Raw genomic sequence first — 59,463 nt, forward strand, 5'->3', positions numbered from 1 at the left:
CGCCCGGCCCCCGGCGAGCCCGCTCTCCTCCGGCGGAGAAGTTCCCCCCCGCTCCAGCTCACTTATTAACTGGACAGCAAACAGGGCCCCGCAGCCACTGGCTGTCACCGCAGAAGAAGCGCAGGGCTGGAAAACTGGCTGCGGAGGGCGTCGGGGCTGCCAAGCGCTCGGGGAGCGGCGGGCGGGGGAAAGGAGAGGAGAGGGGGCCGGCGGGCGGGGGGCTGCCCGTCACCCTCTCGTGGGGCAAGAGCCGAGGGGGATGGGGATAGCGCCGGGGCGGCTCGCTGCCCGCAGGATCCCCGCAGCCCAGCCCGGCGCGGGCAGCTCCCACCGCTCCTCCCCGGAGTCCGGTGCCGGCTCCGCGCCGCGCCTCCTCTCCTGCCCCATCTCCTGGGGAAGCAGAGGCGGCACCGCCGCGGAGTGCGCGGGTCAGTCGGCCCCTCTGCCGGGTCCTGCTCACCCCGCGATCCCATTGCCCCCGGATAAAGAGAGGCAGGGACTGAATCGCCCTCGCCACAGCTGGCTGCCCGAACTGCCGAGCTGGGACGGGCACGGGGAGGGAAGAGCAGAGTGGTGGGATGTGATGCAGCAGTTGTCTGCTGAGCAGGAACCATCACGGAGAGCTCCGCTCGAAAAGTCTGCTATCACCCCGCCCTGCTCTGGGAGGGGGCATGAGAAAGAGCTCTGACAGGCGCTGGGCAGGAGGACATTGCTTAACTGCGTACAGACAAGTGAAAATGTCCCGCTGTCTCCTACAAAGGATTGCAAACTGTTTCTGGATGTAGAGAGGAAGCTGGTTCCTCTCCACCCCTCTGCCATGCTTATCCCAGTGGGCAGCAGACACCTCTCTCTGCCCACTGCTAGAGGCAGCCTTGCCCCACAAGGCTAAAACTCCAGCAGCCTAGTGGCTCTGACAGAGGTATTTACTAGGACAGTCCTGACACAGAGACCAAACATGAACACAAACAGCTGAAAAATTTACCATCACGGCTGGACAGGCCAAGAGAAAGGCTCCCTTTGGTAACATGAGCATGCTATTCTGCTCTATCTGGGCCATGCTAGACAGGAGCTCCTCTGGCCACTAGTAGTGGGCTGCCCAGGATACTCAGTGCCATGCCAAACATTTGCTTTCCCTTCAGCCTTGAGGTGGATCTATGCTGAGTTGCTCTAATTTCTGTGTCAAGGCTTGCTTCACCCAGCAAAGCATTCTTTCCCAGTGTTTTCCTCCCTGTTGTCCACATCTGCTTGGGCTGCTGTCTTTCTACCTCAGTTTTCCAGGAGAAGCAGAGGTGAAATCAGGGAGTTCCTGTTTATAGCCTCTAGCTGCTGTTGATAGCCTCTGTTGCAAACAGTACAGGCTGGTGGTCAAGGCACATGGATTGCCTGCTTATGACTTGGCTTACTCAGACTTTCCCATATCCAACATTCTTCTGCCCCAGCACCATCATAGTGGTCATTACTCTCCTTGATTCTCTGTCTTCTTGATCTTCTGCCCCACCTGCACAGTTCCCTCTAAACCCCTGTATTTAAAAAAATATCCTTTTGAAGACATGAGCAGAAAAAGAAAAATATTATACATACATAAAGATAGCAGTAACATATTGTTACCTTCTCCTAGGTAAGCCTCATTCCCCCCACATCCCTGCTTGTCAACCACTGTGAAAGCAACACATATTCAGGAGCAGGAATGGCATTGCACCCATCTGTAGCTAGCTAACAAGAGTCAGTGCTGAAGGTGATAGCTTCTCCCAGCACGTGCCAGAAACCAAGGCAAAGTAGCTGAAGCCGTGGCATGGAGAGCATGGGTGTGGTAGGACAGGTCTTGTCTCTACAGCAAGACGTGTCTGGTGGTATTCTGCAAAGCTGGCAGCCCACAACAGCAGTGGGGAATGCCTTCACCTCCTTCACATCCCTGCTCCCAGGGCTGCTGGGTTCCTGTGGAGCTGCTCTTTCCCCAGGCTTCAGCAATGAAGGCCATGTGAAAGAGTTGTAGGCAGGTTTCCAGCACTACCCAGTGTTACTTGGCAGCCAGAGAGTGCTAGGCAGGGCTATAGTAAAATAGTGCAAGCCCCATGTTTGGCCTGTTTCACCCTCCCCTTTCCCTTCCTAGGCTGCTTTCAGTAGCCTGGGACAGTAGTGGCAGAGCTGGAACTGCAGTGCTGCCAAGGGACACATGAGGAAAACTCTCACTTTCCTATGGAGGCAGAGAAACAACAGTAAAAAAAGAAATGCCAGAGCATTAGAGCCTAAAAAGGAGCCATGGGTAAAATCTCATGTGGGTGGAGAACACATCTCACACACTACTAGGTCTGGAGAGTTAGTCAGCGTTATCCATAGCAGGGATGAAGGCAGCCTCTCATCAGGCAGCAGGTTTAAAGCATACAAAAGAGTTTTGCACAAAAGACACCATGAAATTACATCATCAAAGCTGAAAGTTAAATGAGTGCAAAAGAGGATAAGATGAATTCATAGAGAACAGGGTCACCCACAGTTATCAGATCTTGAAGTAATCATTTGATCACAAATTTCCTAAGCCCCCGATGGGTAGAAGAAAAGGATTATGCTGTTTCCCTAACTATCCCTCTAAATCCTTGCCCACCACACAGCTGGAGATGAGTGCCAATGAGCTGCCTGTTTGATCTGACCTAGCATGGCCTTTACACATTCTAGGAAAATGACAATAATACATTTGGACATGTTTGAAAACACCAATGAAAGCAGAAACAAACAATAGAAGATGTTAGGACTTAGAAACAGTGAAGGAAGTAAATAAAAACTTCATTTGGAAAATACGGCTAATACATCTGGGATGGATCATACACTCCCCCACCCCCCACCCAGATGTTCAAAAATGAAGAGACCTTGAGGCAGTGGGAGAAAGAAGGGGAGAAGGAATGCTCTGTGCCACTGTGGTGAGAGTGAGAGGAATGTGAATGCAAGCCCTGCCTCCCCACCGTTGCATTGCTGATGGGCACAGGCAGCAAGGAGCTGATTCTGCTGGAACTTGCCATGGAAAGACTGCATCTGATGGGTTCACTTTAGTTCTGGCCATATTGTTAACAGAGGAAGATTGGAAAATTTGAGGAAAGTTCAAGCTAATAGCCATAAGAATGAGCAAACTGTGGGGAGTTCTTGCTGAAAGAAAAATAACAACAGTGACAAGCTTTGTTTGCCTTGGCAGAGCTATGACTGTGGCTGTACACGGAGACACGCAGCCCTGTGAGCAAGGGGCACAGGCCCACTGTTCTTCACCTGTCTGGGGGGCTGGGAAGGTGGGCTGCAGTGCCAGCATGATGCCAGTGGGGCTGCCTGGAGGAGGGAGAGGGAAAATCAGAAGAGAGGACTGCTTCTGTCCAGTTCACAGCTTGGGAGAACGAACTGCTTTGAGGAGGTCAGCATGAAGCTAAGGCAAAGGAAGATGTGGTTTGGGCACTAGCAGCCTTCCCAGGAGTGAGACAACCTGTGTGAGGTGCTCAGAGCCTGGGAAAGACCACAGTGCATTTCTCTACCAGGAGGGGATGCTACCCATCCACTGGGATCTTCAGAGCTGACCTAGGAGAGCATCAGGGAACTGGCAAGAGAGGAAATCACATCTCAGGACTTTTCCATGTTTAGTGCCAGAAGCTCCATTCCACTACTGGCAAACTCCCATTTCTGGAAAACAGCATAAAAACTTTTCTGGCGTCAGTTCAGAAGTCTTTATTATGATAAGCATACAGAGGCTTGTGTGTGCATCAAAACAAAGATCCATTTCTTCAGGGCTGGGCCACAGAAAGAAAACACATGGCCTGGGTGGCAGGGACTGCTGTCCTCAGTGTGCTCTCCCCAGTCCCTCCTGAACAGGCTGTTGAGCCTGTGTCAAAGCTGGCAGCCCTGCAGAGCCTGCACATCCTGCCTGGCACAGAGCATGGGAAGAATTGGGTGGAGAATGAAGGGGCACATATCCGGCCCAGAACTGCTCTGGGAGAAACTGGGAAGCCCTGGCCAGCGCCAACACTTCAAATCAGCCTTGCAGTGCAGAGGTGATGGCCCCACTTCTGAGAGCTTTCTTCCAAGTGGAGGCCCCACTGTGCTTTGCTGTAGGGCTGGAGAAATCCGCAGTAGCCTGTGCACAGAGGAGAGGCAGGAGGAGAGTACTTAGAGCCTGGGGTGAGGAGCAGTTTTCCTGCAAGAGGTGAGTGTTCTCTGGGCTCTCTTCTGACAAGTTCCAATAGCTTTGCCCCACACTTGACACTCAGCTGAATATAGGAGAGCTCATAGAGGTCATCAGTCCCAGCGAGACCAGGCTGCTCTTGCACCCTGCAAAGCTATCAACTCCCTCTGCAAAGAACCTCCCCAAAAATGGACCAATCAACATTTGAACCCAAACCAGAGATGCTCATCCCACCACCTTGCTGCAGCACATCTCAGAGCTTCCTAGGAGCCCAAGAGAGCTCTCTCTTCAGGAGAGACCAAGGTCTGGAGTTTTGGCAGCGCAGCAGAGCCGAATAGTGAGTAAATATGTGATAGACAGAACATGTGACGTTAAAAGATGCTTTACCCAGGAAAAGCAAAATGGTAAAGCAGAAGTGTCTAGAAATTAAAGCCAGAAGCTGTCAAATTAGAAATAAGGCACAGATAATTATCAGTGAGGCAGATCAACTGTATTAACAAGAGAAATGATACATTATTACTGGCGTATTTGGAAACTCCCTCCCCTATCATTAGTGGTCTTCATGTACATGTTGGGTGGCTCTGGAACACACATTTGAGTTGAATACAGCTGGATCAGATGAAACACAGAAGCAAAGAAAAAGAATGTTCATAAACTTGAGCTCTTTGACCAAGGATTTTGAGTAGCCTCCATGAAAAAATTCCTGCAATAACAGGAGAAATGTAGAGAAAAAAGTCATAGGCCATTCTGTGAAAGTTCACTTCCAGGCAGTAACATGCAATGGTCTCACTCTGACAGGGTACCTTCAGTCAATCAATTCCTGGAGCCTCAGGCTGCTCAACTGCCATGTTGTCACCTTAGAAGTTCTTATCCTGGAGAGATTGCTTTATGAATGAGGTCTAAAAGTCATAAGGTTTAAAAATATTGTATCATATTTTGCATTTATCATAGTTTGGGCCCTTTTGGTTGCACTCAAGTAATATTTAAAGCTTAAAAAACCCCAAAACTCAAACCAAAAAGTGAGATAATTAAGACAGGGGGAGCAAGTGAAGATGCCAGCTGCTCACCTGGCTCCAGAATCAGGAGCTAACAGTATTAATACTATGGGACTAGCAATGAAGATACAAAACATTGTAAAAGCTCAGATATTTGACATAAATTCTTAGCAGGGACAAGAAGAGCAGACTGGAACAAGCTTTCTTTCCACACCAGCTTCCACATGAAGTTTTTGCATCAATTTCTGACATGTCCTAATGGATCTGCCAGTTCTCATCATGGACACCACTGAGCAGCGGCCAGATCCCCAAGGAGGTCTCAGGAGAGGAGCTGCCACTCGGCAGGTTTCCATGCTGTTCACGGGAAGGATGGATGCACCAGCTCACCTGGGGAGCTTCTCCAGGGCATGGGCTCTGCTGCAAAGGCTCCGTATGCAAGGAAAGTGGCATGCGATGGGCTGTGCTGCAGATGGGGCTGGCTGGGCAGCAGAAACAGCTCTGAGCACACGTTTCTCCTGCATGCCTTCCAGCCAAAACCTGCCGTTCATCTCTCATCTACCTCTCTTTGCTGCAAACAACAGAAGGAAGGCTGCATCCCTAGCTGAATTCCGACGTCGCAGTGTATTTGCAGATAAACAAAAACTGGTCAGTGGAGTCATAGCAGGTGAAAGGTCATTTGCAGATTGAACTGGATAATCTGCTTGAGGCAATATTCTTTGAATAATATGTGTTTCAGTGGAGCCACTCAGAAGGAAAAGTGGCTCATATTGAGAGATGGTGATGGAGGATGTGAGACAGAGGCTATTCTGAAATGCCATGACTGGGAAAAAAGACCAAGTTACAACTGTCCAGCTGGACTCAAAAGCCTAAAAAATTTCTGTTAAGTGAACAGACCTGGACCAGAGATATATGAATGGGTAACATAAAGCATAGCTCAAAACCAGTGACTCAACTACCTGCTGAAAACTTTGGTGTCCAAGTTTCAGAAAGATGTAAAGCTTTTAAAAGAAGTGGAGTCGAGAGCTGCAAGTCAGGTCAGCAGAGACCACTTTACAGACTGAAAACCAATCTATTTAATATGATATAATGACAACTTGCAAGCACCACCAAGGAAAAAGGGATTTTAATAGCAGAGTTACTCAGTCTTTTGGAAATGGACAGAACAAGGTCCAACAGAAGCTGAAGCCACCTAATTCAGATCAAAAATAAGACACAGGTTTTTGGAAGAACAATGATCTGCCCAAAGATCTTAGGACAGGGTAGGTTTTTCCTTTACCTTTAGGTTCTTCAGTATATTAGGGCTTCTACTTCCAGGCATGAAGTAGAAATAACTGGGTGACATTTTCCAGCCTGAACTATGCAGAGGGACAGACTGGGAGAGCTCTGTGTCTGTGCTTGCCTAAAGGAGAAGGCATTGTTGGGGTTGCACATCCTGACCCCCTCCACACTGCCTACACCTCTGCTTGGGGAACAAGGTGTGTCTTTGCTATGCCTTCCTCTCTACAATATCTGCTTTCTTTTTGCCTCCACACTTACAGGTCATTAGGAGAAGAGATTTCTGAGATTTTGTGGGAGGTAGACAGGCACCAGTGGTTTCTGAGTGTTTTTACAAAAATGGATTTCTGATTTACCTCTCTCTTTTTTGGACCAAGAAATGGAAAAATGGAAGAAAGTGATTCATAAACTCAATCAGTGGCATCATAGTTGTGTGGGCTGCAGTATGTGCACTCACAAACCCTGGGTCTTGTGGCCATAGGACAAGCCTGTGCTATGAGGAAAGGAAAGGCAAATTTTCACTAATTTTGCTGGTGGAAAGAGTGGTTCAATCTGTGCATACTCATGCTGGTTAACTGCTGCCAGCTACCCACAGGAACATTATCTAATAAACACTTTCCCTGGGTTGGAGGCTGCTGTATTATCAGCACAGTGACCCTGGATTGCTTTAGTGGCTTATACCTGAGGGCACACTGATCACACCAGAGTCCCTGCAGGCATAGAAATCACTACTGGCCAAGGAACCTGGGCCAATACAAGCTCTTCCTACAAAAAGCAGCAATGTCTGGTTGGGAACTTGTGGCTTGGTGTACCTTAGGGACATGGGAATGGCTCAGTGCAACAGTGAGCCAGCTTTGGTCCAGCAACAACATCAGGAAGACGTGGGAAAAAGGCATTTTGCCACCTTCAAAAGGAGCTGACAGCCGACAGAGCCCAGCTAAGGGCTGATGACCACAAGCATGCTCAGTTTCTTCATCCTCATCCCTTCTTTTCCCAGAGTGGCATTTGGGAGCCTGACCCACCTTCAGGGGCCAGCCAGGTGCAAGAGCTGTACCCAGCTGTAGGGCTGCTAGAGCTCAGGGCGCAGGGAGGTGAGCAGAGGTGTGCTGGTGCAGAAAGGGCTCTTGGGAACAGCTTCAGCAGAGAAGGAGCAGGATCACCCTGTATGTGATAGCTCCCAAGAGCTCAGTGGGATGTGTGACCCTGAGATAACCCTTGCAGGAGCACTGGCTCCCAAAGATTGCTGCCACTTTTCTCTTTATAATGCTGTGCACAAGGCAGAAACCAACAAGCAGCAAAGTTTCCTTGAATGAAAGTATGACCCACTCAAGGAGGGGACACGAGCTTGTCTGTCCTTGGCAGAGAAGGTGGCGAGCCTGATGTCCCAACATCTGTCAGTGCAAGTGTGATTCAAAAGAAATAAATGCCCTTGTTGTACAGTCAGAAGCTTCAGTGAGAGGGACTCTGCAGTACAGCCTCCTCTGCCGGGGTCTCCTAGCCCTGAGCAGCCAGGGTGACATGGCTCCTCTCGCCTTCAGGTTCTTCCTAAACAATCCCCTTCTGCAGGCACTTGGGCTTGTGGAAGAGAAGCCAGGCAAACAGGAGCACAGACACCAGCACAAGGGAGCACAGCACCATCAGCCCCACGTAGCTGCCGTGGGACAGAGGGGGCCCGGCTGGCTCCTCTGCAGGGATCATGTTGGTCAGGTTCAGCATGTAGCCCAGGGTCCAACCTGCATCACTGCTGCCAATCTGAAACAGAAGAGCAGAATCAGTGCTGGGAGGCTGCCTAGGGCATTGCCTGAGCAGTGGCACCCCTTGGGATCAAGGGCCAGGCTGTGCGGCAGAGGCTGCAGAGACCTGCTGGGGTAGAGCCCTCCCCACCAGGAAACACACCTTTCCAAGGAAGTGGATCATTTGCCAGTTGTCTTCAGTGAACTCATAGCCATTTTCCAGGAGAGAGAGGATGTAGGCTCCAGAGAAGCAATATTCACTCAAGTACTTTTCTTTGATGTGGTGATATGCTGTCTTCACCTAGGGAAGGAGGCGATCACCAGACTGTTAAACACAGCTTCCCACTGCTCCAGCTTGTGCCTGAGCATCCACTGCAGGTGCTGGGGGGATCTTCCCCACCTTGCTCTGGAAATTAATCCCAGCCATTTATCCCACAGAAAAGTATCAGCAGCCCCAGTCTACTGCAACAAGCATGGCTCACCTCTTGCCAAGGCCGGGCACAGAAGCTCTCAATAGTGCTGGTCACTTTGTTCAGGGCAAGGGGGTTTGGTTCACTGGTCAGGTTCAAAAAGTTCATCACAAAATAGAAAGCAGAAAAAGCCTGAAGGAGAAAGATTCTTTTAATCCGACTAAGCCACAAATCCCACAAAAGAAAATGGGTTTTTTTATAGGTAGAGAAATATAAGAGGCAACATCACACACACAAGAGCAGGAATGTTTTCAAGAGTGATGTAATTTTGAGGCATACATCTCAATTTTGAGGCTGCTGAGAGATGGAGGTAGGAATTATGATATCCTGAAGAACTTCTGTGAGCTCTCTCCTTTACATGTGCCAGTGGCACACAGTGAACACTGATTGCCATCACAACCATGATCCCATTTTGGTAACTGAGTGAGATGGGTGCGCAGCCAATATCACCACAAAGAGCAGAGATGATGGTCTGAAAGGACTGTACAGAGCCCCATCATGTAATCCAAGGTCCAGAAACCCCATCTCTGCCCATGACCAGTAGCTGATAGGCAGGAGGCAGCTTAGGAACAGGGCAAGATTGTATTAGCAGTTCCCTGGAAAGCCTCACAATTGCTGAGCAGCTCTTTGCAGCTCTAGGACTGATGGTCAGCATGGTCACACATAATGTGTGTTCAGAGTGTGCACTGTCTCCTCATCATGTCTGGGAGGCAGATAGGTGACTGGTTTCAGTAGCACTCCGACACTGCTGGGTGAATTTCAGGTCTGGTGCCACCACTGACCTCAGAAGACAAGGTTTGCAGGAGCAGTGTTCCTGCCTGCAGCAGGCTCTCCTGCCTCTGGTGCTGGACAGCTTAAAAAATCAGTAAGCACAGCACCCCAAGGAGATGGGTTAGAATGGGAGCAGTGCCGTACTGGTAGGCCAGTATTTACTGGGGTAGCTCTTAACATGTCTGTCCTCACAGCAAGTGCAGCACTGCTTTCCTAGTTACATTCCCAAAAAGCCATCTAGTAAATGATTTCCTGCCTCAGTCATGAAGAATGCACTCTAGCATTACTCTGAATTTCTGCTCTTCTGACATTCTGGATCACAGATAATTGAAGAATGAGTGAAGACTCACCCCAAAATCCCCTTGTAATGGAGGTAGGTATATCCCATTGAAGGAGCAACTGGAGTAAGGACAATTACTTTTGTTGAAGAGTTTCTGGATGTTTTCTCGGCACTTTTGATAGTCCCCCTCTCCCTTTATGTACAGCTGGCTGAAAGGTAATTCCTTTTTCTTGTCTGATGTGCAAGGGTTTTTGAAGAAGTCACTAATATTTATAGTCCTCTCATAACCCTTGTGAAAGCATGGGTCGGGGAAACTGCTGTTCTCCACGGTCTGAAAGTAAAAATCAATCCAAGCTGTTATACTTTGCTCTAGAATAACACCCTGGGAAAGAGCCACAAGGAGGGGTGGCACTTGTCACAGTACATCACATCCAGGTGCACACATCAGGTCAAAGGGATAAGGATGGCTTAAGGCACTGGCTGTACAGGGGAAGATGTGGGTGCTGCCACAGCCTCCCTGCAGGACCCTGGACAAATTCTTTTAAGTCACAGTTTGTGAAGCTGTGCTGTTGATTTAGGTTTCTCAGAGATGGTAAAATGTCACCTTCCCTGAGTACTTCAGTTAAATGCAGTTGTCTTGCTACCCATGCCCAAGAATCAAGGCATCTCAAATTGGTAGTTTGTATAGAGAACAATGACATTTCCCTAATCCAGACTAAGAGGTGAGCTGGCATGCAGCAACTTTTACAGCACCACTATCCCAAAGCTAGGAGAGCCCAGGATTGATCAATTACACATGTAGATGTACTTGCCTGTAGATCCCTGGCCAGTTTCTGCTGCAGAGCCTGGTCCTTCCCGTAGCAGAGAAAGCTGTGTGTGTACACTTGGTAATCCTTGCCATAGAGACGGAAGTAGAGCTGGTTCTCTGGGGACTCAGAAGTGAGGTCCTTTGATACAAAGGTAATCTGTGTGGAGGCTCCTCCAAGGTCTAGTGCTCCTGATGTCTCACTTAAGGATTTCAGGGAGTGTAGAAGCTTTTTCCAGCCAGACTGGGAAAAAAATATCAAAGTAAACCAGATATATTGGGCATGGAGAAGATTTATTTTGGAGAAATTAAAAAGAGAAAGAACTATGAGGAGAGAAGCTGAAGCACAGAACACAGGAAACATGGGAAGTCCTGGAGGGGGCATGAGATGAGAGCTGGAACAAGACATAAGAAAAATGAAAGCTTGTAAATACAGAAGATGGATCATGTCCACATGTTTGCAGGAGGGCAAAGAATATGAAATCCAATGCTATTGTTATGACAAAAACCAGTCCACTTACGGTTTCAGCTCTCAGAAGATTTATAAGCTCAACAGGAAAGAATCATAGTCAAACTTTTCAGAACAGAAGTATTTTAGATCAGGAAGCGAGAAGGATGCTGTACCCAAGCAAAATTATTGAAGATGCTGGTGTTTTATTTCAGTGCTTGAAACCTAATTATAGTGGTGCATCCTGATACCACTAAGTATCAGGATGTACTCACAGCAACTGCTGAGGCAAGATGTGCAGCTTCCTGATCCCTGGTAAATGCTTACAAGGGAAGAGAGTGCCTGTGACACCTTCTTGCAAGGCAGGACTTACAAAGTGCTGCAAGCCAATGATTCAAATGTCTTGCTATAGATATACTACCTGCTTGAAATTGCCCAGAAGGTAGTTAATGGTGATCCATCCATAGGCTCCTTCTTCCTGACCAGTGATGATTCTGGCACCCTGGAAGTTGAAGGGAGCTGAGCGTAGTGTGTTTCCTACTGAGGACAAGACTTTGTCTGCTGCACTTTCATTCTGCAACCTGGATGAATAGAAAAAAGGATGGAGTAGCTCTGGCTGACAGCTCTCTATGTGCTTTATTCTGAGTAGGAAGGCTGCAGCTCCCCATCAAGTATCAATGATCAGAGGTTGGTCATTCGTGTGAGTCATCCAGCTCTAACTGGCCATGGTCCTCTCTGTCACACCTTGACAGCAGAGCTGCCACCAACTCTGACACTTACAGACCCTGCAGCTGGAGCGGTAGGTACTTGGAGCAGAGACTAGAGTTCTTGTTCTGTAGCATGTATTCTGACAGGAGTTGCACTGTGGAGACACCTCTCACTCTTTACTGTCACCATTAGAGAAGAAATCCAGAAGATATCCCTAGGAAGATTTCCCAAGCAATATATACCAAATATATATTCAGTTCCCTGTCCTAGCCAGGAGAGGTTTGGGTCACCCTCATGAAAATCACAAATTGTAATTAAAGGAGGACGTGATTATAAAATTACCGTACCTCTGTTGGCCCTCTGTAGGGAGTTGCAACATATTTGGGCTCAAAAATCCAGGCCTAATAACAGACTGTGGGGATGTTTGAGCATCCCTTTATTATGGGGATGTCAGGGCATCAGCTTGGGCACTGCTGATCTCCTGGTGTCTCTGTGCTGCATGTGGATGCAGGAGATGATGGAGAGTTGGGGTGGGTGGGGAAGCAATGGAAAAGTCCAGGGGACTCGGGGCTCAGAGAGGTCAGCAGCAGAGGAGGCTATCTGGGCACAGTGTGAGCTGGCAGTGTGTCCAAGGACTGTCCCCCAGAGGCCCCCCCTGCACATCCATGGGGGTCCCAGGTGCAGTGCTGCAGGAGAAGGGGACAAGCCCTGCAGTACCTGAGAAGCCGCATGCCAGCAGTTGCTCCGAGGTAGACGGGTGTCTCTTTGTGCTGTGCTGAGGGAATCACCTCTTTTGCTTGTTGTAGGCACTGTGCCAGAGAGGGACCTGCCTTCTCTGTGGCATGGGAGTAACCTGAGATCCCAGGGCCTGCAAGAAGTACGGACACTTTATAGTTCAGACTCCAAGCATAACCCCAGAACGCTGTCATGAGCGGGTGTGTTAAACTGTGTCACAGGCAGCAGCATTGGATTCAACCATACCATTTCTGAGGAGCTTTAGAAATCCTACAGCACCAGCTAAGCCCAATGCACATCGTGGGTGGGCACAGTGCCCAGCATCTGCCACCCTTTCTCTGCAAAGCAGGCTATGAACTAGCAATGAGGGCTGAGACAAGCCATTTCTTTCGCATGCCCTGAACATCTGCAGTCTCTTCTCTGAGAAGAGACTGCCTGGGTGTACCCTGGATCTGCGCCTGAAAATCCCTGACCCTTCCATGCTGGCTCCTCCGGGGGCAGATGCTGTCATTTTTTTGTGTACTTTCTACTCACACTACAACACTGGGTGTTTTGCAGCTATTGTGTCTCATGCTAACCCAAGGAAAAAAATCATTGTCCCTCTCTGCCATGTGTCCCCTGGTTCCCTGGACTGCCCCAGGACCAGTGCCTGCATGGCAGCAGTGAAGCCCCATTTGCTCCAGCTTGCTGTATGCTCAGGGTGCTGCCTGTGACGTGGGATGCTGCAGCACTGAGCAGCTATCACAGCAGCTTGATAACAGTAGGGCTCTCTCCTGCACTGCAGAGGCCTGAAAAGACCCCAGGCAGGTCTGACAGCATCTCAGAACGCAGCAATCCATGATGGTCTGTGCTGTTCCTTGTTGTGTGCAGCCCTGGGCATCATTTATGCCTTCCTAAACCACACAGTATCTACACAGCAATTAAATAGAATTGAAAAAGCGCCATGACACGCATAAGTTGAGCAACCTTAAGCCACAAGCCCTATGCACAGCTTGCACAGAAGCCTTGAAAAAGAGCAAACCATATTCTCCCCTCTCATTGCTTTCATCAGCACTTCAGCAAGAGTGCATGCAGACATTTTATTTATTTAAGTACATTCTTTGGTGTAGTTCTTTCCAAAAAGCAATTAATTCCAAGCATCCTGAAAACAAAGGAAAAAGTGGATCCATTTTTTTTCCCCAGGAAGGTCAGGCACATACAGCTCCCCATGGAAAGCAGCGAGATGCATTATCTCACAGGTGTAACACAGTTTTTACTATTGGCCTCTTCCTCTAGATTTCTCCTCCCTCACCCTTTTATTACATTATATTTTCTTCATCCCACGCCCCTTCCCCAGCTCCTTTTTCTCCTCTTACCTTCAACTTTACACACCTCCACCTGCTTCACCACCCCGGTGTCGTTCTCCTTCTCTGCTGGCCACTCGTACACGTAGAGGTTGGTGTGGGACGATCCCGCATCCAGCACGATCCCATACTGCGGGCAGAGCAGAGCAGAGCAGAGCCCATGTCACACCCGAGGCTGTGTGCTGGCCCCACACACGGGGGAGCAGGCACACACAGCCCCTCTGTCTGGCAGCCGTGGAGCGTGTGCCATTGCTCCTCTCAGGAGAGCTCCAGTGCAAAACTCCCAGCAAAAGAAACAGGAGCAGAGAAACTGCAAAGCTGGGACTGGTTACTTAAGCCATGATTCCCTGTGAAGTGTAGCTGGTTTTACACAAAGATGTAAAACAAGATGTTGAGGTGCATGGAGCCAGAAAAGGAGATTAGCCAGAGCCAGCAAGGGCAGCAACATGTCTGTGAGCACTATGGACACCTAGCCCCTCAGCTTGTTTTCCTCTAAGGGTACCAGCTTGTAATACCTTAATATTCTTCGGAAGTGGCTGGTTTTGGGTCACTGCTACAGCAATTAAAGCAATTACAGCCAAAGTAGAGAGGAATCCCAGGATGAGTAGAATCGTTCTTGTTGAGGACATCTTTGGTTTGGTACCTGTGACTAGAGCAGAAAAAGGATGTTAGTATCCCAGTAGCCCATCTTTCCTCACCCCAAAGGCATATCTTTTGGCATGTTCCTGTAGTCCTTTTTCCCTATGAATATCTGCCTTTGCCCACCAGGTTATGTGTTTGCCTGTGTTTGCAGAATTGGCACAGTATGATAAATCACACACTTTGCAGAACTTGTACCACTCTAATTCCTTAAATGTTACAGGCATATTTGGGATAACCTATCTAACAAATTAAGATTTTTGTGGTTTAATATACATGGTTAGCAATAGAATTCTGTAAAAAAGGCCACTTATGGCTGATGAAAATCATTCACAACCAATATGTCATCTGAGCTCTCAGAACCAATATAGATATAGTTGCACCTGTTAGTGGCTAGCATGATGCCATCTTTCACATTTTTCTGCTTTGGATAATCCTTCATGTATCCCACAGTCAAAACCTCATTTCACAACGTAGACTTGGCCAGTTTTGCAACTGTTTAATAAAATAGCTGTTTAATATTACATGAATCTCTAGAAAGGGTATCAGTGTAGTTTCCAGATTTATAACTTTGATGTAAAGTCAACATTTAAAATAAACAAATAACTCCAGAGGACATATGTGCTCCCACTATGACATGAAATCCATTTCCACCAACAGTGATGCTCCATACTCAAAAGCACTGATCATCTGACTCGCATGGGAAATTGTTTCTTTTCTCCTTTTACACAAACACTCCAGAAGATGTTTAGAAGTACACTGCAGTCATTCAAGATGGCAACACCTCAGTGCAGGCAACCACATCAACTATTATCACACTCTGAGAGAACCTGCTCTGCACCTGTATGCCAGAACTTGAATTCCAGAGGTCTCCAGACCTCCAGACCCAGATTAATGCGCCAAATCCATCCTGGCACTTCATATCGTGCATGCAAATATGAAAAGCATTCAAGTGCTGAACAGGATCAGCTTCAAACTGCTCTGGTTTTATGTGAGAGGCAGTCCCAGGTTCCAGAACTATACAGTGTTACCTGACCTTACAAATGACCCTAAATCCTCAAGTTATTCACAGAAGTTAGCCCAAGTGAGAAGAAGCAACACACCTCTGGAAATCTCTAACTATAGACAAATAACAGCTTCTTATCTTCTTAGAAAAAATGGAACCTAAAAGTGCCAATGGAGCTAGCTTTGAAGAGCCCCAGACAGGCCCATTGGGAATGTAACACTGACCCAGAGCTCTGTGTTCCCTCTGTGTAAATCTGCTGAGGTTAACTGTGAAATTTGGAGGCTTGTAATGCTCACACTTTGAGTGCCTATTAGAGGGCCAGCATGCTTGCCAATATCTCCAAGAATGCAGCTTAAAAAAATAGCCTAGTGCACATACCAGACAGTAGGAAGTAAGAATGTATTTTATCCAACTCTATTCAAAAACGCCCAGATCTCAGGGCTTGAAGTGATTAAAAACAGCAGAGCATGACAGCTGGGAGACCTTCCTTCTTATTGGAGAGAGTAGTTGGCTCAGGTTATGATAGCACTGAGCATGTCTGTAGAAAAATATTATTTTAACCCTAGAGAAATGAATTAAAGCAGATGCTATAATGTAAAATTAGCTGCACAGTATAGATATGACGTTAGCGTGCCTGAAATCTGAAACTGCTGCTGACAGTTGCACAGCACATCCACGTAATTATTGCCACCCTTCCTCTGAGATCTTGCCCAGAGGCAAACATGAATGAATCTGTTACATGTTTGCAGTCATAGGAATGAAGGATCTGTGACTTTGCACAAGTTCTAAGATTTTCAGGTTTCCTGTTGTGATGGGTGTTGTCAGACTGCTGTATCTTTTCAGCAGCCGCATTCTGAAAGTGCCAGCATTGGCAGCAAAGCAGGAGCATTGTTCTCACTGTAATGGACCATCCCAATTATGAACTAGAAATTCCTTGTCTGAAGGCAGAGGCATAATGATAATTGTCTGCATCTCACCTGTGGCCTGAGATTAGTAATTTTTTTTGCCAAGGCACGTTATTTACTTAACCCTGAATATGACTTTTGCCTGAATTTTAGTTCAGTATCATGAGCATTTTTCAGGACTCTGGGGTTTGTAGATAGCTGACTTCATTGCTGTATTCCATACCAGACCATCCATCTCTGTGAACTCTAATGCTACCAAGAAGCATTTTATTGAAATGTTTTATACAAGAAAAGGTACAAGGTGATAAGCATAATCCGCAGGTAGTGTAACAAAGTAATAACCTTCCAAAGAGCACTCAAAATGTACAGACTTGAATACTTGACAGACTTGTTTAAAAAAGACAAACTTATTTTTAAAAATCCAAACAAAAACCAACACTGCAAATCTATCTAAATAATTCAATGTAGTTAAAATTCACTTGCTGTTTGTTCAGAAAGGTGAGGCATTTAAAAAAGTTCCCTTTTCTGTGCACTTGGTTACCTGCATCAGCTGTGGGTGTAATTGCAGGTTCTGCAGGGGCTAAAGAATGAAGCTATTCCAGCTTCCTCCAGCTCCTTGGAGTTTCACATTCACACTGCTGAATGCCATGCAAACACTCCCCAGTGTCCACCAAGTGGAGCAGCACTTGACTGACTGCCAGGCCCCAGGATTTTCCTTCCACTAGCAGTTTTCCTCAGCTAAAGATTAAGCAGACACGACTTCTGTCCCTGTGCCCAGTCAGAACCCAAGCAGAGACAGATCTCCACTCTTTCTCTCACACTGCCCACTGTGTGCAGTGACTAAAACATCCCGTAGGGCCATAAGTAGGCATAGAAATGATGCTGCTTTTCTCCTCTCAGAGCTCAGAGCTGCTTGATGCTGGAGCCCTGCCCGGCTGCACGGGCATTGAGCACTCTCCAGATGCTGGAGCACAGCCCAGCTGCTCAGGCATCTCTGTCTGTTTCCAATTTTGGTCTCTTTCCTTTTTTTGTAGGGGCTACCACTGGTTCTATCCAGTGATGGCCCCAAAACATGAACAGATCTAACATCCTTTCTGTCTCCAAGACAGAACTGGAGGATGTTGTCAGTCACTCCAGGTAGCAGCAATTTTGCTGTGGAAACCCTGTTGCTCTTAGTGAATAACCAGGAAGGACCACCCCAGCGTGGGAGGCAGCTCTGTGTGAAGACAAGGAAGCAGATTTGACTCTTGTGTCTTCCAGAGCTCAGGACAAATAGGAAATGGCCCCTCCAGCCAAACTACACTAAATCAACGGCACCTCTGCATGCCAGGAGATGTCACTCACAGCCCAGGCTGCCCACCCTCAACTCCCTTCTCACCAAACAAGAATTACTAACAAAAGCTAAAAGGAATCAGGCAACCAGCTGCTTTTAGACATGCAATAAGCAGAGACTAAGGCTTGTTTAAGGAGTGATATTAGCAATGTCAAGCAGAAAAGATGCTGAACATAGACCAAAGCCATGCTTGGTTCAGACAATCTCACTCTGACCCATCATCTCTAATACATACAAATATTTTTGTAAGCTCTGACTTTGCACAGCAGATAAAGCTGGTTGATCTTTCATTTGGGTGTTCATGCTCAGTCTGTTACAGAAGGGATTACAAGGGGTTGTACTGCAAGGCCATCCCTCTTCCACTGCACAAATGCCACACTGACAGAGACAGTTCCCATCATCACCTTTATCCTCTCAGCTCTTCTCTCTGTGGTCAGAAACATTCCCATTTTCAGCCTTAATTTATTTATTGTCAGTCCATTCTCTCTGCCTGTCTTCCACTTCTATCTTACAACTTCTGAAATGCCCAGTCCTAAGAGAATTTATTCTCTTAGTCACTTTGTAAAAAAATGATCCTTTCTGGATTTTTGTCTTTCCCAGCCTTTTCTGTCTAGCTGAAGAGTCCAGCATCACTTCTCTGCATGTAGAATTGCTTGCTCATATTTTTCTTGAGCATTCTGACCACAGCTGCAAGGAGACCGGCCTTGCACAGCAGTGAACCCACTCCACAGGAGATGGCACAGTCCCAGCCTAATTGAAGTGAGGTGGGGACTTGCACTACCTCAGAAACATGGTCAGCCACCAGCACAGGCTGTGCTAAGTCAACCCAGAACCTCTCATGTGAACTCAGCAAACCCACCCAGGAGAGAGGCACTCTGGTGATGCAGTCTGTGCACATTTTCTAACTGCAGGAGTCTGTGTCTGTGGAGTTCTGCTGGCAGTGATGGTAGGGAGAGGGCAGGGGAGCAGTCAGTGCTGCTGTTCAGTGTGGAGAGGAGACACACTCGTCATCCTCCTGGTGAGTGAAAATGAGATTTCAGTAGCCATGAAGTTTTTCAGGCTGAATTGTCTGAAAGCACCTCACTGATTACTCTGTGAGGTTGCTGAACTTGCAGGGTTCAGGGTTTGATGCACATTACTCAAAAGGCCCTCCTGTCTTCACTCACCACAACCAAAAATCCGAGTGCATAAACACTCAGAAGAGCCACACTGTTTCATTTATCAACCCTTTTATGAAATTTCCCCAACTGACTTCTTACTCATTCTTCATCTGCCTTTTTCATTTCAACATGCTTGTATCCAAGTTACCTAGGAAGACTTTGCTGCAAAGTAATGTAAACCACCTGTTTCAGGCCAGCATATTGGAAAAGTCTTTTCTTAGGCTGTCAAGAGGCTCAAGTTTTCTTGGAATTTACACACAAGCACATATACAGTAAGCCAATGGCTTTGGTTTAAGGGGCTGTATTTCAAAGTATCAGGACAAGACACTCAGCTTGCTGAAATTAGAATTCAAGATCCAGATCAGGCTTTTACATCACTTTTTACAACTGTTACATGGAACAGCGTGGGAGACTCTGCTCCAAGTTTTAATAATTCATATGGCAAAGACTGTGGCCTAAATACTGGTGTGATCTCTGCCCCTCCTTGTAGTGCTATGTAGAATAATAAATACACATTTACTGGGTTATATTTTTCCAGATGAAATATTGTAAGTGCTGAAGTACAAACATTGAAGTGTCAGTGAAACTGATGATCCAAACAGTATAATGGTTTTTTTGGATGCTGTCTCTCAGAGACATTTGATACTGAAATCATGCATCCCTACATGTCTCAAAACCCACAGACTCCTATGAATTTGGGCCATATAGCTTGGCAGCTTGAACTGTCCCATGTGCACACATACCTGTGCATTAGTGAGCTGGAAGATAAAGAGTGTGCCTGTATCTGAGACAACACCAAGCTGGGAGCAAAGCACACTGACACACAGGGCTGGAACTGAAAACAAATTTGAGAAATAGGTGAGGGCCTGGTGAAAACATCTAACTCACTTAAGGACAAGAACAAACATGACATTTAGGTAAGAGCCATCACCCAAAGACAGTGTGGTGAGCAATCTGCTAAGTAGCTTTTCCAGAGAAAATGTTATTGCAGCTATAGCACTTTATAGTAATCTTTCCCTCCATCTAAAGCTGGTAAATCATCCTGTGAGGTTCCATGACCAATTTTGGACACTGCCTTTCAGGAAAGATGTAGACCACTTGGAGAAACTCCAGAAGGGAACAGGGAAGATCCCAAGCCTAAAAGCTTGACCTATGAGGAAAGATTGAAGGAATTGAATTGTCAAGTTTGCAAAAAAGAAGAGTAAAGAAGACTCATTAATTGTCTTCAGACAAATGACATTTCTGTCTGCCAGCACTGGTGTAGCCAGTCCCGCCTCAGGATGAGGGTGGCTCCTGGATTTTCTCCCAGTTCCATTTCCTTGGTTCAGAAGGAGGGGAATCAGCAAAAAGGGGACAATGCACTCATAAATTATGCTGTCAGCAAAGCCAAGGCAGTGCATATGCTCTCCCTCTGGGGTACAGATGCAGTTGTTCAAAGGTGCTCCCTCCTTTGCCCAGCAAAGCCCCAGGTTTTGTTCAGCCATAATTCAGCCACGGCAGCCACCCTGCTGGGTGCTGTCCATGTGTGCAGCACTGCTTGGTGAGGGAGTTCCTCATCCTTTTGCTGCTTTTAGTGTTGTGGCTGGGATACAACCCTGGGAAATTGCACAAGACACATTGAATGAGCCTTCTTTTCCTGGAAAAAAGAAAAGCACGTGGAAATCCTGGAGAGCTGCTGTGTGCTGGAGGCAGCAAAAGCTGAGCAATAACAGCAGGAGATGGGTACAAAGGAGCAGGCAGCACACACTTCTTCCCCCTCCACAGCTGCCTGCAGCACAGAGGGGCTTTGTGCCCAGGCAGCCCCGTGGCCCTGCAGTGCACTTACTCTGGAGAGGTGATGTCCAGGGGTTCTGGCCACGAGCCCCCAGTGGCCCAGGCTGCCACACCAAGTGGCCCATGCACCGTGCACAAAGCAGGTTCCTCTGTCAGAGACCTCCCCACAGTGCAGGGCTGGGGATGGTGCTCAGCCTCCCCAGCTCTCTGCAAGGCACTCAGACCCCCTCCCACCTTGGCCTCACAGCCCATCTCCCTGGTGTTATACATTGCCCCCAACAAGTCTTTCCAATGCCTGCTCATTAAATAATCTCTCTGCATGAAGATATTTTTCTGGCTTGCATCACAGAAGTCAGACCCAGATACTCAATATTCGTAAATACAACCAGCAAGTGTCAGGATGCTGCTGACACAATGACCTTTAGACAGCTTTTTTCCACGTTTATGTGATGGTTACTGGACTTTTAAGCCTGTATCCTACTTGTGCCCATACTTATTTCTTTACAGTTCTCATGTCAAAGAGGTTTTTCAAATCAGAAGAGAAAACTGTTATCAGTTACATCAGTTTCCTGTCAGGAAACCTCTGGCATTAATTTTCTATTAGCCATCAAAGCTATATTTTAACTGGAGAAGATTTATTGCCATTATCCACAAAGCTTGACATTTCATCAGAAAATATCCAGTGAGCTCAAGGGGGCTTCCCCTCCTCCCCAGCTTACCAGCTAAATTATTGCTTGATTATGCTTGACTATTACTTGATGTGAAGGCATTTTTTTGTCTTTTTGGGGGAAAAAAAATAGGTGCACCAAGCACTGACTCCTTTCATCTTTGTCATTATTGATAGTTTGAATACACAGACTTGCAATGGCCCAACAGTGCTGCCAGGCTTGCACTTGTGCTCAAGATCTTACATTCTTCTTTCTCTTCTTAACTCCCTGGCCATCATTTTTTTCCTTATGCTTCTTTTGACCATCTTTTACACTTTCCAACTTTAAATTTGCACTAGTTTTATCTTCCTTTATTGCCTCTGAATATGCATCTTTAAGAGATTTTGTTATTTTCAAATTACCATCACTTTCAACAGTTGGATTATGGCTTTTGTGGAATGAAATAAGAAGAGAATGGGCTGCCTCTTATTAGCATTCCACATTTTAAATACTCTGCTGATTCAGCTCAAGTATTTTTTATTATGTGATGTTACTTCTTTTAAGAGCTGTCAGAAATTGTTGACATAGAATAAGTGTGCATTACTTTTATAATAATTTGAAACTCTCATAGAAATTCCTCTTTTTCTCTTGTGACTGGGGTCAACATACATTTCTCTTGAGCTGGAAGTAATGCATTGCAAATTGTGAGATGGCCACCCTCAGTTCTGAGAAATTGCCTTGTCTTTCACTAAAATCCACCATCATTTCAGCTTTTCTTGTTCCTGTATAGATAGCTATGCCTGTCTCTGTCCCCAGCATCCTGGCTGGTGACAGGCACTGATCTTCAGTTGCTTTGGTCTCTTGCTCGCAGTTCAGCCCCTGGCAGCTATTGTGTACAAATATTTAATTGTGGTTGCTGCTCAAGACAGCAGGACCACTGCTTACAGTGGGAGATGGGTGATGTGTGAGTCACATCACCAGCCCAGCACGGCCCACCCTTTCCTGTGTCCCATCAACCACCCACACATGAGGGGGATGTACAAGTTATTATGAAAAAAAGAGAGGAAACAGCCTCCAGAACAACCACTCCCCCCTTCAACACCCACGTTGGGCCAGCAAGTTCAGAAACTTCCTGGAGAACAAAAAGTCCTGAGCTTTGTAAATGCTGCAACGCCCCACAGGAGGTTCTGATGGGGAATGACTGCAGGGGAAAGAGCTCCAAATGCCGCTTCACCCACAGCTTGCTCTGCACCCAGCTCGCTTTGGCTCCCAGCGGCGGCAGAACACAACCCCAGCGGTGCCCGGCTTTCCTGTGTGCCCTCTGCACTGACAGCCTTCCCTGCCCTGGAGGGGCTGGGGCCACCAAGCCTCTCACCACACCTCAAGGATGTTTTTCTCTGAACTGTAGACTCCTGGGATCACCTTGTGTGCTGAATAACTTGACTGCCTTCAGGGGCTCACTTCCCTGCTTTCCAAAATAAACAGCCCAGCTGCCCAAAGTGCCGCATGTCAGCCAGCGGAGCCCTGCCTCTGCTGCCCGACGATTTCTGCACAGAAAAGCAACCAGCATTTCTCCCGAAGTTTCACTTCCCATTCAGGACCAAAAACCATTGGAGACTGATCACGGACGCACAAACACTGTTCCAAGCTGGTGCAGCATCCGCAGAGCCGCTGGCAAGGCCCATGGGGGTGATGCCCACTCCGCAGCAGTCCCACATGCTGCAGTGCCTAACCGTGCCTGGGATTTTGCCTATACCCAGGTTGTGCCACCCCTTAGTATTGTGATTTCCAGCACACCTGTTCGCTGTCTCAAAAGAGCATTTCTCAGTCCTATAAGGTACCCAGTGAGTTTTTCCTCCCTTAACATTCATAGCACCATTTGCAGCAGAGAACGCTGCAGGGGTCTTCCCTTTGCAACTAATGCCAGCAGATAAGCAAAGACCCCTTGCTGTTCAGGCAGGGCAGCAGCCCTGCTGCCTCCTTTCAGCAGGCCAGAGCTAGGGCTGCATGCATAAAAAAAAGACAGGACTCTGCTTAAACACTTCCCAACTCACCCCTTTACCTTCAGCTGTCAGCATGGCGATCTCCATTCCTCATTGCAGAGCACAGGACAAGAAACAGCTGGAATAGTTTCTTTTTCTTGCTGAGGAGCACATTCACTTTCTAGGCCTTGTGGAAAAATATACTGATTTCTCAGAGGTCAGCTTTAATAACTAGGATTCCCACAAACCATGAGGAGAATTCAGCTCATGATATTTGGCATGAATATAATTCTCTGTTCCTCATGCTGCTACAATTTCCATTTCAAATAGCAGGAAACAAATTACCCCGTGGTATTTTTAGTGACAACCAATGGTAAGGAACATGGGATCAAAGGCTATTGCGGGGCACAGACCTTGACAAAGTTCCTGAGCATAAGAGAAGAAATACTTTCTGGAAGTTGCAAAGGTAATAAGGTAAATATGAATCTAAATTTTCGTGGTCAGAAGAGCTCTTTTCAAAGACTGGAGCCTCATGCTGACATGTAACAAAACAGCAAAAAAGTTTTGCTGGATGAATGGGCTGGCACAGGGTGCTATTAATCTCTAAAGTTCAGATTTCTTATTACTGGGATGTGCAGTGAATCCTGAAAGAAGAATTAGGCTCAGGGAAAGAAACCCATTTATAATCAAGCCATAGTTTTGCCTTCAGTTTGTGTATCTCCATTAATCTTCCCTCTCCCCACTATTCTTGCCTAAAATATTTCAAAATACAAACATGAACTATTCTGGATAAGGCAGCATGGGTACAGGGGGATAGTCACAGCAGCCCACCCTTCTGTCCAGAGACCCTGGGCCCATGCAAAAAGGAGCTGCAGGTCTGCTGCTTCCCTGGAGCCACTGTGTTTCCCAGCCTCTTCCAGCACCATTCTCCCTCTGCCTTGGGATGGGAGGTATCAAGCTCAAGCCAGAGCCAACCTTCCAGCCGCAGGATCTCCAGCCCAGCTGCAGAGCTTGCAGCAGTTCACATGAGCACACGTTTTTCTCACATGTCCTGCAGGAGCAGGGACACTGAAAAGGTTATTTATTAACAGCTCTGGGACAAATGAGCAAGAACGAAAACAAATCCATTTATAAATCAGCTAAAGAGAAACTTGTGACTCTAATAGTCTCCTTTGTAATTCCTTAAGTGTGGCCTGGAGCTGCCCTGGCATCATTTCGTGTGATGCTGAATCATCAGAACAGCCCCACTTGTGCATTGAATAGCCTGATAAGAGCAAAATACACCCAAGAAAGCACTAACTTACACCATGTCCAGATTTTCCTTTGTTTCTGTTAGGATCTGGGGAGACTGATAGTGCTCTAATTTCTCACCACTAAATACCAAGCAGTGACTCACATTAGCATCCATCTCTGCAATCCAGGACAAATGCTTTCCTCTGGGACAAGGTGGAGACAGGATAAAGGGAGAAAACTCACGCTAGAGCTGTCTGAAAGAACAACGTCATTGCTATCTCAGCTCTCATTTAGGAGCATACCAGTCCTGAATACTTTGCCAGACTTTGTTCTTTGATAACATTTCTCAAGGGGGCGGGGGGGAGGGGAACAAAAATAACAAAACACTGTTCTGTTTAACAGTTACCCATAGCAGAGAAAAGCTGAGCTAAAGTTTCCAACAATTATCAGTACAAAATCCTAAAATAGATATGCAGTGTCCCATTTTTGAATTTAAAGCTGGCTGGACAAGAGTTCCATCATGTGGATTGAAAGCTGTGTAAAGAGAACAAGGCAGCTTATCAGGATGACATGTTAGAACAACAGTGTTAAAATGCTCAGTACAGCAGTGATATGGATGAAGAAACCAAGGTGTCAAGCAGATATGGCAAATTGTTGTGTAATTCATTGGGAGGAACTGTATGTCCAGGAAGGATAGATAAATGATGTCCAAGGTATCTATGGAAACCACCATCTTATACAGGAAACAATTAAACTCAGAAAAAGACAAACAAGAGAAAAATCACTCAAACTTCAGATGCTCATAAGGCAAACAACACTAATTGAAAGCAGGATTTGATCCCAAAGAGATGGGGCTCACTTAAAGAGATGTGAAATATGGAAATAAAGGCTAGCAGCTGAAGGAGAAACAGGAGCTGTGCAGTAACTCTTTGGGGCTGTCTCCTCAGAGAAGATGTGAGAACCCTAGTCTTGAATCCATTTATAACCTGGCTGGGCTCCCACAGCACTCTTATTCAGAGGACTCTCAGCAGTAGGTCTCTTCCTGGGCCATGACCTGCTCATCCTTTACGCAGGCATGTGGGAAGTCAACTTACTTTGGGTGGGAACGGTGAAGTCAAAGTGCTTGGGAGTAGTTTCAGTTTTGCACTTGCCATCACTGAAAGCATCTGAGAATTTTCCTTGCCCTCCTGTTTTGTCTGATATTTTTATCCAGTATTTTTCAGCCCTTAGAGCCTCTTACAGCTCAACTTAGGCCTGATTATATTTTTGCTACACTGATCACAGAAAAACAAAGCTTCTTCAACTCTGATGGTCTTAGCAGTTATAAATGAAAAAAAAGATGTGAAAGCTTTGTTTAAGAATGGAGAAGTTTTTAATGTAGCTATGATACAGCAAATGAATGCAGCAACAGCACATGACCTTACGAAACAGGAAGACAGTGTTCGTTTTGAAAAATCGTTCTGGTCCCATTTTCTCACCCACTCTTTCTCACTCCCCCTGTACTCACAGGCACCAGGCTCGCCGAGGTGCTCCTGCAGGATGCTCTGAGAGATGAGACCGAGAGTGCCAAGTGCCAAATCCTCACTGCACCTCTTGGGTTCCTCTTCAGTGACAAGCTACAAATTTTTGAGCAGGTATTTTGCCATCTTCAGGAGTTAATGGTTACCACAGGGTGATCCTTTTGCCTGGAAAGCCCTTTTATCTAGAACAGGTGGCTGTTCAGGGCAGCCTTTTTCCCTCCCCTCATTTTGGGTACCTTAGCTCCCACTGTCTGTCTGCTTACGGGGAGAGAAGAAGGACAACTTGCACAGAGGATGTGCTGGGAGTTTACTGTGTTCCCTCTGTTATTTGAGCAGTTTTGTTCCCCAAGGACTTGTCCGCACTTTATCAGCACCCAGGCCTTTTCCTGACAAGCCATCCATGTGAGGCTTATCAGGGCACAGGCAGCCAGACTTGTTGCAAACACATTTTTCAGCATTTACCCAGTTTTAGTGCAGTCAGTTACATCCTTGGTTATCAATACAGACCCTTCTGTTACTCCTTGATCTGTTGCTTCTTCTCTGTCACACACATATTCCCATTCACATTTCCTCCAGGCCAGCTGGAGTATTCCTGCACCTCCAGCTGCATGCCTACCTTATGCACAGTGTGTTTTCACGGGCCATCATTGCAGCTGGGAAAGGGTCTCCTTGGTTTGGTTAGGTTATGACAGCAGCAAAGGAAGTACGTTTTAGGGCTGCTGTGGTTTCCATGCAGTTCTGCTGCTCGGATGCAGCCAGGTCTGCTCGGGGCTTGTAGCACAGCACGAGCACAGCAGCAGTGGCAGTCTTTGGGAAGTTAGAGGATGCTGAAATCCTGCGGAGCAACACTGAAGCCTGTCCCTGGGTGTCACTACCAGGCTCCACAGAGGATTTAAAACAGTTTTCAACCAAGATCTCACCAGCAATGTTAGAGCTGGAGCTGTTTTCAACCTGTCACCTGCCGAGCATCTGCCTGTGACAGTACAGGTGAGAGCATTGTCACCAGTGTAGCTGAGACCTGGTAACTATTCCTATATCCAGGCTTTCAGGGAAAGGCTGGCATTAACCTCAGCTTCTCCTATAAAGCTCCTGTGAGACAGGACAGCTGCAGTTATCCCAGAGCAGAACCACAGCACAAGGAGGCTTTTTGCACTCGCATTTTCTCATGTCACATTGTTATGAATCCAGCCTTCTCCAGCACACAGAAACCAAGCAAGGCCAGGACTCTCTCACTACTTTCCCAATACTGCCAGGCTCCCCTTGGCTCTGTGGCTTTCTCAGCTGACTCCAGCTCTCAGCAGTGCTGTCTGCCCACATCATATGGGAAACTAATACAAAACAGGTAATGCTGGAGGCCCCATCATAGTTTTGTCAGCCTTTCCCTAATAACAACTCATAACACTTAAATTTGACACAGTGCTTTTCATTCATACATTCCCAAGGAGTTTAGAGAGGTCAGCACCATTAGCCTTAATCCCCTGGTTGATGAAAAAGCCTAAGAGAGCAGCAGACATCCCAGTGCTCTGCCCTGTGGACCACCTCACCCACTTGTCTGGGTAGCTCTCATGGACCAGGGGTTGCAGCACACTCTCTCCTGCAGAGAGGCAGAATTCCCAAGGTCCAGGGAAAGAGCAGCACACTTTGGTTACAGCTACTCTTAAATTCATCTTCCATCATTTTGATATATTCTCTGATGTTCTGCCAGACTAACAACAATTTGGAGATTAATGGTCCAGTAAAGTACACACATGACTCATGCTACAATTTCTATGCAGTTCTGCTACAACTTTAAAAACAGGGAATAGAAATTGAAAATGTCATTTAGGTTAGAAGAAACAGGCTGGAAAAGAGAAACAAAGGCATCAGAGTCCCATGGAGGAATGAAGGCATTCCCTGTGTCTCCTTCCTGAAGACTTCAGGATGGAGGAAGGATAAACCAGCAGAGCTAAAAGAATTAATTACTACATTATAAAGATGCCAATAAACTAAAGACTAACTGCTACACCACACCAAATATTCCTGAGATGTGTAAATTTATTGTTACAGTCTCCTGAGAAACGGAAAGGCAAAAGAAGTCCTCCAAATCCCTATTTACAGAAGGACATCTATTCCCAGCAAGGCCTATGCGATCCAGTTAACATTCTTAGGTGCCAAGTGGCCACAGGACTGAAGATTCTTAAATTGGTAGAGAAATTACTAGTCTCTGTAGCAGAGACACGCTTTGTAACCTAAAAAGCAACTGTGAAATTACTGTCTTTAACAAGGAGTTCATAGCATGGGGCCAGGTTCTATTGTAAACCACTGTTTTTCAGATGAAGTGCTGGGGTTTAGTTTCACAGTTTGCTTAATTACTCTGTTTGCTCTGCCACAAAGGGGACTATCCCACCTCTGTCTTATGCCATAGTTCCACCTTTCAAATACAGTCCTAATTCTCTTTAGTTAATGACAGAAGAAATTCTAAAGAACCATGCTGGAGCATTCTTTTCTTCTTTTCTGTATGGCTTTCATGCTTTTGGTCACAGCAGTATTTCTAAGTATTGTAAACAAGAGCCTGACCACTAGATTTACCAGAATAAAATTCTTTTTTGGCTTCCACTGTGTTCATGTTTACTGCAGTCACAAACAAAGCTGACAAACAGTGAGCTTCCTATATTATTTCAGTGAAGTGAGACTAAATATATAGAAGCTTTAGATCAACTTATTTGGCACATTCAATTCAAGACAAAATTGCAGATTTCCAGTGCATTTCCCAAAAGAATCTGGAGCCAGCAGCTAGGGGCTGATTGTGGCAAAGAGCAGATGTTCTCCCTGGCAGGAGCTGCCCACTCCCCTTCTGGCAAAGAGCAGGGAGGGACAGTTTCCAACAGAGGAAAAAATCCCATTCCATTACCTATCCCCACCACCAAACCCACCCTCCACAAAGCAGCTCCACCTTTCCTCCCTGGGCTCTGCCATGCACTGCTCTCTGGGCTCTGCCATGCACTCTGGATGTTTCCATCCCTTAGCTGTACTGAAGGGACTCCAAATTCCCTCCATCCCTCACTTTTGGAGGTGTCTACCCCTTCTTGCTAAGCCCAGGGAGGGAGGTGGAGATGCTGCTGCCTCCCCTGCCCCCAGCTGCAGTGGGACTTGTGATGAACATTGGAAACCACAGCAGCTGAACCAGCCCCTCCTGTGTCTCCTCTGTCTCGGGAGCCCCACAAGCAGATGTGACAGAGCTGTGAACCAACTGAGAAGCTGAAGTGGTTTCTGAATCCTGAGCTGCTGACTCACCTTTTCCAGTCAGCACACAGAGCTCAAAGGCCAGGGATGGTTTGAGCTTTGGCTGAGAGGTTGCAGACAGTTAATAAAAAAACAAACGAAATCTCATTCCTTTGTAAAAATAGGTCCTTTTTCTTTGCATCCTCTCCATCAAGAACGCTCTAGCATTCACCATGATTTTGACCAGGGCCAAGATTCTCAGGAGGAGAATACAAATCAAAGGGGAGAATACAAATCAAACTAAGAGCCCTTAAGTTCTACTTAAGCAGCATAAAACCCTTTGCTTAAAGGTGCAAGTGCCAGCCTGTAAATCAGTCAGTTACCCTGCAAGAGTTACTCTTTATTCAGAAGAGATGTAGTACTCAGCTGGGTGAAGGTCACAAGGGAGCATGGAACAGCAGGGGTCAGTCTGATGGATGCATGGCTCCTCATACTAGAAACTTAATCCCTGTGTTGACAGTACAAGGAATTCTAAAAGCAATGTGAAGGAAGACAGTGAAGTAGCTCTGCAGATCCTCACTGAAAGCTCTTCCCAAGCTGGAATGAATAAATATGGACCCCAAAGGTTTCAGACAAGAACCACAACAGGCAGAGCTGTGGTGGCTAAGCACCAACAGGACAGTGACAGCACTGACCATTACACTGCCTGCATCACCCTTGAGTGTGAACAGCCAGTGCAGCACTAGGGACACAGGGACAAGGAGCCCAAAGAGCAGCCTGGGAAACAGATCTCTGCAGCATTTTCCACATTTGGGGGCAGCGAATGCATGAGAGGATGTGAGCAGATTAATTTGTTCAGTGCGCACTTAGCTGACTCTGTTCTCTTCCATCTGGTCTCTCACACTTTCCCCCTTTTCTTTATTTGTACTGCTGTTTCAGAGCACAGGGCTTGTTTCTTGACTCTCCTTGTGTTGCAGTGAAGATTTTCCTTCTGCACCTCCCAATATCTTTCATGAAAGTGATTTTTACCCTTACCCTCCTTCTGTTCTCTCACTTGGGCCGGTGTTGACTTTCAAGTCAACAAGCTGAAAGTTATCACAAAATAAAAAGAACAAGGCTAGAGACAAGGACAGGTGCCTTTTCTCTTTCAGCAGCAAGATTTATATGAAATGGTATAGAGTAGAAGTGCACCTTAGGCTCTGCTGTTCTCCATGTGAGCATTCTGGCAACAGCTCTGTGACTAAGAGCCTGATGGAAATGCCTGCCATAAACCTTCAGCTCTGCTCAGGAAAGGGAGGCTTCCAATGAGTTGAAACTTAAATCCAGTTCTCACACCTAGATGACAAAATAAGAATAGAGTTTTACAAGTAATCCCCATCTAACTCAGCTTTCAGAAAGCCAACTGGGGTGCTTCTCTTATAAACATGATCTAAAATTTTACAATTTAAGTATAATCAGTCTCAAACAATACTAATCCCTTATGAGGTGGCTCTCCAAAGTAATTTCAGTATCACCTACTTCATCCCAAAGTTCAGCCCAAACACTTCCATCTCTAACCAAATCTTAAACCACCTTGAACAGATGATTTCTAAGCTGAGAACTCAGCTCCTGTCTCAATATGCTTCCAACCACATCCAGCTCTGTGGAACACTGTTATTAGGCACTGAGCTGGTAAGAAGGTATAAAATACCTACCCAGAGGGTATTAACCCAAAAGTTTCATTTCCTAGCTGCTCTCAAACCCACAGGTGGAAAGATGTCTTAGGAGAAGAAGGAATGTAACTAAGCATGATACTTTTAAACACACGATGCCAATTTTGCAACTTAGGTAAGACCAAAAAGATTATAAATTATTATAGCTTCTGTAACCCTTTGCTTTTTAGGTGTTCAGCCTACTAAATTTATTCTTTCTCCTCTAGAAATTCCTCAAGGGTATTCTGCATGTTTCTGGTAATTACAAGTCAAGGGGCAAACAGATTGCAGTGGTCACAATAAGGCTGATTAGAGGACAAACTTCTCCCTCCATGGTAACAAAGAACCCAGAACCTCTTGAGTTATGGCTGTCCCAGACATATATATAGACATACACATACATGAATACACCTCTACATATTTTTTTTCTGAACAACATTGTCTGGAAATCTTTCTGGTCTATTCAATGTTTGAATGTCCAATTTTCTTCACAAAGTCACATTAGCTGTGCTTTTACAAGCTTGGCTTAAAGCCTTTTATTTGCTCTTTATCTTTCCAACCACTCTTGGCTTCTTTAGACTTTTTCCTCTGACTTAATTGGTATTTGTACTGGTCCTCCTAGCATTGACAAACTCCATCTGCAAATCAGCAGTGATTTTATGCTTTTTAGATCATTATTGGAAATGTCTAATGCCATCAGGCCTCTTGCAGAATACCTCTGAAAACACAGCTGTTTCATGATTATTTCCTTTGATAACTATTTTTGAGGTCTATTGTTACCCATGTCTTAATCCATTAGTTCATTCTTTGCTAGAGAGTCATAGGGGGACTTTTGCAATCAGAAAAACATTGGAAGTGTATCTATTGTGAAGAAGTTTAAACATGGAAGGTATTCATATTTACTCCTTTCAACCACATTTTTTTTTTTCCTCTGGAAAATAAAACAAGTGCAAATAATTAGTTGGGAAAAAAAGAACCAGTGTCTTCCCAATCCTGTACTTATAATCCAGACCATGGCTGTCAAATACCAGCCAGGGAATTCAGTTCTTCCAGTTCTCCTTTTGTGTAGTGGTTCTTAACTATCTGGAGATTCAGGCTTTGGAAGTCCCTTAACCTACAGCCCAGATTTATTCAACAGCCACTCAGCTTTTAAGAACATTAATTTTTTTTTTTCCGAAAACTTCAATGAGTGTTCACATGCATAAGACAAAATGTAGCCTGTTTTTTTTTCCGAATGGGAATCACACCAGGCTTGTGTGACAGCTATTTTTTTAAGTCAGCTGACTTACTGTGTAAACAAAAGAGCCTTCAAGAAAGCAAAGACAGATTAAAAGATCTACCAGTACTTGAAATACTTCCCACCACTCCTTCTTTTAAGTGCATTCTCCAGCCAAGTTCCAAACCCAAAAGAAATATATTCCTTGGAGTTCTTGCTGCAGACTCCTGTAAGTGGGACTATCTCCATCCTAGGATGCAGACCAATCTGCTCACTTGAGAAGGTCACATGAACTCATAAGTTTGCTTCTGTCTGGGATGAGTAATTTTCTTTTTGATGCATTCATTCTGTTATCCATTTTGACAATGTTACCCATTTCTACAATATTATTCTGAAAGCTACTTTGATAAGTTTTATTCTTTATAAAACCAAAAAACTATAATCAAACTAGCCATTAAAACTTGGTTACTGAGGAGATCTATCCAGTAATTTACACAAAACTAATGTCAAACTATATTGGCAGTAGCTCTCCAGAATACCCACCATGATACTGCTGGGATACTGGGTGAACAATAGCATTCTTCCCATTGCCAGGGAGATCCATAGTGCTCCACCTTGCTGGAAATGAACAGCATTGTGTATAGATCTTCTCAGTAAGTATTAGGCACATTTCATTTCAAATTGTTGTTCAACTTTATTGATCCCAAAACATTATTCAACAAAACAAACTACTTCTATGAACATCCATGAAATCTTCCTTCATACCAGAATTCATTGCCTCCCCTCCTCCCCCAGTTTTGGAAAAGTATTTAGCCAACACTTTTCTGGTTTTGTCCTGCATTGTTATTAAAATCTTGCCCTGTGCACCTCCATAATGATCTTGCAATTTATCTATACACATTATTTTGTTCCTAAGGCATACTAAATGCATCCTTTGAATTGTGCCTGGCCCTGACAAATTTAGATGTTCCCCTGACAAATTTACTTTCTCTAAATAATCTTCCCCAATTCAGAGTCCATGTTTTCCATCAGATGTTCTCCACTTCCTCTTTCTCCACTTCCTTTTCATTTACTTGTTTTAACTCCTGTTTGCTGCCTTCAATGCTTGAATGAACAAATCAAAGTCATCTTCATTCTTGGTTTTGATGTGCTGCTCAATATGTCTTCTTTAAACTTGTGATTTTTCCATTCACATTCCTTTACTTTTTTTTTTCCCTGTCAGATTTTGCTCTATTACTGTTCCATGCAGGAATGATCTATAGAGAGCAGTCATCAGACAGCGATTGATTAATCTTCGTGTATGTAGAGACCTCCAAATCAGAGTTACTACATGAGTATCTTTCATGTTAAAATAGATACATTTTATAAGGTTTATTTCTTTTCACTGCTGTCTACATGAGATCAGTGTCATGCTCTTGCCAGACTGAAGCACACCCATGTATCTTCCAGTAACATGTATTTTTTAGGTTGTCATGCTTTCTGCCCAAGAAAGTATTCAGTGATCAATGATATAACCTGTTGCTATGTAACATCCCAAACAGAATTTATTTTTTCACCATTTTAGCCAATTTCAAAGCAGAGCTGATGGTGTCAATGTTTAAAAACAAGCTTCCTAAAACTGAAGAGTAGTGTTCCAAAGGCACTTATTACAGTCCCTGTGGACATGGCTCACAGGAAACAGGTGTCTTACTGAAACACTTCTTAATAATTCCTTTCTGATGAAAGGACATGCCCTTGGTGTGTGTTTGTGCCTCATTTCAAGGTGGAGCCTTCCTACTACCTGATGAATACCACCTGTCCCAGACTGCCCCATGCTGAGCCCATTGACTGCTGCCTCTGGAAAAGATACTGCGAGAGGCATTCTCAGAAACAGTGTGGTGCTTTTCCCACACAGATGAAATGCAATTCCTTGCTATTTATTGCACTAATTTTCTACAGGGTCTTGCAAGACTTGCACGCTCTGTGGGTTGGCCTGTTATGGAACCATCATTGCCTCATCTGCAATTGGCTTGAGCACTGTCAGTTTTCTTCAGTTTCCTCCTGTCTCTTTAAAATTCCACTTTCTAAAAGAAGGCTTACGTGGTCGTTTTTCCTAAATCAGTTCTCATTATCCAAGTTTCTTCCCTGTGATTCCTCATCCACTAGAAAAGACATCTCTGTTCAAGCGTTATATTTCATTTTTGGAATGAAACTTTTAAAAGACTGATTTCAAAGCTATTCTTATCTCCCTCCTCAACAGAGGCAAATTATCTCCAAATATTTCCAGCTTCACTCATGACTGCATAAACTAATGAGCTAACCTTCTCCTTCTGCCAGTCTTTGCTTTAAATTTTGATGTACGTCAGACTGAGAAAATGCTCCTTCCCCTCAAATGCCATTTATTACATTCTATGAAGATAAAACGTTGGAAAAGTCCAGTTTACCATTTTGTTTATTCTAGGGGGAAAAGAGAAATCACGTTTTGTTTCCCCGTTGTCATAACAATGATAAATGAGAGACTTCCACCTGGTACTGAACAAGAAACTATCTGCCCAAATATTTTCCCTGTTTACTGCCTCTTGCGTATTTGTCCGAGTTCCTGCTTCGTGTTTGAAAGCCCCGCACAGAGCGCAGTGCTGTCAGCAGCACGGAAAGACGGACCGCGTTGCAGAAGGCGCTGTAAACAGAGGGTAAGGCACCCAGATAGAAAAAAGCTGATACTAAACTAGGAAATGTTTCTGCCAAACGTTGTGACTAGTGCTGCTACGTGCACCGTGTCAGCTGATTATAAAAGGCAAAGCCAAGTACAAGACATGCATCTTGTAGAAAAATCACAGTGCAATAAGCATCTGCAGCTATTGCCGGGTCCCTGCCCCGCTCCTCAAGACCGCAGCTAAGGCCAGAGGGCTGCCACGCTGCCGGGTGGGGAATCCTCCTCTTCCGAGCCCATGCACGGAGAGCCCCTCGCACGCAGCACCGCACGGCTCCCAGCCCCAGAGCCATTGTTTCCCACCGAGGTCTCCCGACAGCCAACACTTCCACCGAGTTTTTGCTCTGCCCTCCCCGCCCCTTCGCCCTTGGAGCGCGGCCGGCGCCGGGGGCAGCGCTGGCGGCAGCCGGGACTCGCCGCGGGTGCTGCGGGGAGGGGATCCCTCGCACTGACGCGGACAAACTCCGGCAGCCGCCGGCGCGGAGCCCCCGCTGCCGCCCGCCCCGCTGCTCCGCCCGGGGACCGCCGGACCGCGGCCACCGCCGGCTCCCCGCCAGCCGCCGCGGCCCCCGCGCGGGCTCCCCAGTCACAACTCGGCATTGTCCCTCCAGGAGCGACCAGGAGTCCAGGGGCTGGGAGATGATGTCAGCCGGGGGCGGACTGCGGCAGGGCTGCGCCCACCCCGGCGAGCCCCCGCCGCGGAGCCCTCGCCCACCGCCGGCAGCGCTCCGCGGGCGCGGAGGGAGGGACGCGCCGCTCGGGGATGCCGCAGCCGCAGCTCCCGCCTGACTGGCACATCCCGAAGGAGCTCCTCATGAATATGCACAGCCTCCCCCGAACGCCGGCCGCGGGATGCCGCCACCCTGGGGGCTCCCCGCCGAGTCCCGCGCCCCTCGCCGGGGATGAGGGCTGCCTTCGGAGAGCGGCGGTTCGCTTCTGTCCTTACCCTTTGGCTCGTCCATCAGTGCCGGTGCTCGCTCCCTCCTCCCGCGCTCCCCCCTCCTTCCTCTCTCAGCCTCTGCCGGCTCCGAGCTGCCTTAGTGAGAGGTGCTCATGAAAACGGGCGCTTTAGTGGTCCATAGCTGTGGGAGGGGTTAGTTTAACTCTACATGACTCAATCCGTGTAACTTGCAGGCTGACCTCCTGTTTTTCTCAGAGCACGGATCGCCTCGGAGCTGCCGCGTTACCAGCGCCTCGGGCTTCTCCACCGGGCCGGAGGGTCCCGCACGGCCGGGGGCAGCGGTGCGTGCCCGGGGCTACCCGAGGGAGCCAGGAGCAGGACTGCAGCCCTGGCTCGGGGGGCAGAAGGGCGTCGTGGCTACAGAGAGAAAGTATTTTGTTAGAGTGGGGGTTTTTTTGCAGCTTTTTTTTTTTTTTTCCTTAAGTTGCACGAGACTGAGAAGATACTCTGCACACCAGCGAGGTACACGAAAGGAAGTGTCCAGAGAAGAGATGACCTTCCTTGTTTCTAGATCTGAGGTCCAGCCCACAGGAAAAAACCTCAATCAAATCATGAAAAGAGACAAAGTTGCAATAACTGCTGAAAAGTAATTTCCTGCACCTACCTGTCCCATAGAATGAACTCGCACCGCTGGCTGCATCTCCTGGGAAACTTCGTGAAATTATGGACTTCTTGCCTGGAAGTCCTGAAGGGATCCTACCCTCCACCACTTTTTAATCCTGAGTCACTACAAATAAGAAATACAGGGTAGTGCTGGAGGGGTCCCAGCAACTTTTCTCCATAGCTTATGAAATTCAGTCCCATTCCAGGAGCCACAAGTGCCTCCACACTACTGCCTACAGAGCTGTCAGCCTCCCACTGCAAAGGAAGCTGTAAACCAACCTGGCTCTTTCACTTTCTTTTCAGAGAAGTGGACATCAGCTTCCCAGCATCTTCCCTACTGGTCACCCAGGGGGAGAAGCACCTGGAGCACAGGCCACCTTGCAGCCAGCTGCTCTGCCCTGCCTGTGCCAGAGCCTGCTCCCCTCTCAGAACTGCCGCTTTTACTTTCTCTCTGTGGCTGGGCACCATCCAGCTCTGCACCTACCACCAGCTTCCAGTGTTCTTGCCCCTAGGAGAGAAAAGAAAAGCAGGATCCTGATGCTAGGACCTCAAGAACGACTTCTGGACATGGGGTTTCAAATCCCTTTCGTTACTGCAGCCCAACACAAACCATGATCAGTTCCTTCTCCTTCACAAACATTGACCTGGCCTGTATTACTCCAGCTGGTAAGGCAACATTCCCATTTATAATCTTCCTGGGAACAGGAAAATAAGGATCAATGAAATAAAACAATATACATGATGGTATCACTCTCTACAACTTCCTGAAAGGTGGTTGTACTCAGGTGGGGGTTTTCCAGGCAGCAACTGACAGAACCAGAGGACACAGTCTCAAGCTGCACCAAGGGAAGTTTCAGTTGGATGCTAGGAAAAAGTTGTTTTTATGGAAAGAGTGGTAAAGTTCTGGAATGGCCTGCATGGAGAGGTGGTAGAGTCACCATCCCTGGATATGTTTAAAAAAAGTACGGGATGTGTCACTTGGTGCCATGGTTTAGTTGAGGTGTTAGGGCATGGGATGGACTCAATGATCCTGAAGGTCTCCTCCAACCTGGTCATTCTGTGATAATTTAGGATTTAGGGATTAGATTCTTCGTGAATTACTGTCACTATTGGTTCAAAAGCTCAAGGAGGAGTGTTTCATGAGATGAAGATAGTCGCTGAGTGTTTTTCATCTCAGTGAGAAAAATTGGCCTGGGAAGTGCAAGAGAGAGCTGATCTTACTTCCAGTGACAAGACAGCAACATATTTAGATGGTTTAGCATGGCGGAAGTAATTTTGTTGGTCACCTTAAACATAATTTTTTTTAAAAAAATAGGAGTGTAGTTGATGCAATGCTTAGTTAATAAATGAAAATTTAAAGCTATTCACTGTAATAAATATCAACTGCACAGATGTATCAGTAAGAAATACATTAAAAAAAACCCCAAACCTTGGAAAAAGTATGAGTCCTTATATACCAGCTTACACACTGACTTCTCTAAAGAATACCTGCTGGGAGAGTATCATCACAGGAAATAAATAAAATATATATAAAAATGACATTCAATGAATAAATTAACTCAACTGAACAGTAGTTTTAAAAAATAGTTGGAATTTAAGACTGATTTTTCAAGTTCTCAGTTAGACTCACTGTCTCTACAGGCAGAAATTCAATAATCTCAGTCAGCTGAGCTCACCTATGAGCTGGGAAGTCCAAGTTAACAAGTGGAAGATATGTACAAGCTTCCTTCAGAGAAAAATAGATATGATTTCACACCATGTTGAACAGCTCTTAGGATGCCCAGAGCCGTGTATTTCAAGTCCTTTAAATGCACCTGACAAACCACAATAAGCTTTTTTTATAGCAGTCTGCCAGTGAGAGGTTTTTGTTTATTTTTTTTTTTCCTTAGGAAAGTTCACTTTCAAACTGAGACACATGAAACTTCTATGGGGAAGGATGATGCATTACCAGTCAGTGACCACGAAGCACACAGCAGTGTTTTCACACAAGAGGAAGTTGTTACCTGGAACATGAAGGCCCCGTGGGGAAGAATTGCTGTGAGCAGTGATGGTCTACTACACCTAAAAATATCCAGGTCATTCACAGAGCCACAGGGAAGAGATTTCTGTGTTCTGTAGTAGGATGATCTGCTCTAACTGATGGACTGATACACTTGTGAGTAGTATTCCAGAGCTGCAAGGTCAGGGAATGGTGGCCTTACATCTTCTGCAGCCATTCAGTTTAGGTGTAAGAGACAGTGATGACACTTTCCTCATCCTCTGTCACAGCCCAAAGGGAAGAGTGGACTTTTTAGCCTCATGTGACATGAGATGCAGAGTTCCCCTTCCACAGAGGGTCAGATCCAAGTTTGCTAGAGCAGTTTGGTTCTGTCTGCTGATCCTCCTGCCTTCGGGCAAACCTCTGCCTGCAGTACACAAACCAGCAGAAGGCAACAGCAGATTCTTTGTCGAAGTCATTTCCATAAGAAAACAAAATGAGGAAAAAAGAGAGCAGCCCCGGAGGGAGGCCTGAGGCCAGCATTTGTACTCAGATAAGGCTCCAGACAGCTGAGGAGGAAGCTTGAAGCACAAATAAAAAGAGGAAACCAGAGAACTCAGGATGTAGTTTCCACACATCTTGAGCAGTGGGTAAGAATAGCAAAAACCCAGAGTGCCAGTTTTCTACTCCTAGGACAAAACTGAGCATCCTGAACAAATCTGGAGGGAAAAAATACATCTTAAATATCCATATTCTTCCTAGCCATAGAATATGCACTTATTTACAGTCATTTTGCTCTAAGTTTACTCAAGTCATGTGTGTGTTGGTTTGTGGCTAAAATTATGCAACTTCCTAGATCTCTAGAATTTGCCACTTTGCAGATGAGCTATGCTGATTTTGGGACTAAGGAAAGGAGCAAGAGTGACTGAACACTAGCTTCATTTCCAGAAACAGGAGATGGGAGTGAAATAATAATGCTGGAATCCAGGGCCAGAACCTCTCATCTTTGGGACAGGTGAAAGAAACATTCATAGGAAAAGAGAGTCAGAGAGCCTGAAAAAAAACCTATAGGCATCAGATGCACAAGTAGCTTGTTTCTACAGAAAGAATTGCTATGAAAGAATCTGAAATATTTTAAATGAAAACAGGCCATCCCATCACCAAGCTCAACAATACTGAAGTCTGTGTTTGCTTAGGGGTCCGAAGGTATGTGTTTAGATTACAACTTATCACGATGTATGTTAAAGTGACAGGGGGGAGTGGCAGCTTCAAGGAATGCAAACATTGAGTGAGGGATAGGCTGAACAGTCCTTGGGCTTTCCCAGGCATTTAGTCCCAGTGTGCTGGCTCGTGTCACCACCGAGCAGCCGCAGCCCTGGGAAAAGGGACAGCAAAGGTGCACAGACCTCCTTCCCCAGCAACTCTGAAACACCATAAAAGATGAAAGTCTCCAGAAAAGCAGTGAACATGTTAAATTGCTGGGACCAGAAGGAGCAGAATGTTCTGCAAAGGGACAGTAATCTAAGAGATTAGGACAACTTCCTTCTGGAAAGAGAGGCAGAGAGGAGAGGCCAGGCATTAAAAAAGGACACATAACCAAAACCATTCCTGGTGCCAGATTATTTTTTTTTTACAGCTTCTAGCTCCTTGGCCCACTCATCCTACATTGCAATCACCTCAGATCTGACAGTTTTCACAACACAGTAGGCCAAGTCCTCCACACATCTCCGGGTTCCTCTAAATAGTTGAAGTTCAAATGCTTAATTTAGATTCCCCAAACACTTTGTGTAAAGCAAACCTCTTGGATGACTCTTGAGGAAGCAGACAAACAAGCAATGAGCTATACAGTATCTGTGTGCACTGAACATTACCTTTTAAGAATGCAATTCTCAGAAAAGAAAACGAATCTGCTTTTGGTATTTAGGTAAAAAGATGAGATGACGTTCAGCTTCATCTTGCTGCAAACAAGTACTGCTCTTTAGCCTTAAACTTAAAAAATGCACTATCTATTAAAAGCATTTAAGTTCCTTTCCATCATCTTACTTCCTTGTCTTGGTTTAAATATTTGTAATTGTCCTTTCAGAAAAGGTCCCTATGCTGTATTTATACCACTATTCACAGGCATTATCACCCAAAACCTCTGTTCCACCTTTATCCACCTTGAGATTGGCTCTGCTGCTTAGAGCATGGTACTGAAAACACTAAGGTTGTGGGTTTGATCCCTGCATGGAGATTTGCCTATCTCTGTTTGTTATTTTTGTGATATAGGGATAAAAGTGCTCAGATGACATCTGCAGAGCAACTGTTCAACTGTGTTTGTATGATTTCTACAAAACTGATAACACAAAATTAATGATGCTCATTGAAACGGGCAAAAAAAAGTTCCTGTGCCTTTGTAGAGGTGAATCAATTTTCTAGTTATTCTGCTAGGTTTGTTTTTCTATTGAAGACAAATTGGATTTTTACACAATAAATGAAATACATTAACACTCTTATTGTTAAAAATTCACCAAAAACTTCATCACAGCATGCAGACAACTCCCATGCTCAGCCTCAGTATGAATAATGGGCACTGACACATGATTTGAAAGGAGCAGTATCAAAGTCCCACTCTGTAACACCTTAAACTGCCCACCTAGTTTACATATTCATTAGCAAATTATCTATTAGGTGAAACTCTTTAATATGCTTGCAGTGCCTTATTCTATAGGTTCAATATACTTTCAATACAAGTCTCATAATATCATTAAAAATTATATTACTAACTTTATTTAACCTTACAAAGACACATTAACATACTAAAAGTAAAAACAATCAGCCTTTTTATGCTCTACAACTTAGTGTAAAAAAAAAAAAAAAAAGTATGTCCTGAAAAGGAACTCATTTACTAGTTAACAAAACACCAGTTGCTCTTTCTGTTCAGGTTATTTCATGCACTTGGTACTTTACCCATGTCACTCTAAATATGATAAACCAAATTTGCAGTCTTCATTTTGCTGGGTAATTTTAACAAAACTGTCACAGTCCCAATCACAAGCAACACCCTGCCCCAAAAATCTGCTGCTCAGATTGTTAGTCATTGTATTTATCCAGGACATGGGTACTCCCCTGCTGGCAACAAACCTCTTGTTTTTCCTTCCAAGCAACAGCAAACAGAGCTAGGCATAGCTATTATTATTGGTTTTTAGCAAATGCACAAGTGTTAGTGGTATTTTCAAGTCTTTTTATCTTTTATTTACAGTTTACATCTCTTTGTATCTTCCTATTTTATCAGACAGGAACAGCAGAAAATCCCTAATAATGGCTCACTGAAGCAAAAATTTCCAACATTCCAATGCTCCCAGAGTAGGAAGCCCATGGGAGCAACTAACAACACCTTTTGTCTGGTGTTCAATATTATGGGGTCACCAATATCTAGAAGAGAAAGGAGCTCTATAAAAAGAAATAGTTGAGGTTTATGAAAAGGTACTCCAGTAGAAGAAAGAAAAAGGGAAGAAAAACACAGAAAAAACATCCTCAAAGCTCTGAGAGGATATAACAAGAAAGAAAAAAAGGGAGTGTCAGAACAATAAGTGATAACTATATCATGAATTGATAAGGGAAGATAGTGAGTGCCAGTTGCCCCATCTAACATGCAGGGTACCTCCCAAACTTGGTCAATTAAAGACAGAAAATAAGAAAATGTGAATTAGTAGCATGCACATGGGCCTTGAATAACTGCTGCCTTAAGACTGAATAAAGGAGACCATTTTATTTCCAGCTCATCTCAATGTTTTTATGACCAATCTGAATTTCTCCTGCAGCACCTGGGTAGCTAAGGCAAAAATAAATATACAAACCATCTCAAAGCAGATATTTCCAAAAAATGAACTGCACATATTTAGACCAGATTGTCACTCAATCTTAGTATTTCTTCAAAAGAATAAAAGTAGACATAATGTGGAAAACATACGTAAAATGAATAAGAATAACTTTAAAATAAATGCTTTTTAAATGTCGGAATTCAGCTTGACTACCCACTCACCCTCTGTTAAGTGATTTAGTCTTTATTAAGTGAGCATCCACAGAGGAAACCAGCAGCAGCATGGTGATGCATTGTCCATCAGATGTCACTCAATTAATAGCAGAAGAGAATTTGACTGTGTCCATCCAGAAGGACTATCTGAAGACAGGGGCAAAAAGGGAGCGATCTTAAAACCCCCAGTCATCTCTGATTTGCATTTGTTTGTTAACCACAGCCATAAATAAACACATGATAAGTCACCCACCTGCTTTCCTGTGTTCTAGAAGCATAAAATGTTCTCCCTTCTAAGAAAGCCTCAGATGTAAACTTTGCTTAGGAAGATAATGAAATTGGTTATTTACCATCCTTTATTAAAATCTTCACAACTGTAAAAACCTGCTGCCCTCTTTACATCCCACCTCACTTCACCATGCCCATGCTGAGCTTATGCAAGTCCGTGAGAGAACTATCTATAGAGATGAGAGCTCTTGGATATTTTCACACTTGCTTTTGGATTCTCACTGCCAGATTTTTCTCCTTGTGGGTTTATGTACATTTTACATGACTTCATTTTACATGCATTTCAGTGTGGTCATCTTTATTTAGTCTCAGAGAGGTTTCCTACTCTTTAATTTTGCACTTCAAGAGACTGAGAAAGGAGACTTCAAAGAAGTCCCAAATTTTAGGAAATAATATACCTCAAGTTCAGTGGTGATTGATATTTATTACTTCCACAGGTTTTAGTACTTTTGCTTTATATAAAGTCTTCTTCATCCCATTTCAATTATTTTTGAATGTACTGAAAAAAAAAGAGGAAACCATATGTTTAAAGCAAGCAATTATTTATTTTTAAGTCTTTGCATTGATTTAAAAAATTTGGGAACAAGGTTAAGATTGGTCAGTTCTAGTTGTGTCAAGCTTCATGCTCAATTCTAAATTGAAATACTTTATGAAATGCAGTGTTTGTGTATGTATTTATAAAGGAGGATTGGTTTGAGATCCATAAATTTATACATATTGACTACATGATGTAAATGGCTTTTCAATCCTTCTATTTCCCTGAGTGGCTTTCCCTTTTTCCACCACTGACTAGAAGTTATTAACTACAACACTGTGTTGTACTCACAGATCTGCCTCCTTACTAAATATACACAGATCGTTTCAAAGCACATTTTCTCCTTGAGCTGTTCTGTGTACCAAAATGTGTGCTTTCACCATTCAGCATGCAGGAAGCATCCTTCATCCACTTTTCCCATGAGCACATCTCCAACTTGGCATCCAGTTTAAACTGTCATTTGTATTGTCAGTATTTTCCCCATATAAACTCGGCAGTGTCTTCACCTACTTAAATGTGTAAGTATATTCTTGTCCAACAGTCTTGGTTCTAGAAATAGCCTTTCTACATCTCAGCAACATCAGATGGCTGAGCCTTTTCAAGTTGAAAACATTTTTTCTTAAGTTAAATATTCCTGTTTCCCTCATTCTGTCGTTAAATCATTAACTCTTCAAACCCCTGACCTGTCTGACACCAGCAATAAAATAAATTCTATTAACTCGCCATTTAGTAAGATATTTCCTACAGTAGGAAATTCCAATATTTTTCAGCATTATTTTAGTATGTGTGAGAGTTATGTCACACATATGAGTATGACATACAAATGAGAGTATTTCTCCCAAGCATTCTTTAGCAAAAAGATAGTTACAAAGGGAAGCAGATGATATGAATAGGTATTCACAGGAAAACCTATGATACCTTTTCCTATAAAGGAAAGATTTAGGTCTGAAAAAATATTCCCGACTAAAAAGATTCATGAAAGACTAGATAAATATGCTTGACTGTCTTTTTAAGGAATTCCTGCACAGAAGTTTCTTTTCCAAGGAAACTGTCACATTTCCAAAGATTTTGCACAACACACTTTCTGGCACGGTGGTTTGCTTTTTTTTTTTTCCCCCATCACAAATGAGATACCTTAACTATCTCAGTTACAAATGAGCAGGCTCTGAAATCATTCTCATTAGCAGACAAAACCATATTCGTAAGGTGCTCCCTTTTCCCAGGTGTGCTCACCACACCTGGAATAAGGGTTATCAACCCACAGAGTGGTGGTATTTCCAGCAGAGATTTCACTGTACGGCAGCAAATGCATTAGAGAAGCAGAAAGCTGTATGCAGCTTTGGGGGATATTTAGGTGGGGAGGGATGGTGGAGCTGCAGCAGGACCAGCCTGGCTTGGGAAAGGGTTCTGTGCCAGAGCTCCAACTCAGCCCTGGGAGCTCCAGCCCTGCTGTGCCCAGCAAGGCCCTGTGAGGAATGGATAATCAAAGGCTGTCCTTTGTGAGCAGATATTCATTTAAATACTCTGCAGGATGGCTGTCAGGCTTTTAGGAGAGTGGTTCTGTTGTGTGGATCACAGGCTTTCAGCAGGTGCTCATGCCACCAACCCATTACTTACTTAGACATTAAAATACAGCATGCAGAAAAAGAAAAAAAGAGTTTTTAGCCCTCTGAAATTATCTAACAGGCACATCTGTTCAATTAACTTTTTTCATTTCCAGTCTACTTCTTAAAAGACACTGGAGCAAGAAAATAGCACCAAAAAAGTGAACCCAGTGAATAGTTCTAGTTTCAAACTGATTAGAAAATGTCATATTTCAAACATTCTCCACAGATTTCAAATTTCTTGAGGGTGTACATGGAGTTTCTTTTTCTAAATTTGTTACTGGTCTTTGAAGACCCGTGAGTCATTAAGTAAAATTTTTGTACCCATGCAAAAAGCCACAGAAAGAACAACTGTCTGTAGAAACTACTGATTTCACTTCTACTGTTCTCTCTCCTATTGAGCAGACTTCCTCTAACTCAGCTGCATCTAATAGAACATTACATCACAGAAAATCTAAAAATATATTTTGTAGGTATAATCTTAATTACGTTCAGGTTAAAAAGATTTAGTAACCTTGGAGATGGAAAACATTGTTAGAAATTATTATTTTTAGCATCAAGGAACTTCTCCAAGCAACACAGTGTAAAAATATACCAGGTCAGTACACTTTGGAGATTTCAGATGTTTTATCCTCTTATGGTCTAAACTACAATACATTTAAACTGTATCACTCTGGAACAATTTTCTCCCCACAAATTTTTACTCCATATGAGCAAAGAAATTTCACAGACATGTGAAGATATACAAGAATTTTAAGCACACCATTCTTACAAACTGAGCTTGGCTCAATAAAAACAGAGTTTTTCACTTGCTTTCAAGACAACATTCACCACTTCAAATCATTTGCAATATCGAGGGCAGAAGTTTCAAGTGCTGACCTAAACTTGAAGACAGCTGAAGTAATTTCTCTGGGTGCCGTGGGTTTCTTTGTGTTCTCCTCAGAAGTGCTCAGGCTGCAGCCACAGGCAGAAGTGCTGTGCAGGAGTGCTATGGCAACAACAATCACATTATTTGGTCCTGTTAAAAATGTTTGTGTAGTGACAGTCCCACCCAGGCTCCTCTCTCAATTTCTTCTCTTAGTAACATGCCTAACTGCCTGAGCAAACACAGTAGCATGCCAACCCTCTCCATATCCTCACTGGGTAACAAGTGTGAGTGAATGTGACTGTAGGAGGAAATAATTGAAAGTACTGTGTGAGTAACTATCTGTTAATAACAGCTTGCTTTTATTAATAGCATCCTCATTTCTGCTAAATAAAGGAGAATTTCTTCTAATATTGAAAGAGATTCTCCCTGACTTGACACCCTACCAGGGAAATGCACTGCATAGTGATGTTTGCCTGATTTTGTTAGCTACCTGAAGAACGCACACAAAAATTTTCTAGCTCAGAAGAAATAAAAATTTGAGTTTCAACACAGTGACAAAGCCTATATGAAAGTGTGTGTGCTGGAGGTTCATTAAAAAGATTTACCAGAAGGACATATGTGGGTAACAGCCATTACACCCAACATTTGCCAAAGTGCTCAGATTTCTCATAGGCTTCTTTCCCTGATGTAACTCTAATTTTTACAAGCTGAACAGGTGGTGAGATTTTCCAGCCATAAAGGGCAGGTCACAATCTCCTTTACCAAAAATCAGTTTAAGCAGGCTGAGAAAAATTGAATGGTCCTGGAAATCACAGAGGTCAACTCCTCCCTGGAGCCACTGAACACTGCTGCAGTAAATGGCACATGCTTTCCCATCGCAAGAAAACAGAATTTAAGACAGCTTGGTTTAAATGCAGGCAAAATTAAATACTTAACATGGGAACAATAGGGTTCTTTGTGGTAGGGAAATTTTTTTTTTCTTTTTTTTTTTTTCTCTGAGTGCTGGCAGATTAGCCCCAGTCTATTCTGCTTCTCTTGCTCGGTGTGCTTTTCATTATTACTATTTTTTTTATATTCTGTTTAAAAGAACAGTCTGGAATTCAAGGGAAAGCATTACCTACTGCTGTGACATAGGCCTGCCTAGCAGTATGAAATAGGAAAATGCATTTTCCCAGAGTAACCTTTCGCTTAAAATTCAAGCTCCTGGAATTTCAGGAGGGGGTGGGGGCCTGGGTGGGCTACATGAGCATGTACAAACACAAACCCTGCCAACCTCAGGCTGTTAGTATTTTTTGCATAGTTCCCATTCCCATCTTTCAGCTCCTGCCTCAGCAAGATTTTTTGTTTGATTTTGTAATGTTTCACTTTCCTTTGCACCCTTCCCCCATCTATTTGTTTCTCTCTTTTAAGTGTTCTCTTCTCTCATTTCTCCTTTTCTCCCAAAAGTATTTTATCCTTACATATTTTTACATCAGGATTTTTCACCTGAGGTTTTTAATCTGTTTCTTTTCTCTGGAGAGGATTTGGTGCCTTCCATTTCTTATCGTTGGTGGGCTTTTATGCCTAAGAAATTCTGAATAAAATGCTGCTAAACTGAGTTTAAAGTACAAAGACTTGTTTTACTTTAGAAAAAAAAACTGTAATAAGATTCCTCTAAATTATTTCCAGATGTAGTCTATAAGAGTAAGTTAAATTTGACAGCATATACTGTGTACTAGGGTTGCATAATTTATATTTTAGTCTGTCATCACTGCTCTGAATGACTGCCAATAACAGAGACCTAACACATGTCCTGCAGATATTTAATACACTTACTGTTGAACATAATAATGGTAACAGAAATGGACATCTATGACAAGCTGAAGATCTACCGCATAATGCACCCATTTATGAAAATGTTGTTTGCCTGCATTTCTTGTATAGTAAGATTTACAATAAAAAATAATGGCTACTTTGACTTGTCACATGCTGAAAGATGACTCTTCAAATCTTTAGTTTTTAGAGTATTTGGGGGCATTTTAAAAACTGCACTCATTTAAGTTCTAGATTATTGTTCATATACTCACTATTAATTAATTCTTCATTTGAAGAAAATTGCAGCTGTTGATTTTTTCTATTTTTTCCTCTTTGTTTTTTTTTTTTTTTCTACCCCTAGATATGAATCCAAAAGTTCCATAAGGTTGATTCCCTATCCAGCTTACACTCCGGAGTACAGGAACAGCAAAATGCAGGAATGCAGTACTTACTTTAAAATTATTTATTTACACATACATCTGTACAAGTCTCTCAATAACTGATAACTCCACCAAGATTTTTCCAGGTAGTTTTCATCTTTCTAGTGGAATTTGGTGGTCTAGTAGTCCATCCCTTAAGCTTGATTTAATAAAGGCAATTTAACCTTACCATTAATTTCTAGGGAGCAAGGACAAGTGCCTTCAGTAATTTTCACCTCTCCAGGCTCACCCAGTTCTGCTCACTATTCTTTTACCTTCTTGATCTCATTTCATTACCCCTTCCCAGGTAATCTTCTGTATCTTCAGCATCCTCATGAATCCATCAGCCAAGCTACTCTGGAATAAACCATCTTCCTTGGGTCTTTCCCTCAATTACGCTTTAAATAAGGACATCTATAGGTCTGCCTTACACTCTAAGAAACTGTTACATGACTACAAAAAAGAAGTGCAAGGGTAAGGTAAGGAACAAAAGTCCTACAACACCAAATCCTGATGCCAGCTAGGCAAAGCCATCCCTCAGGCACTGCTCCCCGAGTCCTGACCTTAATCTCCTCAACTGCAATTCAAAAAAACTGACTTCAAGAGCAAATTAGGACTTCAGCCAAAATTTAACACAAGAATAAAATAGTGCTGGTCATTCAGGCTGGAGTTGGAAACTCAGAACAAATGGCAGCCCAGCTGCCTCTGTGAGTGCCACCACGTTAGGTCACTGATGCATCAACTGTGCTGCCACTTGGCCACTGGGGAGACTAGGCAGCTGTGCCCAGATCACTGCTGAAACAAGCTTTTAGAAGCTGTGAGATTCATTAAGAGATCATCTGTGTAAAATAAAAACAAATTGAAAAACTCCTGCTGTAACCAAGATCCTTAGCTGTAGGAAAAAGAAAAAAAAAAAAATGAAGTCCCTCCTTCTTGTTTTCTCTCTTCGCTCCACCGTTGTTTACGCTCTTGGCCCTGAGATCTGGATCGGCTGTCCTTGGGTCCCCAGCTAGAGAAGGAATTGTTTTGTCTACATATTCTGTGAAGAGAGCTTATTATCCCCTAATATGAAGCCTCAATTTACACACTAAAGCAGAATCTGAAAAATATAAAAGCTAAAACCTGGGGCATCACCATGGCGCCATGGTGTGAGCCGTGCTGGCCAGGCCCTGTGGCTCCTGCGCGGCCAGCGCTGTGTCCCTCACCACACGCAGGCTTCACTGGTGGTCAGGGAGAGCTGGGGGTGACAGGCAGTGCCACTTCACTGCTTTACTGCTCTGTGGCTATATCCCAGGCTTGGCAGAGCTTAACTATCCCCGGAGCAGTTTGGCCCCTGTCCTTGGGCATCTCCATGCTGCAAAACCCTCGTGGGCTGAGGGCTGCCCCGCAGGCTGCACAGCGCCCGCCAAGCAAGCGGGGCAAAGGGGCAGAAAGCGTGGAGAGATCTGTCCAGACACTGTCTGTCTTAGTTTGTGCCATTGCCTGCTTCCAAAGCAGCTGCCCCATGCGAATATTCCCGCGGTGTTTTGATGTGTAAACACTGCCTGATGAGCTCTTGCTGTAAGTCCCATGGCAAAGCAGCAGGCTTTCCTCCATGCTCGTCACCACAGCAGCATCAGGGAGGACATGAGTCTCTTGTCCTGAATGTGCATTTTCTGAGTTAAAGCTGGTACTGTAGGAGCTCTGGGAACACTCTGGGTTTGCTGCTGCTTCAATCTAGCTCACTCCAATAAGTTGCTCTGAGGTACATCACTTGATGTAGGTTAAACCAAGCCAGCCAGGTGATATTTGTCTTAAAAAAAATTATTTCACCACTACATTAGTTTAAACAATGTGAGGTTTATAAAAACAATTGAATTTTCACTTACATTAAATCACTGAAGATAGTGACCCGTACAAAGCCCTGAATACTCACTGTGCCATATTTTCCCTACTCATGTTAATTATACTAATTTCCCTATTCCCAATATTAATAATTGTTTAATTTCTTTTCAAAATAAACCAGTGCAAATTCACTACTTCATTCCATATGAAGTCTCAAAAGGATATATTAGAAAAGAACCTAATTTTATTACCTCATGGAGGTTTTGTCATGGAAATAAATTACTCTGAAATAAAGCTAATTTTGTGGTGGAGTTTCTGTAATGAGCAGTTTCATTTCCCATGACACTAAAATCTTAATAATAGAATTCGTTTTCCACATAGCTTAGGCAATCTTTTCATTATTACAGGGAGAAAGAATTAAAAAAAATTAACCCAAGTCAAAGTTTTAGCAACATGTTAACTGCTTGTACAGCATAACTAAGCCAGTGTTATAGTGTTTACAACGATAGAAATCTCACTCTGAACTACTCAGACAAGCGGGTTTATTTATGCAATACAGAGATCTGATTAGATAAGAGGTATCTAAAGACAAGGAAATAGTCGTAGTTACATAAAGCTGCTGCCTGAAACAAGCCATTACATCTGTCACACTGTCACCCCAGCATCCAATACTGTGGGGAGAGAATCCAGTTTTACCTTGCTCTGCGTATTTGCAACATCAGCCCATAGGTATTAAACAACTTTGCTTCAGTAACTTGTCACCTGTGCCACTCCTGCAGCTGAATGAATTCCGTTCATGAATTCCATGCCATTTTCACCGGAGGTGGGGAGGTTTTTGGGAGCACAGCCCTGGGCAGGGTCCGTGTGCCTGCACGCCGACCTCCAGCTGCTCACCGAGGGCGACCGAGCCAGCAAAACCTTCTTTCCACCAGCTCCACAGCAAAGGCACCTTCTTTAGAAACTAACACAGCTGATCTTTTGGGGTTGGGATGACCATCCCTGATAATGAAAATACTCACAGAACCTGCCTTGGCCAATCTTTCGTTACATTTATTTTTATTTAATGGTGGTTTGCAGATGCTGCTGCATGCAGCTCAACTGGAGCAGCTTTCTCCCGTGGGTGTGGCAGGACAGAGAGCCCCGGGCTGGGGCGGGCAGGATGATGCTCGTTTGTTCCCAAAGCCGGGAGGATGCTGGAGCAGCAGCGGGGATCCCGGAGTGCGAGGATGGTACCACACTGCCACCCTCTGCAGGAACCGAGTACCGCCCTTCTTCCAAAGCAGAGGGATCAAAGGAATTTTAATTTGCTTTCAGTGAGCAATAACCAGCCAGTAAGAAAACGGGCAGAACAGAGTAAACTAGAGTTGCAGCTTGGGTCACCCCCCCTAATTTCATGCTGGTGTTGTACTCCAAACCTAAAATATTAATATTATATTATTAAATTAAAAGTTGATATATATTTTAATAACTAAACTATAGAACATCTATAGCAGAACTGTTTTCCTAAAATTCAAAAAGTTACCTTTGTCTTAAATTCTAGCTGTACTAAAAGTGATAATTTTTAATTTGTTTGCATTTTTACTAAAATTCATTGAAGGTTTTTTTACATCAGAGGTAAACCTAATGCTTCTTCAAAAACATCAGCACTTTTGCTATTAAAGTTGCCACACTTAATTCTAGACATTGCGCAGTCATACTGCCATTACAGAGCTGACAAAACCTTAACTGCTATTTCACTGTTGAAATTGAAATGACTATTTCTGCAGCTTTGAATTTGTTTTCAATCTACTTGCTTAGGGAAATAAAGTTATCTATTTGCTGATATCTATTAGCTCCCACCTAATTTTTCTTGAGGCAATGGAACTGGCCAAGGACCATTCCTTAATTTGCCCCAGGTTTGATAATTATTCTCAAATATATTGAATAAACCAAATTTTCATGCAAACAAACATAGAAAGAGAGCATATGTTTTAGCACAGATGAGATGAGCTCCCTTTGCTCCAGAAGAAAGGCAGAATCCCAAACCTTCTCTGGCACTTAAATACTTGACAGTTGATGACACTTCAGTCATAGGAAAAAGCATGAGCCCAGACATCTTTTTAGACACCAGAGATTACAGCCATGGGCCAAATAAAGGAACTGTGTTCTCACAATCCTGTTCCTCATAAGTAAAATATTAGATACAATTCTTATGTGCCAGCCCAGAGGCAAGGGTAGAACATTTTGCCCAACTACCTTGGATTTCCAGGCTTTTCCTTCAATGCAGGGTCACAGCATTCCTCTAGCCTGATAATTAAATTGTAAAATGACTGTGTACAACTTTACTACTCTGTTTGATCATAAAGTAACACAAATCAGACCAGGAGATCAATAACTGCATAACTTCAAGTATTAAAGGATGATTTCTAACCTAAATATCAAGACTTCAGTATAATACATTGAAAGAACAGAAGAGAAGAATGCAGGGGAGCATCAGTACTATAAGAACAACAGCAAAAACAAAATAAGGAAAACTAGCATTTGGACTACTCTAAAAACACACACACACTTTAAAAACCAGTAGTTTTATGAGGCTCTGAGCCTCAGAAATTCACATCCCAAGGACCATTTGAAGAAAACTCTTTGCCGAGTTAATTAAAAGAGACATTGAAGATAATCTATTCCCATTTCATTAATTACTGTATGATTTTGAATCAATATGGCATTTAAGACCACTGTTGATGTTGACTTGCATTAACTTTTGCTAGGAGATTTCCATGTCATATATATCTACAACTTCTTTAACTGCCTTTGGCATTCTCTTTCTCAGATTTGTTTTTTCTTCTAGTTTAATAGACTAGAAAGATTATATCTTTTGAATTAAAACAACTCCCCATGCACTCCTGAGGAAAATGAAAAATGATTTGAGCATTACCACACACTTCTCACATGGTCTTTTTGCAATTTAAAACTTTTTAGCCCCTGGAATAATGTAGATAACAGTTTTTCTGTAAATTAAGGTCTGGTCTTGCATAGATTAGAATTTTACTTCTGACTTCAATGGGAACATGAGAAAATCTTTTTCATGACCCACAGTGCAGATATGTTAAGGTATGATAGCTGTCTTGGCTTCTTTTGAAGTTTTTAGGACATGGCTATTTAGGTTTAGGCCTGGAAACCTAGTTCAATATTCTGTATTTATTTTATTCTCTTACCAATTAGCTCTGTAATCGCAATTCCAAAGTCAAAATCATTGAGACTCATGACCTGCACCTATTACACAAGAGTCAGCTGAGGAGGGCCAGAACATCAGGATACCATTTCTTTATGGGAATCTGAGATTTTTGCCACTGCTGCATTTCTCCAACCCTGCCTGGACTCCGTCCTCCTGCTCACTGCAAACTACAGGAGCCTTTAATGCTGAGCAGATTGCTTGTGTCCTCCAAAGAACTGCTGAGGCAGCCACTAGAAAATGCACACCACTAATTTCACCCAGACACTTCCAATTTCCCCCTTGTAATACTCCCAGAAAAAGCCACTTAGCTTGTAGTGAGCACGTAGTTACACAGAGCAAAAATCTTTTTTTTTCTGTAAATTTTTCCTCCAAATATGACAGCCTTACAAAGAGGTGTTTCCAATCAAAAATTAACTTTATCATCATGTACTTAGAATGAGTTGTAGAAATTTTAACTTCACCAGCTTATGGCATAAATACTTATGGGATAATATTTCTACATAATGATGTTCATACACAGTATATTTATAAGGCAGAAGTGGAATTTAAATTTTAATTGGTTAAATTTAAGATATCTTAAGTGGTATGTAAGAGACTGGTATCCCTTGCTATTATTCTCCTTGTATAATTTTACAATAAATGAAAGTCTGACAAGTGCCTATTAGAAATACTTTCTCCATGCTTGCACCTAAATTTAAAATGTAAAATAAATACTGGCCATTTTTTTTTTTCAATTTATAAGTAGCTGGCAAGCTTTAACAAATATAATTGCTACTACTGAAGGCCACATTTAGTACAAGTAGGAGTCAGATTGTGGGATAGTGCACAGCCAGCTACAGGAGCAGTTTTTTTCTTAATTTCTTCAGTAAGCTTTGAAAACAGTTAAGAGTTACTAGAAGAAACCCTCTTGTGTACAAAATACAGTGTTTAAAATTCAAGGAAGAAGCAAAATAAATTATTTCCTTTTACAAACAAAATAGATTTGTTTGTTTTACAACATCTCTAAACTTTGGCTCTCCAATGTCATGTAATGTATATTGATATAGAGAATAGCAGAACAAACTAAGCCATAAACAGATGTAGCCATGTGGTACATCCTCCCAGCACAACATGCCTCCATTTGGGCTGGAAAAATCATCTTTTCTATCAAAGCAGAGTTTTAGTATTCTATCATCAATTATTTTAGTCTTGCTCAGATTGCACAGCAGGTAGGGCTTAGGAAAAAAAGCTCTGATATACTTTCAGAGGAATTAATATATCACAGAGTTGATGATGAAAAGATAATCATTACATTAATGAACTCAGGTGGTATCTTCAGGTAAACTAACCCTGGACAGGACAAAGTGGCACTTTTCCAGGAACCACTTCTTTCCTGAGGAAATATGGGAAAGGTGCAGTCACCATGCCAGCTTCTCTTGGGGGAAAACAAGTCAGTCTTCTCCCTGCACTTCAGGTTTATCTCTAGGACTACACAACAGCACCTCAAATTTATTTGGCTGGGCAGTTTGAGGGAGCTTGGTGCCTCACAGCTTTTTCAGGTCCTGCTTAAAACTGGGGTTTCCCCACTATACCCAGTGTACTTTTCTAACTCCACGTAATGCCCACATGTGGTACTCTCACAACTCATCGTTAATGTCTGTACAGCTCCCTGTGGCAAGGGCAGGGTCCAAACTGCTTCTTGGTGTCTCAGTAGCTCACTTCTGGAAGACTTCTTTTATTGATAGCTGAAGATGGTGAAAAGTAGACATTCCAGGTGAGTAAAAAAACCAAATCCAAATCCTATCAAACCAAGGGTTTTTTTAAACACTGGGAGACATCCCAGCCATGGGCTTTCACATTTCCACAGTCCTACTGAAAATAAACTGGAAAATTGTATATGGTGCAGGACTAGCACAAGCCTGCCTGTTCTTGACAGTTAATCCACCTGGCCTTTCAGACATTGACAGCATCATGCAAAGAAAATCAATTACTCGAGGTAATCAAATCCACTGTCTTCCTCTCAGCTCTCATCCATTTAATCTAATTCTCGACTATTGACATTATTGCAGGCATAATGGGAACAAAAGTGCTTCATTAAAGGCAGCACCTGGACATATTGAATAGTGTAGCAAGAGCTAACAAAGCTCTGACAAATGCAGCCGTGCTGTTAAAAATAAGCTGACAAGTGGTACAACCAAAAATATGTGCTTCTCAAAACAACCTCTAAAGGAGCGGTGGCTTCAGGTGAAGGTGCCTTGCTCCCAGGGAGGTTTCATCCTGCAGTGCTTTGTCACCCCGTGGCAGGAGTGAAGGTGAGCAGTGCCTTGGGCACAGGCTGAGCTGAAGGTGTCAGGTTAGAGGAGCAGCCTGGCTGCTGCAGCAGCCGTCCTCGAGGTAACACGGCCAGGGGAGGAGACCCCAGTTTCAACAAGAATATGCTTTGATCTTGGCGTGAGTAATCCCACCAGATGAACATTAAAATAATTCATTAAGCTTCAGTTACTTCTGTGAAAAAAGCAGCAAGTAGTGAAATAAGAAAGGAAATTCAGTTGACAAGTAAAGGCTTATCAAGAGGAGAAAAAATTTCAGCCCAAGATGGGTCTAAAACAAAATAAAACCATGAAATAATTAATAAAATTTGATTATGTTTTATGTGTGACTTGACACAGGTAATGTTTAAAGGGTTTTTTGTGTTTGGGCAACAAGATGCAAAAAGAAAAGGCTGCCTTAAATTTGAGCCATTTTATGTGCTCATTATTTTCCACTCAAATAATCTGTAAGAGCTGCAGAGTATGTAACCCCAGGACACTGAGAATTATTACAATAATTTAAAATGCAACTATTCATTCGGTATAAGAAAGTAGACTTTCATGGACAAACATTTCTATTAGAAAGTAGACCTTATACTAGAATGCTAATTGATTCATCCTCTGCTTCACACAATTTCTAGTAATCTGAAAACTTTATTTCCTGAAGAATTCTAAAGGTGGAACACATTTTATGGTGTTAGTTTCATTCTTTCAATTACATCCTCTGGGACACAGATTAATGGAATAAAATTGTTACAATCAAATCAATACTCTACCACTAGTGGATTTTAAAAGTCCTAAACATTAGCCTCACCTGTTACCTCATTAAAATGGGAAAAAATAAATCAATACAGTAGACCAGTGGGTGTTTTCTCACTCTTTCTTTGCCTTTTGCCTAGACACATATTGTACTATTTGGTCTAATTTTCAGGTCCTCACTCAATACTGCATTTATTCTATACTCATTTGATTAGCATTCCAAGCATTTCCAATTACTTGAATATGTCCAAAATAATATCTAATAAGTATGAATGTAGTCAGGTTAAAAATGGGGGTCATAAATTTGTAATGCTGCACCCCATTTCACATATCAATATATTACTTAAGTGGTAATGCTAATGTTGCCTTATTTGTAAGGGTTATGTGTTATTGGACAAGCAATTCAAGCATCAAAAAAATCTCACACCCAGACTGCTGATCAGAATTTAACATACCTCCAGGAATCCCTGGAATACCAAAAGCTCAATGTGTTTTCTTTTACTCTTGGCATTACGCTGCTGAAAGCCATTACAAATTACAGTGTTGTTTAATCAGTGCTGCAAATGTTACAACCACCCTCTGAGGTTAAAAAATGTAAGGAAAATCTACAAAAAACCCAACTTACCCAACATGGGCTCCAATACAGATGCAGAGGACTAAGTGCACAGAGGAGTTAAATAATTTCTCACTGTGGGCATCTAGATTTTTGTGTTCGAGGAGTATTTTCTGCAAGCTGTTCTCTAAAACAATTTCATTACTCTCTACCAGCCTGAGGATGGAGTCAGCTGATTTGCCCAGCTGATGAATGGCTCTATTGAAAGACTCAAGCTTTGGGTTAATAACTGAGCTGCTCCCTTCTGGGCAGGACGTGGTTTGGTGCCTCAGAGGTCCCACTGCTGCAGGGAGCACAAAGGGGACAAGGGCTGACCCTTGAGGTGGCAGGGCAGGTTTGTGCATGGGGACAGACTCATACCAGCCAGCTGCTCCTGAACTAGCTTGAACACCCCTGAACACCCCTTGCTGAGGCTGCAACAGCCCCAGGAGAAAATTAATAAACAGAGAACCATAGGCACTCTGAAGGACCAGTACAAGCTTTACAGTAAACCAGCACAAGTTTTAGTTTTATGTTAACAGGTTTTGCTGACAGCCTTAACATTACAGACCACAGCAATTAATTTTGAGTGTGGTAATTTACTTGCTTGTCTCCAGCAGTCACAGCCCAGGTGTTGCTTCAGGTGATCTGAAATCCCAGTGACCACAGCTGCTCAAGGGCTGGGGTAAGACGAGAAGAATACGCCCTGCCCCAGAATTTTAAATGCATCACAGCTGCCTTAGAGCCTTGAAATGCAGACAGGTGCTGAAAAATAAGGTCTTAAAGTGGGAATTTAATGTTCTCCAGCTGGGCACTGTGAACTGAAACAGGTAACACCACACTGATGCTTTGCACTTTCAAACAGAGTATTTTAATTCTGATTAAATTATGACCTGCAATTAGTAGGAACTTGAAAATGGTTTTTAGGAGGTAGATAGGAAGAGGTTTCTAGAAATTTGAGGATTTCTGATATTGTGCATTAGCTAAACTTGTGCTTGGAATTCTATTGGAAATAACAATCAGCATGGTTTCTGTGCCAGTTGCTTACAGAATTGATTAAAGCTGTTTTCTCAGTTCTGATGCTACAATAGGCCACATGAGACCAAACTTGCTTATTCTCCCACTTACAGCTGTTCTGTAATAGAAACAGCCAGGGATTTTTTTCCCCACTGGGTTTCCAGCTTCTTTCTGCTTGACCGATGAATGGAAGATAAACACGACATACTTTGTGCAGTTAGACAGACTGTTCAAATGAGATGGGGGGAACTGTCCCAGAGCAGGCACACTCAGCACATATTCTTTACTTTTAATTGGATCAACATTCGACATGTGCAGGCAAGAATGGTTTTTACATTTCTTTAATTTCTGCCTCCTACAGATTCAGTAACAAATAAGAGTTTTAGCAATAACAATAGAAAGGCAAACAACAATAGAGAAATCTGCTCCATTTTTTGCCATGTAGAGATGTATTTTCCTCTCCTAGTCTGAGACTCAGACCTTCCCATGTTTTGTAACTTGGGGGGAGCTTCCAGTGTAGTCACAGCAGATAAGAGATATCAAAGAGCCTCTTAGGGCAACACGTCTGTAACTGGCTTTAAGATAAAGTTAAGAAAAAGGACCCGGGGTAAAGGTTTTAAATTGAGAGGAGATAAATTCAGACTAGATAACAATGACATTTTTATGGCATTGGTGAAACGTTGGCACAGGTTGCCCAGAGAAGCTTTGGATTCCCCATCCCTGGAAGTGATGGCTGGAGCTCTGAGCAACATATTACAGCAGATGATGCCCCTGCCCAGGGCAGGGGGTTGGACTTGATGACCTTTTAAGGTCTTTTCCAACCAAAATAGTTCTATAATTCTGTGAAAAAGCAAACAACAGATGCTTACTTCTGATATGAGCTGAGACTAGACTGTTCTAGGAAGAAAAAACAGGGCTTTCACTGCTAGAAGATACAGGATTGAAACCTCTCAGCCTTTGTCTTCCTCAAAAGTTATCAACTCTTTAATCCCAAAAAACAGCACAAGGATTTGAAACTGAAATAGTCAAAATCATCTTCTTTCTCCCACTTCACACCTTGCTCCAGTACTAGTATATTTTACTACTGGGGACAGCATCAGGAAGGGTTTGGTGTGTTCCTGTGTATCCCTCTCATCCACAATACTGTCATTCACAGGAAATGACTTCTGACAGCAGATGTTAAACTCTGTCTCAAGTGGTTTTTCCTAATGCAACCTTTGTTGGTAATCACATTCCCTGAGTGGTTTCCCTTATCCTGAATTTTGTAGAAAGGTGTTTCCACAGAGAAAGTGCCACCTTCATCTCTCCGAAAACTCCCAACCGGTCCTGAAGTGAGAGGGCAGACAGGAAAACAACACCTGCAAAACCAACACCTTTCAATTCTGAAAAGACTTGAACAGTGCTGCTCAAAGGCACCCAGAACATTTCCATGTCAAACAGAGAACGAGGGTGGAAGTTTCTACCCGGGGTAGCTGGGATGTGACAACTGCAGAAGAAAGACCGAGGCAATCAGCGGGAGGTGTTGTGCAAGCTCTGCATGGCAGAAATGGAAGCCATGGGAAGTGCTGTTACAGAGGTATGGCAGAAACAGAAACCATGGGAAGTGCTGTTACGGAGGTGTGGCAGAAACAGAAACTATGGGAAGTGCTGTTATGGAGGTATGGCAGAAATAGAAGCCATGGGAAGTGCTGTTATGGAGGTATGGCAGAAATAGAAGCCATGGGAAGTGCTGTCCCGTCTGTCTGGGATCCCTCCTCACTGCTCTGCCTAGCATCCTTTCCCCCGGACACACTCGAAACTGAGCAGGGGCGCAAACGAGACTAAGCAAAGGAGGAGCGGCAGGGAAGGGGCAACGCTTAGAGGCTCCTGCGGGCGCTTGAGCGAGCAGCAAGAGGGGCGCACGCATCCCGTGTGCCGCCCACGCCCGGCCGGGGGCGGGCTCGAACCCGCGGCGCGGCGGGCGCAGAGCTCGGCCGGCTGCCAGGCTGCTCGG

At 44.0% G+C, this 59,463-nt stretch overlaps 2 protein-coding genes across 5 annotated transcripts in view; both read right to left on the reverse strand.

Annotated features, from left to right (window-relative positions):
* The window catches only part of CPN1 (carboxypeptidase N subunit 1), an 11,627-nt gene extending 11,576 nt beyond the window's left edge, over nucleotides 1-51 (reverse strand). The window contains exon 1 of the mRNA XM_041461632.1: nucleotides 4-51. The gene's annotated coding sequence lies outside the window, so the exon portion shown is untranslated. The remainder of the gene's footprint in view (nucleotides 1-3) is intronic.
* Nucleotides 52-3,684: 3,633 nt separating this feature from the next.
* Nucleotides 3,685-35,857, reverse strand: ENTPD1 (ectonucleoside triphosphate diphosphohydrolase 1). 4 transcript variants are annotated; one of them, XM_041461255.1, is made up of 10 exons: nucleotides 35,658-35,857; nucleotides 14,232-14,365; nucleotides 13,729-13,846; nucleotides 12,356-12,506; nucleotides 11,352-11,511; nucleotides 10,490-10,726; nucleotides 9,748-10,008; nucleotides 8,639-8,758; nucleotides 8,320-8,457; nucleotides 3,685-8,175 (listed from the first exon to the last, which is right to left on the reverse strand). In XM_041461255.1, exons 1-10 carry the CDS (start codon nucleotides 35,671-35,673, stop codon nucleotides 7,969-7,971), a joined length of 1,542 nt encoding a protein of 513 aa, XP_041317189.1. In that variant the 5' UTR covers nucleotides 35,674-35,857; the 3' UTR covers nucleotides 3,685-7,968. The 4 variants fall into 4 exon arrangements, with proteins under 4 accessions (XP_041317189.1, XP_041317190.1, XP_041317188.1 ...); XM_041461256.1 differs by lacking the exon at nucleotides 35,658-35,857 and adding an exon at nucleotides 25,902-26,223; XM_041461254.1 differs by lacking the exon at nucleotides 35,658-35,857 and adding an exon at nucleotides 23,242-23,307.
* Nucleotides 35,858-59,463: the final 23,606 nt, after the last annotated feature.

The sequence above is a fragment of the Pyrgilauda ruficollis genome, unplaced genomic scaffold (assembly GCF_017590135.1).
Source record: "Pyrgilauda ruficollis isolate IOZ18807 unplaced genomic scaffold, ASM1759013v1 scaffold15, whole genome shotgun sequence".
Taxonomy (NCBI): Eukaryota; Metazoa; Chordata; class Aves; order Passeriformes; family Passeridae; genus Pyrgilauda; species Pyrgilauda ruficollis.

Bases quoted from the DNA above. Each gene is read 5' to 3' on its own strand.
- ENTPD1 (XM_041461254.1), bottom strand. From the start codon at position 23,269: ATGGAGATCGCCATGCTGACAGCTGAAG. The intron at 13,847-14,231 runs GTATTACAAGCT...CTCTGCCCGCAG, and splicing joins CACTTCCGAAGAATATTAAG to TATGGGATCGTGCTGGATGC. The intron at 12,507-13,728 runs GTAAGAGGAGAA...TACTTCTTGCAG, and splicing joins GGAGGTGTGTAAAGTTGAAG to GCCCTGGGATCTCAGGTTAC.